We start from the raw sequence: 72089 nt of genomic DNA on the forward strand, positions 1-72089 counted from the left end.
GTTTCTCCTTCTTTCATTTCCAGGATCTCAAATTCTCTTCTGAGAGCTTGCAATTGGGCTCTTTGTACCCTCTTACTTCCTTGATATTTCCTTCTCATTGATTCCCAAAGTTGTGCAGATGTGTCTTTCTACAGGATTGTCTTCAGGATGCTCTTATCTATGGCTGCGAATAGATAATTTTTGACTTTCAGATCTTTCAGTTTCAGATCTGCTCTTGCCTTCTTCTCTGCATCATTCTCCACTACACCTGCGCCCAACTCGACGTATCCGGGATCAATTAGATGCCACCACTCCTTGGAACGAAGTAAATTCTCCATCAGCATACTCTAGTGATCGTAATCCCCATCAAACTTAGGAATACTCAACAAGTTTTGTCCTTCATTGGACATTTTTCTCACTCTCTGGATTAGGCCTCGTGGTGAGGCTCTGATACCACTTTGTTCAAACTTGTGTTCACACACTAAAATATAAACTCAATATTTGCTGAGAGATGAAATCATTTCATGTTTTATTCAAAGAAAAAGCATGGCTTAAATAGCCTTTACAAGAATAAAAGTCATGTTACCCACTAGCAGCCTAACTAACCAAAAAATAAGGACCTGAAAAATAGGTCACGTTATTAACTACACAGAGAGAAAATAGCCACTATTAATTAAAACTAATTTTAATGAAGAACAGGTCCATCAAGAATAAGTCCAACATTTTTTACAATCATATTTTTACAAAGAAAATTATGTATTGACACGAAAACCAAAGTATTAAAGAAATAAAGTAAAATTATAATATGAATATGAAAGAAAGAATTGTTATAAAATAGTTGTATAAATATTATTTAGGTTTTAAAAGTAGTGTTCTTGGGTCCGAAAAAATAGGGAAGTTTTAATTTTTTTTTTAAAAATAGTGTAGTAATGAAATTTTTATCTAAAAGAGGGTAGAAAATTTTATAATTGTACCTAAGTTTTGTGGTTTTGTTTTTACATCCTAGAAGTAGAACCAAGTGCGAAAAAGCAAAAGGAAAACCCAACAACACATTGAAGATTGAAACATGAAACTCCCCATTCAAACCTTACACTCTCTCTCGCGTTGATTTGTTTCTCTGAAATCGGTTCGTTACTCAACTCCCTCAAATATATTCAACATTATTATTGTTATTACAAAAAAATTATTTTATTTTTTATATTTTTTGATGGTAAACTTCGTTTGTTTGGTGGGTTTTGAGCTTCATTATGATTTTTTTTGTGTAATTGTTTAAACCCTTGGTATTGGGTTGCATAGTTCGGGTTATTGTTTAATGGAGGTAAAATTCTGAACTTTTGATTTGAATTCTGTGACTGATTGTGATTCTGAGAAAGTAAACAAAGAAGGGTCTATTTGAGCTTATCTACTAGATTAAGAGCCACGCGAGTAAAATAAGTTTGGTGGAGATGATCATGTTGTGTTCGATTTATGATAAGACTAGACATGATAGAATTAAAGAGAGAGATAGAGTTGGAGTAGCAGTAGCTCCAATCATAGAAAAGATAGTAGAAACTTAGCTTAGGTGGTTTGGGCATGTAGAGAGAAAATTTGTAGATTCTGTAGTAAGCAGAGTTGACCAGAGGGAGAGTAGTGAAATCACTAGAGGCAAAGGAAGACCTAGAAAAACTGTAAGAGAAACCATCAAGATGTATTTACAGATTAATGAGTTGGATAGGGATATTATATATGATAGAACATTATGGCAGTGTTTGATCCATGTAGCCGACCCCACTTAGTGGGGTAAGGCTTGGTTGTTGTTATACTAGATTATGGACTTGTGAGACTGTTTGTGAGAGCTAATAGAAACAGCTTATGACATGTCCATAAGTTGTTTAAGCTCTCTAGGATATCTTATAAAAATAGTTTGACTTTATTTTATCTTTTGTTAATAGCTTATATATAAGCATTTATATGATAAGTGCTTATAGCATATTAAGCTCTTATACAAACAGAGCCTAATTTGAACTGTGTTGCCATTTTCATGTCATGAAGAATTAGAGGGTCTTAATATCTTCATATATGAGTATGTTCATTATCGGTTTTTATTTCCCTATATAAAAGTGCATTCTTTTATTGAAAGCAAAGTTGGGAATTTCATTGTTTTTATAAAAATCTTTTACTTGTGGACAGGATCTATTCAGCAAGGCTGCATCTTTTTCCGTGGTTTGCTGATACTGTACTTTGTTATTTATGCAACATGGAATCCAGATTAGTTGATCGAAGTGACGGGGCAGAAGTTTCCGGGGATGGTAATTTGGGTAAGTACGAAGTTCAGATACATCGAGAAACATATGAAAGTTTGCAGCTTGAATTCATTTTGAAATTTTGAATGATTAAAGCTAATGCATCTGTTTAAGTTTGAATTCCTGCATTCTGTTTATGGCTTAAGTCTGGTCTTACATAATATAACTTTTGATGGAGACTGTTTCAAGCTTAGTAATTTGCTTAAGATTTTAGCTCAAAATTTGATTACTTACAATGAAAAAAGTCTTAAGCGATGCTAAAAACAGTGGAAAGTCGGAGTTACTTTTAATTTGTTGCGTGCTACTAGGTTTCTCTGTTGTCTAGTTGTGTTTGTGGGGTTTATATTTTTACAAAGCTTAATCCTACAATGTGCTGTAGCTATGTGCCCTGGTGAATAACAAATTCTCTATGTCGTAAAGTTCTGATTTTGACCTTCTTTTCCTTCCAAAACCTTTAAATTACGTCACAAGAAACTGCTCTAGGCTGGCAGGTCATACCCAGGCTTCTCTATAAACACCAAACAGATTCTTCCTTGAGATTGCAATGGACCTATATTGTAAAATTAATTTGGCAAAATTTTTTGAGCCGTAGTTAGATTTCCCATGTATATCAGAAAATATGTATCCACTAAGTCACAACTTGTCTTTGGCATTGATCTTGCTTTGTACTGCATTGCTTTCGAAACAAAAGATATATAGGAGCTTCAGGTTTCGAATTGGTCGTTATCATGAAGAAACCTCCTCTGATTAGAACAAATAAGAACCAAAAATAGGATTTCCAACAGAGCATGCAAGACTCAAGACCAAACTTTTCAACTTGGAATTCGGGAAACTGAGAAAGATGAATAGAAGTAAATTGTTTTCCTATCATTTATATTCCAAAATGAATTAATATTATGAGGGTGATTTGGACCCTTGATGAAATGAAAATTATGAAGGGGATTAGGATCCTGAATAGAATGAATTTTTTATTCGATAGTTGAATGAAGGAAAAGGCGATGCAGGTGGGAAAGAGCTTCTAGTTAAGGAATACCCCTTTTAGCAAACATCCTTTCAATACCTCATACAAGAACCACGACAAAAACCCTAAGAAACCAGTAGTCTGTCTCAAAGAGACATCACCGTCCTAGGGAGAAAAACCCTTTAGAGCCTCTAATAACTATAGGTTTCTTGATTTCTTTGTTTCTCTGCAGCTAAACAGCAGAATTCTTTGAATTTAAATTTTTTCTCCAGACGTTATGTCATCATGCCATGCATAACTTATTTTCGCATGAAACTTTTTGATGTGTTCAAAAGATAAATTATTTTGTGTCAGTGGAACCGAATGATGGGTGTAGATCAGCAAAGAGTTATTCTGGGAGAGAGTTGGGTATCTCTGATCATGACAATGCTGTTAAGGAACCATATGAAGGCATGGAATTTGTATCCGAAGATGCTGCTAAGATATTTTATGATGAATATGCCCGACATGTAGGATTTGTCATGCGTGTGATGTCTTGTCGGCGCTCAGAAAGAGATGGTAGGATTCTCGCCCGCAGGTTTGGATGTAATAAGGAGGGCCATTGTGTTAGCATACAAGGGAAACTTGGTCCAGTTCGTAAACCAAGGGCCAGCACTAGGGAAGGTTGTAAGGCGATGATTCATATCAAGTATGATCAGTCCGGAAAATGGATGATAACAAAGTTTGTAAAAGATCATAATCATCCACTAGTCGTCTCTCCACGTGAAGCACGCCAAACAATGGTGAATCCATAATTCTTATTTAACTGTAAATTCAATCTTTGGCAAACTTTCTTCATTTCTATATTTTTTTGGTGGATAGAACGTATTTGCCCCGGTAAAAAGAAGCTAATATTATTGTTTTTGATTGTTCTATATGGCAGCCCTGTTTTAACTCCTCTTAGTGAGAAAAAGATTTGGTTGTTATTTTTACTGTTATATTACATAACATCCCTGGTTTCGTAAAACAAAATGATGCTTTTGTTAACATTTTCTTGATTGTTTTTGTTTTAGGATGAGAAGGATAAGAAAATTCAGGAACTAACAGTAGAACTTCGGATTAAAAAACGGTTGTGTGTAACATATCAAGAACAGTTAAAGTGTTATATGAATATTGTTGAAGAGCACAGTGACAAGCTGTCTGCAAGAATTCATCACATACTTGATAATCTTAAAGAATATGAATCCATAGAAGAGCTTTTGCACCAGACGTAGCCCTGCATTATGTGTGAGTATTTATACTCTTTTATTTAATAGTTATATATATACACAAAAAAAAAAATCTTTTTCACCCTAAACTCTAAAGATATGATGAAGTTTTAATAGTTTTTGTTGGAAATTCCGCCTAATTGCGGTCCGCCCCTAGTCGCCTAATTGCGCCATTTGGGTTGCCTTCATTGCAGCCTCCAACACCTTTATTGTGTTGGGTTTGAAGGGGTCGATTTAGTCCCACTTTTCTTAGAGATATGACCTGTGTAGTGTTTATGAAGTATGTGAGCCCTCACTGTACAAACTGATTTTGTAAGGATGAGTGACCCAATATACAAACCTAAGAATTTTCAGTCTATAATTGTATACATGCATCCTTGCATTGGTTAATTATGTCTGAAGTTGGTCGTATTTAAGTGACCAAGTCATCAAATATCGGCTATGGAAGATTGCAGTGTTGGTTTTTTTGACAACTACAATGGCCAATTTGGGTAGGATGGTAGGACCATGGCGTGTTATAGCGTATGGAGGCTTGGAATGGTGAATTTTTTGTTTTCCGCCTCTGTCTGCTGTCCACATGTCAATAGCACTTGATGTGTTAGAATGTCAACAGTTGATTTTCTTATCGATGGTTGAAATATTTATAAAATGAGAAGTCACTTTGGAGGAACCAACTCCATAGTTGATTTCCGTTTCATAATTCTGTATGTTAATGCCTGTTATTACTTGAGGACTGAAGTAATGATTTTTATTTCAGGTTACTGGGTATATATGCATGTCATTTGTCTAACATTTTGTACTTGTTAGCTTCTTTTCAAACTTGATTCATTTATTTAATGCAAGACAAAATCTTGGTTATGTATCTTTAAAGATTAAACTTTGTAAGGTACATAATTATGCTGAACCTATAATCGATCTATTTTAGCACATTCAGTAGTCTAGTTCATTTAAGGTTATGAACCCTAAACTTTGTAAATAATTGAAACGTATTGCTCAAGCTTTTATTGTTTTGGTTATTACTGTGAACATGAAATTCATGCAGATTTAACTTGTTATGCAGAATGCACGGCGTGGTGTGATCACTAACTTGTCCTAAAATGTTATGTTCAAAGGATGTACCACCTTGGAAAGTAGAGTTGGATAACTTGTCATATAAAAGATAACAGACATGTTATGGCATTTTGACAGGGGCACATTAATTGGACAATTCTTTACCCCCAAGTTGAGATGTAATCTTGTATTAGTTTTTGTGTTACAGAAAAAAATGTATATTATATAAATTTATGACATGCTTAGTTTTAAAATTACTGCACAGGACATTGATGTTATTAGAATATAGTTTTAAATTTACTGCACAGGACATTGATGTTATTAGAATATATTTGTTGAAATTTACCAAACCTATTCATCTTTTTCTATAATTTTTACCCTATCATTTTTACTAAGATGAAAGATACCATTAAACCTATCATTTTTTCTATATGCGGTAGTTTGAACAACCAAGTTAGTCCAAATTTTTGATTCATAAATGATAGGTTAAATGACCACTGATTTTAGAGAAAGTAGATGACCAAGAATCTTTTAGAAAATAAGGTTTAACCGAAACAAATGAACAAATAAACTCATTAAAACAATAAATAAATTGTTTTTCAATCAGCTTAGGAGAAAGCCCTCAAGAAGTTATTATTATTGTTTTTTTATTGGACATAATTAGCCCTTACAAACCCGTTTTATAAGCTGACTAATGTCTTTGTTTATAAATTATTTGCATTTCTTTTTACAATGAGAAACTTGAGTTTTTCCAATCTGTTTTAGAAAACAACTCAATGGATTCAATATTTCTATTATCACTAAAAGCATCTCAAATGAGGAGAAAATAAGTAACTTACTTTGGGGTGCATTTTGAAAAACCTTATACACAAACACGAATAAAACATCAAAAATGGGTTTTTAATAACCTTAAACTATCAGGCCCTAAATATATTTTTGCAAGAAAAATACAACATCCAAATGCATTTTGCAATTAAAAAAAATCCTCAAATTATCAATTTAAATTTGCTTCATAATCCCATAACTTATCTAGGTTCCATCAAGAAAAACAACATACAATAATAAAGTCAGAGAGAAGTTTATCCTATCCATTTAGAACAAATATCTGTCAATGCAAAACAAAGTGATTCAGTCATAATCCCATTTCAAACGCCTGTGCCAACATTCTGATGACTTCTTACAACAAAAACGAATTAACGACTTAGTTAGATTTTCACACTAGTTTTGTTTGAAACGTTTTATTCTGAGCAATGAATATCATCAATGATCATTTTACTTTCTTTACATTACAAATTTTTTCTATGCTTTGTCCTTCATGTTCTTCCACCGCATAACAAAAATCCATACACAAGGCACAAAAAGAACACAACTAATCTGTGATTTACTTATAGGAAAAACTGAAACTCAATAAGAGAACTATAAGGTGGCATTAAACAGAAACATGAACAAAAGTGAATGACATTGTCGAATTCGAAAGCAACAAGCAACATAGTATAGATTCACTATAAAACATCTAATATATTCAAAATGCACCTAATTGCTAAAACTTATTAACCACTAATATTCAAACCTACATATGTGATAAAATTGAATATTGAATATTCTTTTTAAGAAATGACATCACAATAGTACTATATAACATATCCAGTTTAGTCCATTGTGCAAGGTTTGAAGCAAACATTAAGAAGTTTGAGTAGTGAACAAACATTATAATATCTTCATAACCAAATATTAACATCAAATGACCTATTTGAAATATAACTCAACTCCTTACCAACTAAGTTAACCTTCCTAAAAAAAATATTTATTAAATTTGATAAAACCTATGCTCAGTTTAATATAGTTTAAACTGAAGTTTAATGATAGATAAAACTGAAAAACAAATAAATAAATACAATTAAAATGTATGATTATATTTTAAAAAAACAAAAATATTGAAAATAAACGTGTGAATTATGAGATTGAACTTAGATGAATGTGTTCAATCATTTATATGTGTGTTTTAGTATATATATATACAAAATGATAAACACCACTAAACTCAAACAAATTGCAAATTATGAGATTGAACTTAGATGAATGTGTTCAATCTTATAATTTAGATATTATTGGTTGGGTTAGACTTTACGTAGTCCATACAAAATCACAATCTTTTGATTTTATCCCTTAAAACTTTTGACAAAAATAGTTGATTCCTTAAAAAAAAGAAAAAGTATTCTCTTTTAATCTTTATTTGCATTTTATAGGAACTATCAAATTTTTGTAAAAAGCTTTTTACTATTCATATAGACTTGAATATTATGGGTTTTTGTGAACTTAACTGATCAGTTGGTATGGACAATACATAAAATATGCAAGGTCCGGAGTTCAAGCTCCAGCCACCACAAAAAAAAAAAAAAAGACTTGAATATTATGGAGAACTAAAATTATCATTAAAATTTAATTGAGGCTAAACTTAGAAGTTTATGATTTAGAAGGACTAAAAATATATTAAACCCTAAAACTTTTTATCATAAGCATTACAATTGGATAGCGAACTAAATTTACATGGCTCTGTTAGTAACACCATGACATTCACTCCAGTACAACACCATCATTGATAATCATAACTAATAATAATTGTTTATAAATATAATTAAACATGGGTTATTTCAAGCACTGCTCTCAATTTGGACTAAGATATAGATAGATACTCTAGAAACAGTATGTAAGTAATGTATTGCATGGTACAGCTGTTGCTCTCTGTCCAAGTAATTAGTATAGGGTATGCTGCAGATCATAAAGCCAAAATTTCAAACAACTTTGACTCAGCCCCTAGATGTTCTTAATTTGAACATTAAAAAGGAAGTAGCAAAAGAAACACTAACATAATATATAAGAAACTCAAAGCCTATAAAACTTAATTATCACATCAATATAATGTTAATAGAGATAGTCAAAAAGAAGCGGTTGGAAGCTTGAACCAAGTGCATCAATTCAGACTAGTAATTAATAATTCCTCTTTACTAAATGTCATCATCATTGTCCTCTTTCCTCCGTACGTTCCTATCTTCTCTCTTCATCTTGTTCTCTACGACAACTTTCACCAAATCCAAAATTAGCTAGCTTTAGTGAAGGTTAAAAAACCTCTGGGGACCTCGGCATCGGATACTGGACCAAGGCTCACTACTCACTAACAACCATTGATTAACAATGATCCAACAAGTCACCAAGAATCAAAGGAAGCATAAAATAAATTACACAAACAAAAACTAACCATTTATTTATATGTTGTAGTTGAATACCTACTTAAGTTGATATCAATGTAGACGTTAATTTCGGCATATTTGTCTATAATTATTTTGAAACTCAGGAATATTCAAAGTACTAGTCTTGGAATCATAAACAACCAACTTCATTGAGAGACTATTGTGATCACACGATTTACATTCAAAGACCAAAATAACTATTATTTTACCTCCTTCTTTTAGAGCTTCTCATGTCAATTTTAAAAGTATAATTTTTATCCTTCAAAAAAAAAAAAAAGTATAATTTTTGAACACTTTTTTTTGTTATATTTGCATTGCATTCTTACTCTCTCTATTCTTTTTGACCAATAAAAAGAAAAAAAATAAAAATTGAGTCAAAAGTTATCATAAAATAGTATTACTCTTATAAGAAATAAGAAATACTTAGGCACAACACCAAATAAAAATATTTGAACACATACATAAAATTATTTTTGTGAGTGTGTCGAAATAATGTTAAACATGGTTAGAAATATCCTTATGAAGAACTAATTGCTCATACATAGATTACTCATCTAACAAATCTAGTTTTACAATGACATCTATCTAAAATGGGGTTCAATCAAATCCCTCATGGAAAACATAAGTCGCTTCGCTGCCCAATATACTTTACATAAAATAATACTGGAGTAGGATCAAAACATTCATTCTCCGAGATGTTTCACCGTTTGAAAATGCTAAGTGAAAGTATTATTTTATATCAACTGAATCCAAACTCAAGAATTAAAAATTACTTATGGAATTATCATGCTAGATTTTACTTATGAAGATGTTTTTGAAGATAATGATGAACCTGGTGCATAACATCTTCTAAATGTTTTTTCCAACCGTCTACATGTAGAATTGATGGCCATAGGATATGACTTAGAATTGGTTTGGAGCTCAGGTGGCTCTTTCTGAAAAATAAAGGTATCAAGGACTCTTACTCTAAGGATGTGCTATTGAATCTACATTAAAATGAACTGAGTGGTAATGGTAACCCATAATTGGAAACTGAAAAATGAATGTCCTATATGATTATTTCAGCACTAACAACACATAAAATTGCCAAGAAATTAATAAAATGTTAAATTGTTTAGAAAATTGATGACTAACATGTATGGAGGGAAGCTCTACAGAGCAGGAAACTAGGATGACTATAACTTGGACTTATATTATTATAATGGGCCTATCTTAGATCGTTACATTGCATTCCACCATCCATCAAGGAAAACTAAATTGTTTCCTCAAAAATAAAAAAATGCAATTAATAAATAAATTATTTGAGAAAGAAAGAAGAAATGTAAAAGAGGGGAAGTAATTAAGTTATTATCATTTCAAGTGAAAACTTGAAGATGACGTGTTGTGTTAAATTTTTCAGATGGTATATATATTCATTAGATCGAAAAATAAACTACAGGGAAAAAAGGATGGAAGTCGAACAAATTAACGTATTTATTTATTAATATTTGTTAATATATTATAAATGTTGTCGCTCATTGGATCACGAAACTAATATATTAATATGTTATAAATAGATAGACGAATTTTGTAATAAATATGATATTAAGAAGAATTTGTTTGCGTGACCTCTTTTTTTAGTATGCTTAAGGGACAAACATAACACATGAATATACTTAAAGGATATTTTTTTTTTTAGTATTTATAATGTTAAAAAGAGGATGAGTTTTATAAATTATAAAGTGATAAATACATATATTATAAACAAAAGAGGGAAATATGACTAAAAGTGTTAATTTCATTTATAGTATGGTTATTTTTATTTCCCTATTTATGGTTGCAATGCAGACCCAACGTAAGTCATTTTTAACCATTTAAAATTTTCTTCTTTACTTCATACACAATATAGTATCTCATTTTAGTTACACTTTTCATTCCTTTTTTTTTTTTTTTTTTTATTATTAAAGGGATTTATCAATGTATTAAAGAATCTGATTGTCCACAATATATGTGCTCCGCTGGTTTGAGAGCAAACTGTGTGGATCGAGGAGTGTGTAAATGTGTTCCGGTATGGTGGCGAAAATTTCATGTGCTCACATGATTCTTCATTTAGTGTGTCAGACCCAAGAGAGAATACAAATGATATGCTATAATATTCCAAAAGTTGTCTTTTAGTTATTTTCTTGCCACCCAATAAATTGATTTCTTTTTCTTTTTATAATTTCAAGAACTTTTGAGTTATATATTTGCACTCTAAAATAATGATAATGAAATGAAATAAGACAACAACAAATATTATCTAGATTATATTCTCCTCTCTTTATTTTAGATAATAGTGAGTGCCGAGGGTGTATTGTTGAACACTCGATGATTCCTTTCCTTTCAGAGAACCCAAACATAAGCTAGCCAGATTACTTTGAAGAAAGAATGAGTAGATCACGACAATCTTACAATTTGACCAAACTGAATAAAATTCTCATCAAGCGTTCCTGCTGATACCAAAGAGATGCCTAACCATTGCCAAACCAAATGCTAGACACCTCCAAAAATGTCACAGCTGAAGAAGAGGTGTGTTGCGGTTTCTGCTTGGGCACAACCACCTGCACACACGTTGTCTGCAACCTGAAGAACTCGCCGCCACATTAAGTTATCCTTCATAGAAGTCTGTTGCGCAATAGATGCCACACGAACAATGATACCTTTGAAGAAACATACTTGTGCCAAACATCAATGATGGACCCCCTATCAATAGGCTCATCAGGCGCCGTAAGGTAATGATACGCACCATGGACCGAATAGCCATAACTAGGATCAGGAAGCCACTTCCAATAATCATTACAATTATCCTGCAAAACAATGTTACATAACAAAACAGCACACTCCCTCACATTCTCCTCCTCTCACGCTAAAAGGCGTCTCCTCCATCTCCAAGCCTTTCCCCTTCCCCACCCTCTAGTCGCCATATCCACCACCAATGCCTCTATCCACCGTCAAGTCAAAAAGTCTAGGAAACCTGACCTTTAAAGGCACGTTGCCTACCCAATTATCATACCAAAAAGAAGTACCACGCCCATTACCCATAACCTATCGTGAGTTATCGTCAAACCAATTTCCATCACCTAAACCAGCCCCCCACGCACACCAGACACCATGCGCTACCATGAGGAGCTCTCCCTCCCAACCTAGCTACTAATGATTTCTTAAATCTACAAATTTTTCAAATTTTATTATAACCACAAAAAGCAAATTTTATGTCAAGAACCATACAAAATACAACTATGCTTTGTCCTTATAGTGATCTGCATTTGCTCATCAAGAAAGAGATTACAACAAGTTTGGAGCATAACTTACCTTGACATAGTACCCAAAAATAAAGGATACAACAAAAGTCACATAAACAATTAGTCTATTCTATATTTTGAATTAAAATGAATAAGTGTTCTGAAGGTTGAAATATAACAGTAATATTGGAATAAATGCAATTGCTGCAAGTAAAAGTGAATCAGTTAATTAATTAAAATTCAAAGCTTAAAATCTATATCCCCAAAGATGATCAAATCTCACAAATGATCAATGGGTTGTTGAACAGAATGAAAATTCGTATGATAACATTCTTTAATTTAGAGGGAAGATAAGAACTCATTCTTGCATTGATTAAAAATATTCTGACTTGGTTACCATGGATAGTCAGGGCACTATATATAGGATGAGTCACTAACTAATAACAGAAAGACTTGTTGAGCAAGTTACATAACGTCGTCGAATTAGACATAAGCTTAAGCAACACTCTACTAGGATATTATATAACTTTCTGTTGTCTTACAGATTAAATATGAGAGATGTGCGTAATTATATACAGAAGCAAACTCCTAATCTTATCGAACTTAAACACATTTTACTTTGAAAAATGGGTGACGATTAGAATGTGCATATTCAGAATCCCGTGTAGCTTAAGCATTTTAACGTCAAACATACTATGTACTTCGCATAACATCTAAATCCAAATATTCCAGTCTTAGAAAATCAAAACACAAACCATCTCTCAAACAGATAAAATGAAAAGGACAAAATCTCTTAACAAACAAATCAAAATCAAAATTCTGCAGATTTCATTGACCATTAGTTAACAATGAACAATGATGTAACATACAACTAGAACAACATATAGGTTGTAATTAAATCTCATGCTCAAGTGACATAGCACTGCATCTAAATCCTAGCATTAAGACCAAGGCAATATTAAACTCTCAGCGGAGACTTCTGGGCCACAAAACCTTGAATTATAAACACTCTTGTTTAGAAACTTAGAGTGTGTTTGGATGAGGTAATTGAGAAATTTTAAAGAATGTAAAATTCTAGTCAATTTAAATGATTCAATTAAATTACTTTCATTTCTCAATTCTTTTGTTTGGATGAAGTAATAAAAAAATTCATTGTCATCATTTTTGGACAACTTTTATAAATTTTATTTTTTTTGGGCCAAATTTGAAAATTGAAATTAGGGGTCAAAATGTAAATTTCAAAAAATTGAGGGGTCAAATTATAATCTTTGAAAAATTTGAGGGACCAATATGCAATTTTTTGGAAAATTATTGGGGTCAATATGCAACAATGAAAAAATTTGAAATTCTTAGTTTTTAGATGTCATTTGAAATTCTCTAAATTTAACTTGAACAAAATACTTCATAAATTTCCATCATTTTGAAAATGCTTCAAATTATTACCCAAACAATGGAATTCACCCCAAAGTATCTGAATTCCCTCAAAACAATACATTCCCTCAAAACATTCCCCTATCCAAAAACACTCTTAGAAAATGTAAAGCATTAAGAGTGGGTAATGGCTGGGTGCAAAGGGAATAATCAGATGAAAGTGAGGGTGGTGGTGATGTTAGGCTTTGATCACAGCCCTCGCTGATTGGTTTGTGAGTATCTTCCATATTCTTGCAAAATGAACACCCTGTTCCCTAAGAACACTCGTTTTTTGTTATCTTAATTCTTGTGCAAATGAACACATGTATATATAGTACTTAAAACAAAAAGTATTGTAAGAAAAAATTTCTTATATACTAAGTAATACACTTACTTATATACTAAGTTTCATTAAAGAAACTTAAATACTAAGTAAAACAAAAAGTATTATAAGAAAAGAAAAGTACAAAAAGCATAAATTTATACAAATTCTAGAGTTTTTCTAGTTGCACCCTAGTTAATCATGGTTGCACTCCAAAATGATAAGATTACCCTTTCATAAAATTTAATCTAAAATTAAGTTGAAGTAGGTCATATAAACTGAGTTTAAGTGTATATACTTAATCTCAGTTTAAGTAAGTTCATGTAAACTGAGTTTAAGTATGTCATGTAAACTGAGTTCATGTAAACTAAATTTAAGTAAGTGTACCAACTTAAACTCAGTTTAAGTAGGTTCATGTAAACTAAGTTTAAGTAGGTCATGTAAACTTAGTTTAAGTAGATCATGCAAACTTAGTTTAAGTGTACATCTAAAAGTTCAATCTTATTCAATGATTATACGTCATCTCAGTTTAAGTATGCACATGTAAACTCAGTTTAAGTAGGTTCATGTAAACTTAATTTAAGTAGGTTCATGTAAACTCAGTTTATGTAAGGTAGGTCATGTACACTCAATTTAAATTTAAGTAGGTCATGTAAACTCAGTTTAAGTAGGTTCATGTAAACTCAGTTTAAGTATGTTCATGTAAACTCAGTTTAAGTAGGTTCATGTTAACTCAGTTTAAGTAGGTTCATGTAAACTCAATTTAAGTAGGTTTACATGAACCTACTTAAACTGAATTTAAGTTAACATTGCCAATGTAAATTAAAACCGTAATGTACAGTGCATCAGTGCAGTTGAAGGAAAAAAATTGAAACTAGCAAATAGAAGAAGAAATTCACTTACTTATATCCAATTGAGTATGGATGAAAAATATTTTGATTCACTCTTTAATTTTCATGGAGATTGATATTGAACATCAAATTGTTTGATCGATTGTGGGGTGAAAGAGGGTGAAACTCACAATGAATAAAATTAGGGTTTTAAGAAAATTTATATAAAAGGGCAATTTTGGTATTATAAAAAACTTTTAAGAAAATTTAGGTGTAACCAGAAAAACATGGGGTGTAAATAGAAAAAATCCAAATTCTATTTCATTAAAAAACATAATATATACAATACTAAATTTATCCTTATAATTTTATTGCCGTAAACAATATTATTTCATTAAGTTTTTTATGAAATCATAACAAAAAAATCTTGATAAATTTAATATCAAGTAATTTTAAGAATATATATCGTGTGCTTTGTATATTGTTTAAAGTAGATATTATTTTAAAATTTGTTTAGTTGAAAAATAAATAAATTAGTTTAAGTAATAACTTTTTTTATTGTATTTGTAAACAAACACTTTTTTTGTATGAAATTGAAGTTTTATTTTTATGAGAATTTAATTTTTGTATTTATAAATGATAAAAAGAATTTGGCGTCAATAACAAAGATTTTTTGGTGGTGGCCGGGGTTTTGAACTCCAGACCTTACATATACTATACATCGTCCATACCAACTAAGCTATCATCACGAGGACGTCAATAATATAGATTATGGGAGGTGGTGCACCTCTGATGTTACCAATAATTTACAACAAATTTATGTATAATCTACCAATGTGTAACAAAAAAAAATAAAAAATTTAAGTTAGTGTGAGTGAAACTTTTTATAAGTGCTTCGAGAATATAACACTTGAAATAGAACATTTCAATACTGATAAAGATTGTTATGGTATATAAGTTCTTCCTGAATAAAACACTTGAAAATTTACAAACACTTCTTGATTTATAAATCTCTTCCACCCTCGACACAACTTCATATTTTGACAAAAAAAACAACACATATTATGTTGTCTGATAGTACACTTTCAGAACACCTCATCTCAATTTGGTTTTACACGGTATGTTCGTTAGCAACAGGTTGGTTAATAATGAGACAAACGCCATTCCTATGATTGGGTTTTCACAAACGACTACTAAAGAACAAGTGGTTCACTACACTCTATGAAGTACCGACATAGACACCGGACACAAACATTGAGACATTAAAACTGATAATAATAGATACAATATAAAAAGATGCATTGATGATAAGATATAAAATGCCCTAAGAGTACTTTTCTAAGATGTAACTTGATGTAATGATATCAAAAGTTTAAGATTGAATAGATGAAGTGGGAATGAAGCAGAAGAATAAAGTTTGCACTATTAGGCATCTTGTATGGCTGCATTCATCAAACATTGAGTTCAAGAAAAGGGTGTCCAAGTCAGTGCATACCAAATGTCCTTTTTGTCCAATTGAATAACAGAGACAAAAGTTGATATTGCTTGCAATTAAGGATTGGCACCAAAATGATAAGCAACACCACAAACATGCCTTAACAATAGCAGACCACTATCAATGGCAAAGAAAAAATAACCAACAACTCCAAACCAGAAACAATAGGCCACACCAACCATTCAAAAACCTGCTACACCAGAATGACCAGATCCACAAAACAAAAAGACAGTCCGCAGAAGCAGACCAGCAACTAGAACCGAGTTGATCGAAAGCAAGGCAGAATTTAAGCAGAAGAGTTAAAAAAATAAAAAATAGATTACTAGCTATCACATAGCTTTTCACTTTTAGGCATAAACTAAGTTAAAGTCATTTGATAATACGCACAGATTCCCAATATGCTATAAAAGGAAGCAAAAAAACACTATCTTTTGATATGGTTTGTTTATATGTATTTTTGGTTTGTCTTGTGATGGTTCATGGTGCAACGATTTATAGCATTGGATGCATTGGGTGAAATATTTTTTTTTGCAAAATGTTTGGACACTACTCGGCTGAGAGAGTATGAAAAAATTCAATTCGGATTTTATAGTCTGGATGCATGGAACACAGAATGTACCGAAAAATTCAAGTATATATGTCTGAATTCAAATTGTCATTGCAGTGTGCTGGAACTACAAGTTTGTTACAATTGATGTACTAACACATTAGACTAGAATAACACAGTGAAACATACAAGTCAAATATATTAGACTTTGAAGATTGTATTTTCTTCCAAACAACATATAATAATAAAACCAGAGACAAGTTTAGCCTGTCTATTAAGAACCTATAGTTTTTTCACCCCATCTAGTTTTACTACATAATAAATAATCAAAATGAACTTAAAATTCCACGGCCCTAAAACTATAATCCTTTTTAACAGCCATCTTCAGCAACGCTCCAGACCAGAAAATGAACCTAAGCAATTAAGCCAGCTAGTGAATTACCCTTCTATTGAAATGAACAAACACGACCAACCTGAAAAAGAGACATTTCAACTACGAAGTTATAAGTCTATTTTGAAGCTTGAGGTGCACACAAAAATTAAAATATTGAGACAATATAAGGCAACACATGTGGAAACAAAATTCACTACAATCTCAGGCACTATATCAATCATATCCACGTCATTTCACCAATGTTATGAATTGTACAATGTGTTACGTGTGTGTAAGAATTCAATAATATCATTTTCACAACTTTAAAACCCTCGCAAATAAAATACCAAAATATTCAAAACTTTCATTTTCACATTAATCATTCAACAAGAATAATCAGTTATCTTGTAGACTGTTACCCACTATCACAAACAAAAGCTAAAACATAAAAACTTTAATGTTTATTGTCAATTTGAATTTGTGCATACTATCAACAGTGGCGTTGCCAGGACCCAGGGTCAGGAGGTTCAAAATTTTAAACTTTAATTTATAATAAATATAATAATATATATCCAAAATATTACATTGTATTCAATTTACAATGTACTCAAAAAACTTCATCCATTCTTTACAAATGTCCCCTACGCGGTGCCATCTTCTGAAATCGTTGAATAATCAACTCATCATCAATTTTGTCCGCCACATCTCTCTCAATATAAGTCACGAGACAATCATTCATCCAATCATCTCCCATTCGATTACGCAATCTAGACTTCACAATCTTCATAGCAGAAAAGGCTCGTTCAACGGTTGATGTGGAAACGGGCAAAATCATTGCTAACTTCAAAAGGCTCGTTCAGGAGCATTTTCTAATACAACTCGCTTTACTTTCTTTTTTCTCTTAGCAAACCATCTAAACAATTCAAGGAAGTTTCCTTGATTAGAAGATTCTATTTTTTCATCATGACCACGAAAGGGCAATCCTTGCTTCAATAGAAGTCGAATACAATCAAGTGAGGCCGTCAACCACCTTCGGTACTGTAACGCCCACTTTCGTTTAATTGTTTATTTAATCGAGTTTAGGTGATTATATTATAATTATATAATATATGCATGATTTTGGTATGTTTTGATGATTTGATCGATGACGTGATAAGTTATGAGTTTTGGAAGATTTGATAAGGATATGAGAATTATTTTATTGTTAAATAAAATAAAGATTTGAAAATAATATAAAATATTTAGTTGAGGGCTGTTTTGATATTTTAGATAGTTTTAGGGGAGAAAGTGAGATAAGATAAGTAATTAAGAAGAGGTATATAAAGGTTAGACCTAGTTTTAGAAAAACATTGTACGTACGACTGTTTTGGAGAAAAAGGGAGAAAAAGCCAAGTCGAGAGAAACCAAGGAAAAGTGCTGCGATTTTCTTCAAACAAGGTAAGGGTGAGACTAATAATTCAATAACGTTGATTGCTGTAATTCTGATGATTAATTGACAAAGTTAGGATTGATTTAGAAAAGTTTTGGAATTAGGTCAAAACCCTAAAGATTGATGATCAAACGGTAAAACTTGTTTAGATTGATGAAAGAACCGTCCTTTAACCTTAGAATATGTTTAGGATGAATTCTGGAATCAAAACCAAGCTTTGAAACATGTTGAATGATGGATTTTTGAGAAAAACCGTAGTCTGCCCGAGCTTCTGTTCATCGCTCGCCTTGGCGAGTGATGATCCTCGCCTCGCGAGTGATGAACTTCATCGCTCGCCACGCGAGCCCTTCCCTTCGCCTCGCGAGTTGTGTGATGCAGCTCGCCACTGCGAGCCACCTTACTCGCCATAGCGAGCTAAGGCAGAGTGTATGTTAGATTTCGTGTTTCGACCTTTTTAGTTGGACCTTGAGTGCCTTTGAGTGCCTGAACATACCTAGTATTGATTAGGAATGAATGTAGGATCAGAGGGAACCCAGAACAACCTTAATTTGGGAGTTGAGTGGTACTCGCCATGGCGAGTAAGTACTTTCGCCTCGCGAGTACAACCAGAATGAACTTGTTTGTGTGTTGTGCGATCTGTGTCGCACTTGTTGATCAAGAGTGAACCCCTAACTAGTAATGAGACCTAGTGATGTCGTTAAATGCAGTCTATAGAGTTGTTTAAGTCATGATAATATTAATTGAACATGAGCTAATGTAATGTACATTTATGCAAGATATGAAGATTTGATAATGATACAATTTATGTGCTATTGATATAATGATATCATCTTGTTATGTGACCTGTTTATGCTGCTTCCGTTATTTAACTAAGTGCATAAGTATATGATGAAGTTTAGCTCCAAATTATTGGATGCATATTGATAAGTTGATTACGATGTTTTGTTCATATGTGTCCATGCATAGCATCTCATTGAGCTTAGTCCTCACCACGAATATTAGGAGCTTTGTCCTCCGCACGTTTTATAGGAGCTTTGTCCTCCGCACGATTAAAGTATATTAATACTTATGATGACGATTGGTACCACATGCATATAAGGAGTCTAAGAGCATTGTCACATTGTCATGATTAAGATGCCTTGTTGATAATGAATGAATACGTGATTAAGTGATAAGTGTTTATTGATTATGTTATGTCGTTGATAATAATTGGATATATGATTATGTGATAACTGTTTAGCATTTATGCAAAGTTAATAATGGAATGATTATGATGTTAATTTATGATTCACGATTACACTGATTAATGTTATTTTATTATGAAATCTCACCCCATCTGCTTGAAAATGTTGCCCTTCGTATGGGTAACTTGCAGGTGATCGTGCTTAGTGTGCAGTTGCCGTCGTGAGTGGCCTTGCCTTCACTGTGTCGTCTAGATCGCTCTGATACGTAACGGGATGGGGTTAATGCTATAACATGCTTCATTCTTTTACGTGAACTGCTATGATAATTTCTGTTTTGATAAACTCTTTTGAGATACTTGTTGGGCCTGCGTGCCAAAACGTTTCATGAATTATGTTTATGACTTTCCGCTGCAATGTTTAAGATATTGGTTAAATTATTATTTAACTGTTGGATTTACGTTATATGTGATATCCCGTTGTTTGATGTTTACTCTGATAAATGTTATGTTTTTAAAGAAATTTTGATATTGGGAAAACGGGGTGTTACAGGTACAAGTTACGAGTTGTTTGAGAATGCTTAGACATCAAACCTTCAATATGTTGATCTTGTTTCATCAAATCTCCACATTTCTTCCAAGCAATATTGTGAGTAGAATTAGGGCCTGCTCCAACATGTGATGAGAGTGTGGTTTTTTTATTCCAACTTGTGAATCCCTCTGTTATAAATGTATCACCACCAGCTTGTTTTCCAAAATCAGGTCTAAATAGATAACAACACAAACAGAATGCGGCGTCTTTTTCGATACTATACTCTAACCAATTACCAAATTCATTAAACCAAGAGGGACAAAATCTTCTCATTGAATTTCCAATCTTTCTTTGAGGAAAATTATGTTGATTAGGTTGGCATGGTCCTTTTTGTAGATATGCTCGGCGTATTATCTCTTGATCATTTGGATGGTATGTTGACATTTTAGGCCGCTTTCCCGGATCTGATGGTAACTCTTCTAAATTACATGAAACATGTTGAGAACTAGATCCTTGCTCATGGGATGGTCTTGATCTTTTTAAAAAATTCTGCATAACTCCTACAACAACCAACACAATAACAAACTTTAAGATTCAATGAGCATGATATAAAAATATGAACAAAAGTTAAAAACATTATCACAGTACTGTGATTGAACAGTTTTATTTCTTACTATGGAAGTATTAATAGAAGTTAAAAACAATGTGATAGAAACAGTGACCAAACTATATTTGATTTACTAATTATTATAATATTAGTTGATTCAACAAATGAAAGAAACCTATCATTCCAAATAATTCAAAAGATTGAGAAAATAACAAAAGAACTAGCATCGCAAGAAAGGAGATACACATTCCAATTCTCAGTTCACATTGTCACAACCAATTCTCCAATCAATTTAACAACACAAACATATCATTAGGACCCTCAATTGCATATTCAATCAAACAATTTATCACAATTGAAGTTATGTAAAAAAATCCCAAATTTAAAAACCCTAAACCAAAGATTTATAATTGATTACCTTGGTGGTAGATTCAATGTCTTTGAAGGCTTTTGAATGTCCCTTTGTGGTTGCACGACGACAGAGGACGACGAAATAAGGCGGAGAAAGTGGTGGTTCGCGCGTTGCAACAAATTTTTGAGATAGAGAGAGAACTCAATCGAGAATCCGAGACTGTAGATGGTTGGAGGGTAGTTTTGCGAGACTGAAGGTGGAAGGGTTGGGTTGTGGGCGCGGCGGAGTTTGGTGGTGCTGCCGCCGGAGTGGTGGTAGCGGAGGAACAGAGGTTCTCTAAGTTAGGAGAACCATAGTTAGAGAGAGGATAAAATGTGTAAGTGAGTAAAGTGAAAGTGGTTTGGGTATAGTGCAGCTGGTGCAAAAAAAAAATATGAGCAGGTTCAAAGTGCAAAAAACATAAGGATATATGTGAAAAAATTAAAATTTGAGGGTTGGCAAATGTATCCCCTGAACTATATGTGCACCCGCCACTGACTATCAAGGTTATCAAAATCTCGATTCAAATCGTAAGATCGTGTGATCTTAATTGTCCCACACAAGAAATCCTGTACAAGATCACTTGCTGAGAAATCCTGTACAAAATATAAAACTTAATGTACAATATGATTAATTTAGCACTAACAACACATAAAGTTACCACGAGAATAATAACATGTTAATTTCTTTAGAAAATTGATGACTAACATGTATGGTGGGAAGCCCTATAGAGCAGTCGACTAGGATGAGCACTAAGCCACATACCCAAGCACTCATATATAAGGATAAACATGTTGACATTCTGTTAACAACCTCACCTTTTACCTGTCTAGGAAAATACTCAAATATACGCAGCATTCTTCTAATTCTCAGAACTAGAAAGAAAAAAAAAAATGAAAATGAGGCATATAACTACATTTCAAACTCACTATAAGTTTTAGAAAGCTAAATGTTGTGAATTCTTTATACACATGTGAAGTATATGATACTATGATAATCAAAAGAGCAAGTGTTGAAAGAATCTGATCTTCACAAAACATATAGTGCGCTGATTTTAGAACTGCAGGGTTTGGAGAATTGAAATAATGTGGGATGCCCTCTATTCTTGTCCAATAATCATCCCCCAAAGTATTAACACAAACCTCTTTTTCTGAAGAAACAACAACAACCTTATCTTTATCAATGAAATGATCATATCCAAAGCTTAGTGATGTCCATATGTGATTCTCCAAAGGAGGGAGTAACTTATACTTTCTAACGGAAGGATTCCACAACAAATAAGAACCAGCTTTTAGCATTCAGCAAAAGATGCCATCGCAAGAGCACATTACGTCCACAAAGTTACCTCAAATTGTAAGAATATTAGGAGGGTAAAGTTGTGTATGTGTAACAACGGTAGAAGTTGATAAAATCGAGGGGATTGGAGAATCATACTCAACTAACTCAGCCAAGTTGTTCCAAGAGGTTATCATGAGGTTGTGGCGCTTAGTTGATAATTGAAGGTGCTTCTTTGCGAATGTTGGATCAGCAATAAGAGAATAAAAAAACTTACAGAGGCATCGAAGTTGGTAATTTGATGGGAAACCTACCGAGAATCTCAGGGAGGACATCGAAGAGAAGAGTGGGAAGTGGTGGCGGAGATGTTATGGTTCCAGCCGTATGGACGATGATGTCGTTTGGGTCTTCCTCCCCATCGCTTCTACCATCCGCCATTTCTCTACAAAACTAGGGTTTGAGTTCCCAATGGTATATTTGAGGGTCATTCAATGCAGCAGAACAACAACAACAACGGTTGTTTTTTTGTTTAAAGGTTTGAGAATATGGTGGGGTTTATTTCCTAACGGTGGTGTGGTCTACACGCTCATGATTCTTATATCAATTTTTAAATATTTATTAAATACTTCTTCTTCTTTTTTTTTTTTTTTTATTTATTCATTTTTAGATATATAAATCACAATGAAATCAAAATAATTGATGATCTATCAAACTCAAATCTTTCATTTAAATCTAACCTTCTATGTTCCCACACAAAATCACTCCCCGTTTTAAAAAATATAAGCAAATTTGAAATATAAATCACTTCCAAGTTCATGACATAATTCAAGTATTTGCGATAAGGAAAGTTCAACACAAGTTCTGTCAAGCTCTTGTTGAAACATGAGTTGCAGCCCAATATAGTGTCTATGGATTTAGCTACTATATATCTCTAGACAGAACAACAAAGAAGACAAAACTGTGAACAAGAGGCTATGGCTTTCCCTTGAAGAGTTCAGTCAATTTAGAAGTAGAAAGAGGTTTTCATGTGTCAGTAAATATGGATTTGAGCAGGAGAAATGGTTATGCTGCTGCAATTTTTTGGATAGGTAGTCAACAGTGTTTTCCGTGTTCGGTTGTAGGCAGCCTGCAAAATTCAGCATGAGAAATATATCCTTTTATAATATTATTTTAATTATAAATTAAAAAATTAATTAAGTTTCAATTTTTTTTTGAATAATTAATTAAATTTCATTGAAATGTGAACAACCTTAAACACTATAAAATGAACTTATCTTATTTGTCAAATAATATTTGATCTTGAACGCACGCGCGCGCCTGCGTACACGCTCGCACACACAAATATACACAAATATAGATATATATATATAGTTAAGCGCGGTAAAAATGTGGATGTACGATCACGTTCCACTAGTGTCAATAATTATAACTATATTTATGTTCTATATTTATGTTATTTTCTTATATATATTCTTCAAATAAATAATAAACTATATTTGCGGAGGGAGTTAATAAATAGTACTCGTCCCTCCATCTCAAATATAGGTTAAAAAAAAGTCACACAAGTCAGATGCATTTGATTCAAATTTTAACCTAATACATCAATTTTGTTTAGTTTTTTAACCATATACATTTTCGACGGTCCATTTAGATTTGCAAAAGTAAGAGCTTGTTCTAATTTTGTTGGAACATTTATGATAGAATATATGGTGGTATCTCAATGAATTCTCCCACTTTTCTATGTACAAAGTCTAGGTCAATTCTACTTCTCTAAGTTCCATTTTCAGTTGAGATAGTTATACTTAGTATAAAAGATGAGACTAATATAAAATAGAGGAAACGATAAGATTAACACCATATTGAACAAACTATTTATCCCAACTAACAAACTTTAAGCTAACATAGAAAACCAAATGTTTAGTTTACTTTAGTTTTCTTTTTCTTTTAGGTAAAATTAATTATATTAAATTTTTTTGAGAGAATAATTATACACTTAATTAATTTATCATAGTTCATATAATTGGACTTTTTTTGTTGTTGAAAGAAGTTCATATAATTGGAATTGAAAACCTTTCCTAGGCATGACTAATAATTGAACCCACTCTTGTGTAAAAATATGGAGGACGTTAATGAGGTGGACCGAATAAGTCACTGAATAGCAAAAAAGCCTCCTCATGATTCTTCATGTGTCCAAATTAAATTAAGTGACCGATTACTTGATTTATTTAAACAACCTAAATCTGACTAAGTACCGAAGTAAAGATAATCATGATCAGAGAGCTAAACTTGTACAAATAATCAACAAACTCAGTATGTTTTAGTTTAGCTTCTATCCCCAACAAAGGTGTGTTCAGGTCCCTCCCACCGTGGAAAACAAGATACTCCATTGAAAAGCCAAAAATCCAAACTTCATTGAATCTGTCAACAAAAATGATTGTTTAAATAACACGTCTTTTTTTTTATTGAGGACGAACTAACTTAATTATTAATTAGCACGTACTCTCTTGAATATATACTATCCGGTCACTATAATAAACAAAAATTAACATTTTAGCTAAATTTATTTATTAAATGAATCTAAAATTTAAATTTTTAATTATAACAATGATCGGATGGTATATATATGTATCACACTTTATTTGTCTCGTGGGTAGATATACATATCTCACACTTTTTTCAAAGGAAAATGAAACACAACAGGTCCCTATTGGGAAAATCCCCAATTATGTTGCTACCAAACTGTATCCCTCTCAAACATATATATAGTATGATAGTGATACATTTTTCACATGAATATTATCTTTAAATATATGAATAACAAGAAGGTTAATGGTTGTATAAAGTAGCCAAACTGATATGTACATGCAGAGGTTTGACTTATAATAGGAAACTTAATAGTTGTATAAATAAAGTAGCAATGAAAAATAATGTAATTTGATCTTCTTCTTTTTTTGGTACAAATACAATTTGATCTTTAAATTGCATAACTTTGTCTCTAAACAATAAATCTATATAATATAAATTTAGGACCTATTTCATGTTCCTTAATGGAAATAATGCTCTACTCTTTTGCTCTTGATATGTGTTATTGAAGTAGATAAAATAGTCACAAGGAAGGGGGGGTTTGAATTGTGACCCTTTAAAAATTATCCTGAAACTTAAAAATGATTCTCAAGTTGTTTACTTGGAATTATGTTAACTTTCTGACTTCAGAATGTTCTGAAGTTCATAAACAAAATTGCTTAATAAAGTATAAGTGTAAGTGTGTGTTGTGTATACTGTAAATAAAAGAGTATAGAGAAGAAAGAAAGAACACACAAAGAGTTATAGTGGTTCACCCAATGTGGGCTAGTCCACTCCCCACAATCCTGTGAGAGTTTCCACTAAGATGCTTGAGATAACCTCTCAAGTCCTGCACCTTACAATCTTGTTCACCTGAACAATTACACTCCTGTATTCTCTAAGCCTCAGCAGGCTTGCACCTTCTTGCTAAGTTAACCACTTAGACTTTTACAACCTTTGCTCAACCTAACACTTTAGGACCTCTAAAAGCTAGATGAGACTTTGTTACAATTTGTATGGAAGTTGGGTGTTTGTAAAACAAACAATGAAAGAAGAAGAAGAGGTTATCCTACAGATAACAAGAGTATTGATTTGCACTAAGTTGATGAAAGACTTAGAGATTGATCAATTTCAGTTTGCAAAAGCTTCAAACAAAATCAGAGTTGTTTTCTTGTATGCTTTGCAATGGTGCAAGTTTTGCTAAGGCCAAGCCCTCTATTTATAGAGTCCTTGGGCTCATATAGCCGTTGTAGGGTGTTCAATGGTGTTATGCCATGTGTCCTGGGTCCCACAAGCTTTAACTTGAAATTCTGGGCAAACATTCTGATCTCTGATGAACATCAGAATGTTGTTGTGTTCATGATGATCTTCATCTGGGTTCATCACGTTCTTCATCTGGGTTCATCATGTATGAATGAACACATGAAGTTCTGGGCTATGCATATGCTTTTCATATGAATTTCTGGACAATAACCAATGTATGGACTTTTCTTCATACATCAGAATGTTCCTTTCCCAGATTTTGTCTTGGAACCGGTGCAGGAGGATTTAGTGGGATTCTGCATCTTCATGCCCATGCTTTGAGAGATTGTGTTGTCCTTGTTCAGTACCAACTCTCAGACGTGTCTATCTCTTGTTGAAGATGACAGATTTGCTTTGCTTTTGCTTTTTGCTTTTCACCTACTATACTGTTCATAAAGTAAGCATGAGCTGAGCTTGAACATTCTGATCATCAGAATGTTCCATCTGTTTCACTTAGGATGATTTGTAAGACTATCATTTGATGTAATCAAATCCTAATAGTGAAACAATAATGAAGAGCAGTGATGATAACATCTAGGATGATATTCCTTTGTGAAATATTCCTAGTACATCAATGTTCATAGTCTTAAATGAACATTGAATGCCTTCTTTGACATAACTCTTGTATATGCCTTTATTGCTTGATTGATCCATGCAAATGTACTTTCCTGGACATATATTCATGTCACATGTGCCTTGCATGACCTTGATCACAGTTCTTGAGATTCTTGGCTTGTATAAGAACAACCTTCTGAACTAGGTTGCTTCTGAACAACCTTCTGAACTAGGTTGCTTCTGAACAACCTTCTGAACTAGGTTGCTTCTGAACTGGTTGCTTCTGAACAACCTTCTGAACTAGGTTGCTTCTGAACTTGGTTGCTTCTGAACAACCTTCTGAACTAGGTTGCTTCTGAACTTGGTTGCTTCTGAACAACCTTCTGAACTAGGTTGCTTCTGAACTTGGTTGCTTCTGAACATTCTGATCTTCGAGCAACATTCTGATCTAACTTTCTGACCTCAGTGTTAGATCATGAATTCAAATGTCCTTTGATTTCTTGATTCTTGGTATGATTCAAACCTTGTTCCTGTCTTAGTAAAACAATCAAGAGCACAAGTTAAATACCAAGGAATTAATCAAAGTCCATTAATTCTTTAATCATATTTGTTTATTATCTTTAAAATTAATTAGGGATTTTGCCTCAACAATCTCCCCCTTTTTGAAGATGATAAACTTATGATTTAGGATTAAGGATTTTGATTATATAACAGAGCTAAAAAATTTATTTTAATGCTCCCCCTCATTTTTATAATCCATTATGCAGAGTTTTTAAGAACTTTAAAAAGCTCCCCCTCAATTTCATAATCTTTTGCATGAAGTAAAAATATGCAAGACTGAACCAAATTCAATATTCATTCATTTGATATAACATGAAGTACATTACATGAAAAGATGGTTCAAAAACAAAAAAGAAAATCAAAGTGCATGTGATCAAGAAAAGCAAAAGATGGAATTTATAAATTCCAATATCAATTGATCACCTAGACCTACTTAGGGCCTATAACTAAAAAAAACTTAAAGACTTTGAATCCTAAAGCTTCTCCCCCTTTTGTCATCTGCAAAAAGGATAGGGAGGATTTCTGAAAAGATTCATGGAGTGGAGTCTCCAGAATCAGAAGAGGGTTCTGCTTCAAAGATGGAGGGGTCATCAAAAACTGGAGGTGGAATGGCTAAACCAGGAGCATGGACTTTGACAGTCCAGTCAGCCAGCACACAAGCAATTTTGTGGGTCTTGGTGGAGACTCTAAGTGCCCTTGAGGCTATCTTCTCTGCTCTTGAAGGCTTAGCAGGTTCAACAGGACCAGAGGCTTCAGCTTGCTCTTTGTTTGCAGACACAAAGGTATTGAGAGAGTCAAATAAGGCAGCCATGTTTGGAAGTTTGCTTTTTGTGGTGGTTTTCATTTGTGGTGGTGGTGAAGTGGATGAAGGAATGAAAGGTGGAGTAGGAAGGTCAGAGACCAAGAAGTTGGTAGCACCTGCAACAGAACCCATGGTTGAGGATGATGGGTTAACATTCTGACCATTTTGGGCCATGAGCTGTACCTCCTCAGAGGGCAGAGATCCTGATGCCAAAGGCATGGGATCAACTGACAGCTGGCCATCTGAAGGAAGTTCATTTGAGGCATGCTGATCATCAAGCTCTTGATTGTGTTGATCAGCCATGACATGAACATCTTCATCAATCTGGGCTTCAGACACTGCAACATTCTGAGCAGCACAAGTTTCAACATTTTGAACATCAGGAATTTCAACATTCTGACCTTCTTGAGCTTGCTGAGTTGTTTCTTGTCCATCTTGAAACACTTCACTATTGAAGTCAGTGTTGATATCTTCAATATTGAGATCAAATCCAGTTGAGAAATCCACATCTTGAGCTTCTTCTTCAATGTTCATATTTGAAGCCAAGATCTCAGCCACTTCCTGAGTTTCTCCATCAACATCCTGAGTATCAAACTCAATATTTTCTTCAACTCTTTGATCTTGATCAACAGAGTTGGGAACAACATCTTGAGGGATTTCTTCACTTTCCTCAGCTTGATTGACTTTCTCAGCTTCTTTTTGAAGAGATGCATCATCAACCTTCTGAACATCATCTTCTTCAATCAAGGTTTTGAACTGCGAGCTTCCTTCTTCAACAATCTCCTTTGCAAGCTTGGAGACTTCAGAGAACAAATTTTCTGCTGGTGGAGAGGGAGTTTTGGTATCTGTAATCTCTTCAACCCTTCTTTTCTTCACAGCTTTCTGAACATTCTGATCAGAAATTCTTTTACCAGATCCAGAGGATCCAGAAGTTTTGGAGGCTGGCATGTTGGATGAAGTAATATGGAGTTGACCTAAGGTCTTGGAAGAAAAGGTCATAAAATGGAAGTGAGATGCATTCCATAGGGTAGTCCAGCAGATGTTTGTTTTATGGCTAGGCATGAATCAATCATGTGTTGAATAATGATAAAACACAGATTTAACTTAATCTTTTTCATGAGATGGTAGATGAAACAAAGATCTATGTCAGAGACAAGTTCAAAAGATCCACATCTAGGTAAAAGACAATGCCTAATCATGTTGTGAAGAATTTTGGGAGTATCTTCCAGGTTTGTGGAGTTAAAGGTGTGGTTTTCTTTGGTGTATTTAACTATGAGTTTGTTACGGTTAACTCTAGACTCATCAAACCAAAAACTAGAGTATAGCTGATTACCTTCATTAGGAATTTTGAATGCTTCAGAGACAAATTCCTGAGTCATCTTGATCTTTACACCTTTGACTGATGAGATGAGAAACTTCTCATTTCCATTCTTCTTTTCCTGAACTGATAGGTTGGAGTAGAACTCTCTGACCAAGTCTTCATAGGTGTGTTCTTGAAGAGTTATGAAGTTGGTCCATCCTTGAGGTTCAGTGAACTCCTTCATATTCCATGCCTTGGTTTCCAGACTTTCAAGGTTGAAATACTTGGTTCTGCTCATAGGTCTGAGAGCAATTTTCTCAGCCCTAGATGCTCTTAAGACAGCAATGTCCTTACCTTTTCCATGCTTCTTGGATGAACCTTTTTCCTCCTCAGACATAGAAAAAGCTTCAGTCTCAATCTTCTTTCTCCTTTGATAAATCTTTTCTGCAGCTTTGGCCATCTCCTTTCCATTTCCACTTTTCTTTGAAGAAACTCTCTTTTCTTCATTTGGAGAGCTCTCTTCAGATTCACCATTTTCATCACTCTCTTCCTGAGATGATGAGCTTTCTTTGGAGGGAGAGGGAGTAGCAACCTTCTTTCCTTTCTTTGAAGATGCTCTCACTGATTTTATCAATTCAGAGAGAGTTTGCTCAGAGTCTTCTTCCTCCTCTTCCTCTGGGTCTTCCTCTGTTTCTTCCTCAGAATCTTCAGCAACACTTGAAACTTTCTTCTCTTCATCAGATACTAGATTCACGTGAGATACCTTTGGTTTCTTCAGAGGTTTCTTCATCCTTGTTGATCGTCTGGTAGGATTGGTTCTAGGTCTAATGGATTTAGAAGATCCAGGTTTTGAGGATTTTTGAGTTTTGGGTGCAGAAATGATTTTGTTCTTAAGAATGGTGCGTAAGGGAGTTTGATTCAAGGTTTGATCAGAGGATTGATCAGCAGCGGTGTTGGATGGTGGTGGTTGAAAATGTTCTTCAGAAAGTCTTGGGGTAGTTTTGGTTCTAGCCATTTTTTCAGAAAATGAAGAACAGAGCAGTTTGAATTTTTTGCGAGGAGAGAGATGAGAGGTTAGGAAATGAGATGGAAGTGAAATAATCAGAGTTGGTAACTGATTATATAGACAAAACGTGCAAGAGAAAAAGAATAGTAGTGATATGATGACAGTTAGCATTGGGAAGGATGAAAAACTGTCAAAAAGCAACGCCTAGGAGAGAGAAAGGAAAAAGTAGCCGTTTGGGAAGATGAATGGATTTTGGATGATTTGATGGTTAAGCCATTACATGGTGGTTAAACCTTAAACATGACTTCTTATAACCAAGCATTAAATGCTTAAGATTATGGAGGGATTTTTTGAAAAGTCAAAACAAGATCTCACGCATGAGATTGTTTGACCCAGAATTTGGGTTCTGAACAAAAAATAAGTTTCAAGAACATCATGAATGGATAAACTCAGATGAACATACTTGTGACTGTTCTGATCGTATGAATATTGCAATGAACATTCTGATCATTTGAACATTCTGACCTGATGAACGTTCTGAACTCAGGAACATTCTGATGAGAGTGAGATAAAGATGGATCTATCTGATTTGTATCAGATGACATCAAGGGGTTTAGTTTAAGGCCCTTAGTGATCAGTAATCAATCTTTATTGGGATTTTTCATGATTAACAATTTTTCTTTAAGAAAATTGAATCTATCCTCAACAAGGGGTTTTGTGAAAATGTCAGCCAATTGATTTTCAGTATCAACAAAGCTTAATGCAATATTCTTTTTCTGAACATGGTCTCTAATGAAATGATGTTTTATTTCAATATGTTTAGACCTAGAATGCTGAATAGGATTCTTAGAAAGATTAATTGCACTTGTATTGTCACAATAAATAGGAACACTTGTGTACCTTAGAGAGTAATCTTCCAGCTGATTTCTTACCCATAAAATTTGAGAGCAGCAGCTAGCTGCAGATACATACTCAGCTTCAGTTGTGGAGAGTGCAATAGTGTTTTGCTTTCTGCAAGACCATCCAATCAATGCTTGTCCTAAGAATTGACAGGATCCACTTGTGCTCTTCCTCTCAACTTTGTCTCCAGCATAATCAGCATCACAATAGGCTACAAGATCAAAACTAGAACCTTTTCTATACCAAAGGCCAAGATCAGTAGTACCTACTAGATATCTAAAGATTCTTTTAACTGCAGTTAAGTGAGATTCTTTTGCACATGTTTGAAATCTAGCACATAATCCTACTGCAAACACTATATCAGGTCTGCTAGCAGTCAAATATAATAATGAACCTATCATGCCTCTATATTCTTTTTCAGAAATAGATTTTCCACTCTCATCCTTATCTAAACTTGAAGATGGATGCATAGGGGTGCTCATGATTTTTGCCTCATTCATTTTATATTTCTTAAGAATGTCTTTGACATACTTTTCTTGACTTATGAAAATTCCATTTGAATGTTGTTTGATTTGTAAACCAAGGAAAAAACCAAGTTCACCCATCATGCTCATCTCAAATTCACTTTGCATAAGGTTGGAAAATTCTTCACACATTTTTATTTTAGTAGCACCAAAAATGATGTCATCCACATATACTTGAACAATAAGCAAGTCAGTATTATGTGTTTTTCTAAAAAGTGTGGTATCAATTTTTCCTCTTGAAAAACCATTTTCAATTAAAAATGTACTAAGTCTGTCATACCAAGCTCTAGGAGCTTGTTTAAGACCATAAAGAGCTTTTGTTAATTTGAAAACATGATTTGGTTTTTCTTTGTTTATGAATCCAGGTGGTTGACTTACATAAACTTCTTCATTTAGAAAACCATTTAAAAATGCACTTTTCACATCCATTTGAAAAAGTTTAATGCTTTTATGTGCAGCATAAGCAAGAAGAATTCTGATGGCTTCTAACCTTGCAACTGGTGCAAAGGTCTCATCATAGTCAATACCTTCTTGTTGGTTGTAACCTTGAGCAACTAACCTTGCTTTGTTTCTGACAACTTTACCTTCTTCATCAAGCTTGTTTCTAAAAACCCATCTTGTTCCAATGATGGTTTTATCTTGATTATTTGGAACCAAGTTCCAAACTTTGTTTCTTTCAAACTGAGAAAGTTCTTCCTTCATGGCCTTAATCCAAGAGTCATCAATAATGGCTTCATTGATTGACTTGGGTTCCATTTGAGAAATCATTGCCATGTTGTTATCTTGAAAGGACAATCTGGTTCTTACACCATCAGTTGTGCTTCCAATGATTTGATCAGTAGGATGATCCCCTACCATTCTCCAGCTTCTAGGTGGACTTTGAAAAGATTGATCCTGAACATTCTAATCATCTTCTTTCTCTACTGTGTTCTCAGTATTTTGAACTGGAACATTCTGAAGTGTTGGTACTTCAGTGTCTTCATTCTCTTTAGGTTTAGAATGTTCATCATATTCATCAAATATGATATGCATACTAATTTCAACTGTCTGGGTTTTTAGATTGTACACTCTATAACCTTTAGAAGTTGTAGAGTATCCTAAAAAGATAGCTTTATCTGATTTAGGATCAAACTTACCCAATTTTTCTTTATTGTTCAGTATGTAACAATAGCAGTCAAAAATGTGAAAGTAAGATATGCTAGGTTTAATATTTTTCCAGAGTTCATATGGGGTTTTGTTAAGAACCTTTCTTATAGAAACTCTATTCAAAATGTAACAAGATGTGTTAATGGCTTCTGCCCAAAAGTAATTTTCAACATTTGATTCATTTAACATTGTTCTTGCCATTTCTTGCAAGGTTCTATTTTTTCTTTCAACAACTCCATTTTGTTGTGGAGTTCTTGCACAAGAAAAATTATGTTTAATACCATTTTCATCAAAGAATGTTTTGAAGGATGCATTTTCAAATTCTCCTCCATGATCACTCCTAACTGTGATGATATTATAACCTTTTTCATTTTGAACTCTTTTGCAAAAGTTTTGAAATGCTTCAAAAGATTCATCTTTATGTTTTAAAAATAGCACCCATGTAAATCTGGAGAAATCATCAACAATAACAAATCCATATCTTTTGCCAGTTAGACTTGCAGTTTGAACAGGACCAAACAGATCAATGTGAAGAAGCTCTAAAGGTTTCTGAGTTGAGATAAACTCAATAGTTTTAAAACTACTTTTTACTTGTTTACCTTTAACACATGCTTCACAGATTCTGTCCTTTTCAAAGCTAATCTTAGGCAAACCTCTAACTAGATCAAGTTGAGAAAGTTTAGCAATGGTTTTCATGCTTATATGACCAGCCCTTTTGTGCCAGATCCATTTGTCTTTTTCAAGAGACATAAAACAAGATTCAGCAGGCATATCATTTAGTTCTAAAACATATAAGTTCTTTCTTCTTGAACCAGAGAAAAACAATTTGTTAGAGGAGGTTTGTCTGACTTCACATATGTTAGGTTTAAAGATAACTTCAAATCCACTATCACACAATTGACTTATGCTAAGTAGATTATGTTTTAAACCTTCCACATACTGAACATTTTCTATTCTAGCAGAGTTAAGATTACCTATAGTACCTTTACCTCTGATTTTACCTTTGTCATTGTTTCCAAATGTCACTAGTCCTCCATCCTTCTTTTCAAAAGTTAGAAAACAATCCCTGTCACCTGTCATGTGCCTAGAACAACCACTATCCAGGTACCATGGTTTTGTTCTTGCACCCTGAGGCAAGACCTACATTTGACAAGATAAAAATTTTAGGTACCCATGTAATGTTGGGTCCTTGAAGGTTAGTTCTTCTAAGAGATCTTTTCTGAAAGTAACATTCTGTCTTTTATGATCAGATTTGTTACAGTAGAAACATGTCTTCTTAGCCTTTTCAGCCTTTTGTGAACTTTCTGATCTATTGAGATGAGAACGTTCTGAACTAAGATTTAAATTATTTTGTTTGATAAATTTTTTCTTAACATGACATACTGATTCATTATGTCCATACTTATCACAAAAACAACATTTAACTCTTATTTTAGCTTTAGGTACAAAACTTCCAATAATTTTGCTTGGATCCTTAAAGCCTAAGCCAGATTTCTTAGTACTTTTATTTTGAGATCCTACTATGTTTTGAAAAGTTTCTGTAGATTTTATAAACCCTGTCAGATCCTTTTTCAATGTTTCAACTTCCTTTTTCAAAAGTATGTTTTCCTTTTGTACTTCAGAAGGTACAGACATAATGCCTTTTTGTTTTCTGTTTATCTCTCTTTGTTTTTCTGACATGTCAAAATGAGAATCTTGCAGAATTTTTATGGTCTTTCTGGACTCATCATACTTGTTCTGAAGTATTTCTTTTTCTTCTTTTATCTCAGAAAGTTCTTTGATTAAAGAGTGACATCTATTAGTTAAGAAGTTTGAATCATATAAGAGACTATCAATTTTGTTTTCAAGATCTTTATATAAAGAATCAGTTTTATAGATAATTACCTCTTCCTCATCATCTGACTGAGCCATCAGTCCCATGTCTGTATCTGCATCTTCTTGAGAATCTGATTCTTCCATGTCATCCCATGTGATCATTGCTTTCTTCTTGAAGGGAGGTTTTCTCTGAACCTTTTTGATGTCAGGACATTCATTTTTGAAATGTCCAGTTTTGTTGCATCCATAGCAAGTGACTTGACTTTTGTCAGCTTCAGTTTTGATGCTGATGTTGGTCTTTGGAAACTTCTTTCTGATCTGATTTCTTCTCAACATCATCCTTTGAATTCTTTTAGAGATTAGTGCAAGTTCATCTTCAGCTTCTTCTTCATGAACTTCTTCTAATTCTTGTGGTTCTTGCACATCTTCATCAGCAACTGATGGGGTTTGCTGAGATGCTTTCAAGGCAAGTGTTCTTACCTTCTTCACTGGTTTGTCTCCTTGAAGTACAACTTCATGAGCTCTTAGTGAACCAATGAGATCTTCCAGGTTCATAGATTTTAAATCTTTGGCCTGAGTGATTGCAGTGACCATAGGTCTCCACATACTTGGAAGACATCTCAGAATTTTTCTAATTCTATCATGAGTGGAATATGCCTTTCCAAGAGATCTCATTTCATTTACTATTGTAGTAAATCTTGCATACATCTCATCAATGGTTTCATTTTCACTCATTTCAAAGACTTCAAATTTTCTGACTCCAATGTCAATTCTAGTTTCTTTGACATGAGATGTACCCTCATGATGTATTTTCAGAGTATCCCATACTTCTTTAGCATTTGTACATTCATCAACTCTTTCACTTTCTTCCATGGTTAGTGCACATGATAGAAAGAGTCTAGCTTTAGAGTTTAGTAATACCTGAGCTTTTTCATCTGTTGACCATGCACTTTTTGCTTTGACAGCTCCTTCTTTGGTTGTTGGAACAAAGTCTCCATTTGTGATGACTGCCCACATATCATTGTCTTGAGATCTGAGAAAGAGTTCCATCTTGCCTTTCCAGAAGTAGTAGTTTGATCCATCAAAGAGTGGTGGTCTATTTGAAGATCCTCCTTCAGCTATGTACTTGACTTTAGACATACTTCCTGAATCTTTTCTCTAACACTTGTTTAAGTGTTCAAACCCTTAGAGCCTAGCTCTGATACCAATTGAAGTTGATAAAATAGTCACAAGGAAGGGGGGGTTTGAATTGTGACCCTTTAAAAATTATCCTGAAACTTAAAAATGATTCTCAAGTTGTTTACTTGGAATTATGTTAACTTTCTGACTTCAGAATGTTCTGAAGTTCATAAACAAAATTGCTTAATAAAGTATAAGTGTAAGTGTGTGTTGTGTATACTGTAAATAAAAGAGTATAGAGAAGAAAGAAAGAACACACAAAGAGTTATAGTGGTTCACCCAATGTGGGCTAGTCCACTCCCCACAATCCTGTGAGAGTTTCCACTAAGATGCTTGAGATAACCTCTCAAGTCCTGCACCTTACAATCTTGTTCACCTGAACAATTACACTCCTGTATTCTCTAAGCCTCAGCAGGCTTGCACCTTCTTGCTAAGTTAACCACTTAGACTTTTACAACCTTTGCTCAACCTAACACTTTAGGACCTCTAAAAGCTAGATGAGACTTTGTTACAATTTGTATGGAAGTTGGGTGTTTGTAAAACAAACAATGAAAGAAGAAGAAGAGGTTATCCTACAGATAACAAGAGTATTGATTTGCACTAAGTTGATGAAAGACTTAGAGATTGATCAATTTCAGTTTGCAAAAGCTTCAAACAAAATCAGAGTTGTTTTCTTGTATGCTTTGCAATGGTGCAAGTTTTGCTAAGGCCAAGCCCTCTATTTATAGAGTCCTTGGGCTCATATAGCCGTTGTAGGGTGTTCAATGGTGTTATGCCATGTGTCCTGGGTCCCACAAGCTTTAACTTGAAATTCTGGGCAAACATTCTGATCTCTGATGAACATCAGAATGTTGTTGTGTTCATGATGATCTTCATCTGGGTTCATCACGTTCTTCATCTGGGTTCATCATGTATGAATGAACACATGAAGTTCTGGGCTATGCATATGCTTTTCATATGAATTTCTGGACAATAACCAATGTATGGACTTTTCTTCATACATCAGAATGTTCCTTTCCCAGATTTTGTCTTGGAACCGGTGCAGGAGGATTTAGTGGGATTCTGCATCTTCATGCCCATGCTTTGAGAGATTGTGTTGTCCTTGTTCAGTACCAACTCTCAGACGTGTCTATCTCTTGTTGAAGATGACAGATTTGCTTTGCTTTTGCTTTTTGCTTTTCACCTACTATACTGTTCATAAAGTAAGCATGAGCTGAGCTTGAACATTCTGATCATCAGAATGTTCCATCTGTTTCACTTAGGATGATTTGTAAGACTATCATTTGATGTAATCAAATCCTAATAGTGAAACAATAATGAAGAGCAGTGATGATAACATCTAGGATGATATTCCTTTGTGAAATATTCCTAGTACATCAATGTTCATAGTCTTAAATGAACATTGAATGCCTTCTTTGACATAACTCTTGTATATGCCTTTATTGCTTGATTGATCCATGCAAATGTACTTTCCTGGACATATATTCATGTCACATGTGCCTTGCATGACCTTGATCACAGTTCTTGAGATTCTTGGCTTGTATAAGAACAACCTTCTGAACTAGGTTGCTTCTGAACAACCTTCTGAACTAGGTTGCTTCTGAACTGGTTGCTTCTGAACAACCTTCTGAACTAGGTTGCTTCTGAACAACCTTCTGAACTAGGTTGCTTCTGAACTTGGTTGCTTCTGAACAACCTTCTGAACTAGGTTGCTTCTGAACTTGGTTGCTTCTGAACAACCTTCTGAACTAGGTTGCTTCTGAACTTGGTTGCTTCTGAACATTCTGATCTTCGAGCAACATTCTGATCTAACTTTCTGACCTCAGTGTTAGATCATGAATTCAAATGTCCTTTGATTTCTTGATTCTTGGTATGATTCAAACCTTGTTCCTGTCTTAGTAAAACACTCAAGAGCACAAGTTAAATACCAAGGAATTAATCAAAGTCCATTAATTCTTTAATCATATTTGTTTATTATCTTTAAAATTAATTAGGGATTTTGCCTCAACAGTTATTACATTTCAATGTTTTAGAATTTCATGAAGTCACGATATGTGGCACTCTTATATTATTTTATTTTTATGCATTATTTTTGGAATTATTATAACTTTGCATTATTATAACTTTCCGTATTAATTTTTATAATTAGTTTTTGGAATCATGTGTATAAATTATATTAGATTACTATATTATATTATTTGTATTATAATTTTTTTTTTTGACAAAATTATCTGTATTGTAATGTAATGCAATTTATAAATTCTCTCAAAAAAAAATTAATAATGATTTTTTAATAAAAAAATATTGTTGTAACATTGACCGATTGATACCATATCAAATTATTTTATTTGCCAATCCAAGAATATTTTTTTATGAATTAATAAAATGAACGAATGTTTATTCTTATTTTCATGATGATAATGGACTAATAATATTGTGAGACAATTTTATTATCATATATTTTGTAATTGATATCAAGGAATGATTTTTTTTTTTAGTAAATTAAAGAATAAAATTTTAACGATATTGCTTTAAATTTTAATGATTTTTTTGTAATTGAATTGTTGAGATATTAAATGATGTGTTATATATAGATGTGTTATATGAAGATGTGATATTTGTAGATGTGCTATATAAAGATGTGTTATCTAAAGATCTGTATTTTTCGAGTCGTTTAAAGATGTGCATTTGTCGAGTCGTTACTTGGTTTTAATGCATTCATGGTCAGTCATATTTAAAGATGTGATTTAAAGATGGAGGATAAATCAGTAACATAACTTTGATATCCACATGCATATACGGCCGAGTCTAAGAGCATTGCATACATTATTGTGTTCTGCTGATGAGTTGCTAATTTCTTAATTAATGATTGAATTTGTTTAAGTGATACTTGTTTATTGTGATTTTAATATAACCTTAAACACTATAACCTTTTATACTTAGTACATAAAATGAGACTAATATAAAATAGAGAACAATAAGATTAATACCATATTGAACAAACTATTTATCCCAACTAACAAACTTTAAGCTAACATAGAAAACCAAATGTTTAGTTTACTTTTGTTTTCTTTTTCTTTTTGGTAAAATTAATTATATTAAAATATTTTGAGAGAATAATTATACACTTAATTTATTATAGTTCATATATTAGAATTTACTTGGAAGATAAAAACAATTTTGCTCAAAAACAACCAAACATTTTTTGAATAATGAAAATGCTTGAATATATATAGTCTACACTCTTTACGTTGGACATGTCCGAAAATCCAAAAATTTTAAAACCATACATCTCTATATTTCCGGATTTCTTATATCTTGAGTATACTATGAAAAATATGGATCTCAAGAATATATTACGAAAAATATAGATAAATTGATAGAAATTAAAACTAAAAAATATTTTAACTGTATTGCGCATATATAATGCTTGAAACATAAAAATTAGAACCAAATATTTTTTATCTTTAATCTTTAATAGTGATTAGTAATTCAATTTCCCCCTACTTAATTGGATAAATTCAACAAATAAAAACTCAGTATTAAGTTTGTTTTAAGAATCCTAAAAAAGTAACTATACTTTCTAATTCAATTCACACCTCGCATTATTTTTTAAAATAAAACAACTCAGATGGTAATGGATAAATAGCTAATATAATTATTATTACGATATTTGTCCATATAATGATATCAGAATCATAATATTATTAAATAATAAAATTTTCCAACAATGTATGGAAAAGTGTTTGGATGGCAAAGATTGTAACCCAAAACGGGTTCAAGTGGAGCGTTAGCATTGGGGAGAACATGTCTATATGGGATCTTGATTGGCTTGAGACTGATCATCATATTGAAAAGTTATCAGTGTTGCATACGACTTTCAAGAATACAAAGGTATCAGATTTAATAATGCAAAACACCAATAATGAGAACATCAAAACTATTAATCTTTTCTTTAATACTACCTCATCCAGAAAAAACATATACAAAATGCCCATATTCGCATATATGATCAGCAAGACAATGCAGTTTGAAAGTTAGAAAAAGATGACAATTAATCCGTCCATGGTGTGTATAGAGTTAATGGAGCTTGATACTGCCACCAAAGGACACGGGGAACCAGAGAGTCATCTGGCGAGCTAAAATACCGCCCAAATTTAAGAACTTTACGTGGAGGAATTGATTGCCTTCCGGATCATGGTTACAATCTAATGGTGTTAATTGTGATACAAACAATGCTTTATGCGACTGACAAGAGCATATTTTTCATAACATATTTATGTGTGACAAAAGCAAGAGAGGATGACACCTCGTAGGACTTTGGAATGCTATTGAACAAGTTCTCAACACGAACAACAACATATCTCAAGATAGTTCTCGAATTTATTTCAGAAGGTGAGTCTGATACCTAAAGGATTTATTATTTCAAAAAGAAACCGTATTTTTTTTTTATAATGAACTAAATGACAGGTCTAACACATCAAATATTACAAATAATTTTGTTTAAGTAAAAAAACCATTTTAATTTGTAGAGAGTGTTACAATAAAGTATTTGAGCTCACCTTCAAGTTTTTAATAAATTTAATTTATATAAACCATTAGTGTACAAAAATATCAAATGAAATCCATTTCATAATAACAAAATAAGCATTAGTATCCACGTTCGTTATCCAATTTATAAATAGTGTAAAGCTGCAATTAACGAACGCATAACCGAATAGTCACGATCATTATCGGTTAGAAAATCAAACAAGTTAGTTAGCGCCAAATTTTCAAGAACTATCTTTCTCTCCAAAGACAGTTCTGCTAAAAAATGGCCAACAATGGAGCTATGGTTCATGGGGCTCTTGCGTATGCTTCTGCACCTATTTAGATCAAATAGCCTCGAGCCAGGATAGCTCACGCTTATTACGAGCAGGTCTTTGCAGCTCAGCATATAGCTACTAGGGTCATAGTCAGCAAACTCTTCCATATGGGGCCACGTTCTAGTGTCAGCCTAGCTTCCATAGCTATGAGGATTGCAGGGAACGTCCTTGTCACGGACTCATGTAACAGTCCACCTGCGTAAGCTTTCTTGCTTGTTTCTTCAATGCGTTTTTCTGGATATCTTGTTTTGGGTTTAATGGTTGGTTCAAGAATTGATTTATGAGTTTTTGGATTTATCTTCAATGTGTTTTTGTGCATATATTGGATGGAGAGGACCTTGTATGAGATTGCTCTCCGTTACTTATTGACAATGTTACGAAGAATAGATTATATCGGCATTATGCAAAGATACTCGTGGATTTGGATCTCTCAAAGAAGATTTTTTATGAGGTCATGGTTGAATAGGAGGGTTACACGTTCCCCGTAGCTATAGAATATGAGGGCCTGCCTGCCTGATATGATAGACAACTTTAAATGAATTACTAATGGTACTTCATTAATCTATTTATAGTGTAATAGGAAAAGTGAAAGGAAAGTTAGTTAAATCTCAAACACAAATTCTGAAAAGTCTCCCATTTCATAGTTGACTCCTCAAACATCATAACTTGATCTATATTTTTTGTACTTGTGTTTTATTATGTGATTTTGCTTGAGGTAATGGTGTTTTTTGATTTAAAAAATTTTATGTCATTAAAAAAAATAGACAAAGAGGAAGTTGATGAGTGATATATTTTTTTTTTTTTAAGGAGGAGGTTGAGTGATAATAGATTATTCAATAATACGTTTACTTTATGAAAAACTTTATATCAGTACATACTACTACTGCATCAAAGTAAGTTGACTATATATTGTAGTTTGAACCACATTACTCTTTCTAGTAAACTAGTAACCATAGTTGGTTCAATCATCCATAACCTCATAAATGTCTACCTCAAGCTAAAGCAACATTTTAGAACTAATTTATATCATCAAGAAAATTTAAAAGCAATTGTAACTACTTAATTGTTTGCAGACAAGCGTTTCAATGAAATCAAATAATAACACTATAATAATTTTAAACTAAAACAATGCAAATACCATCATGATTAATTAAACATTACTACTAAATATTAGTAACTCTTAGAAGAGGAAATAGAACATAGTAGTACAAATATCTAAGGAACAATCTGCATATATAAATGAAAATAACAATGATACTGGGTAAATAAACAAGTTGCATGCTAGCCACATACATCAAAAGGGGGCAGCAACAACAGTAGAGAGTAGATAGAGTATAGTTGTAGTGAAAGTGGAGAGGCCAAGATCTTTGAGAGGAATGACATATTGGAGCATGAGCAGCGCGTAAAAGCACCATCCAAAGAAAAATAGAAAATCACATATCAAAGTTATGGCGCGGCGGCTGGTCCAGGTTGGGCAGAGCATTAGGGTTTTCTTGAGGATGATTGAGAGAATGTAACATACAAATGACGACGCAGCAAATATCGTAAACTCTTTCACTATCTCTGATGTGGGAGGGTCATATGAGAAGAAACTCATGCAAAGGCCAAGAATGCATACTGAAATTTTCTCAATGTGATCTTTCAAGTCCTGAGAAAGGCCAAGAATGCATACCTTTTGGGTTGTGATAGCCATGGTGAGGGAAGAGAAGAAATGAGAAATGTGGTAGCTGTAGTCGATCATAATGGGAGTAATGAGGGAATTTATATATACCATTTTTTTTTTTTAAGGAAGTGAGAGAAAAAACTTGAGGGATTTTTGAGGGAATTTATACCTTTATTTTGTTACATACCATTTAAATATAAAGAGAATTCAATATAAAATTGAGCTCCATCCATTATAGAATATTTTTTAGCCTTTTGTACCAAAAAAGAAGAACAATCTTTATTAGACTTTAATTAGGTATAGTTTGGCTCACAATGGAAAGATTCTTGGGAGTAGTGCTTCCATCCATTTAATTTGTGACTCTCTCAATTACCTTAAGCCTTCAAAAAAAATTCCTTGCATTGCATCTCACTGATTTTTTAACCTCATATGATCAGATTGGGTATTACATTTATCTTTCAATTTTATCCCATTGTTTATTCTGTACATGCATTTTCCAGAACATTGTTTATTCTGTACTTGCATTTGCAGAACCAGATTGAAAGTTGATGTTTTTTTTTCTTCCTTTTCAATGGTTTTCTATCCTTTATTTCTTTTTCTTTTTTTATAAATAAAATTACTTATTTCAGTATGTCGATCTTATCTAAAGATGTGAACCTTTACTCTTATTTTTTTCTTCAGATTCATAGACTAACATGGAGAAAATAAAAAAATCTTTCCACATTTTTTTCTTCATGATGACTGTCGTCTTATGGAGAATGCTTATGGCATGTTGCTTCATACTACTTTGTGTAAATAGTAATACTTATTGTTGTAAATTGGATCGTTGTAAGTAATTTAGAGTCTGTTATGAACGCTATGAGTTCATATTAATATATGTTATGAAAAAAATTAAGCTTTTTAGCTGATCGAGTAAGTGAGTACCAACTGATCCACTTTGTTTTGTCTACAATTGATGCAAATAAGTCATGGATGATGGATGAGGCAGTTTGTCAAGGGCAGTCACTCATGCAAGTTGGCATATATCTTACACAATCAATCTTCTTGCATGGTCAATTATATGTTGCATTGTCGAGAGTTATGTCAAGAAATGGTTTGAAGATTTTGTTAACCGACAAAAATGGTTATTGAATTGATACTACTACAAATGTCGAATATAAAGAAGTTTTCAGAATGTATGAACATTGAACAAGCTTTTACAAAGGTTTTATTAATGTCATTTTCGTCAAATTCGTTGGATATGTGTATTATGTATGATATTGCATTTTTAATTATTTCTAAATCTGCATGGGTAGACGATTTAGTTTTTACAAATTACACATATTTTCACTTTACTTTCATGGAGGCACACTTACTTGGACACAAATTAAAACAAAAATATTTAGGCACACACACAAAACCAAGAAAAAAATTAAAAGAGAATAAAATTATAAGATATCATTTGATGTGACTAAATATTTTTTGTTTGATTTTGTTAATTTCAAAAAAAAAATAAAATAAATGTGAGTGTGTTCAAATAATATTTATTTGGGGTTGTGTCCATGAAAGACTTTCTCAATTTGTTCCATCAAACTAGTTACACATATTTTCACTTGACTTTCAAGTATATTCAATCACAGAAAGTTTACCTTAGTCAGAAATATAAATGAATAGTGTTTAGACACACACATTAAAATATTTTTTTAAATAATAAAAAACAAATTGATAATAAAATGATTTAGTGTTGGTTTTGATGTATGTGTGACCAAAATACTATTCAATTGTATTTGTGCCCACACAAAAATGCCTCATTCAATCGAACTAGCCTACAAACCTTACAAGAGAAAGACTTGTTTGGACACAAGTTTTTAAACACATCATTTAGGCACACACACAAAAAAGTATATTTCATTTAATTATTTAAAAAAAAAATATTATTTAATTATTTTCTCTCTCTACAATTTTTCAATTATGTATGTGTGCTCAAACCAAGTGCCCAAACATTTGTGCCCAATTAAGTATTCTCCAACTTACAAAGCAATATATCCTATAGAACCTAGGGCTTTCTCCCTCCTCACTTTGTAAATGACTGCGTGTTTTGAAAACTTTCCTAAGTAATTTATTTGAACTTTGTTACAAACGAGTGTTTTACTGGTTGTAAAAAAAGTTTAAATAAATTACTTGTTTTTGAAACATTAAAGTAATGAAATAAAAGAGTGTTTTTGAAAACTATGTAAAATAAGTGAATATAGTCTGATTTTTTTTTTTTTGGTTAACGAAGTAGTCATACGAAAATAAACAACATATATATTTTTTTTTGAGTAGTTAAGTAATGAAATTAATTAATGACTCAACTAAAAAATTGTGCCTCGGTGATTTTGTGAGGCCAGGTCCACCCCTGATCTCAATGATATTTCGAGTTTGACAATAAATTCTCTTGACAAATATTATTTAATCCTCACTTTTGTGCTTAGTTGTAGAATTTTTAATTTTATGTTTATACTCTAATTCTCTAATGTAATTTAATTAAATCATTGTGTCTATGTAGTTTTGTAATTGACATTCACTTCAATACATTGTGGTTGATTGAAGCCGACCAAGGCACTCATCCTAATTTTCGTTGGTACTACGTATCTCTCTTCAATATCCTATTGGAATCATTTGGAGTCCAAGATATTACTCTAATTGAATCATCTTCTTTCAATCACACTGATTCTTTTAAAAATACAAAGTTGATGATAATAATTAAAAACTCATCAATTTTTTAAGTGCATTATTAATGCATTCTTGTCCAATTTGGACAGTGTCGTTGTTGGACTGCCTTCACGTGTAGTTGATTGATGATTAGTTGGTGGTGCAGAGACTACAGTTGCACTGCATATGTGGTGTCAAAGTGTATATTACAAATAAAATATAATTAGTGTGCATTGCATGCAAGCTATCCTATATTTATTTATTGGTTTATTATTACGCCTTTTATTTTTGACCAATAAACCCATACAAAATTTCATCGTTGTACAAAAACTTAAAAAACATGTAGAAAATAAATTGTCAATAACCAACGACCCTAATTTTTTTTGGTAAATACCTCTTTTCGTCCTTGTAATATTAGCGAATTCTGGTGTTAGTTCCTGTAAAAAAAAAGATTTAGATTTTGTCCCTGTAATTTCATATTCTTCCACTTTCGGTCCCTCATTCCACCACGGAAGCAAAATCTGACTGCATACATGGTACGTAAAATGAGGGACCAAAAGTGGTAGGAATCTGAAATTACAAGGATGTAATTTATGCAGATTTTGTTGACTTGATGAAAGGATAGACCAAAAGTAGAAGAATCTGAAATTACAGGGACAAAATCTAAATCTTTTTTTTTTACAGGGACTAAAACCGGAATTCGCTAATATTACAGGGACGAAAATAGGTATTTACCCTTTTTTTATATATATGTTAGAAATTCATTTTTGAAAATGAAAAGCAATTTTTTTTTTTTTTTTGAAGAAATATGAAAAGCAGAAAATTGGAGGACATATATACCTAATGTTCTTGTTAAAAAATAGAAGAAAAAGATAAGTTTTTTTCTTTATTTTTTTTTTTATAGTAAAATCACTTGAGAAATCAATTCAAACGAACTTCAAATATAGTTGTTATTTGTCCCAACATCACCACTGTGATAGAAAATCATAAACATTTTTATAAAAAAAAAATGATATTTGTACAATTATTTTTTGACAATTTTGTGACAACTTTCTCTTTTATATTTATATTATACTCTTATTCTCTCTATTCATTTTTCTCTCTTCATTGTTTTTAAAAAATGAAAAAAGAAAAAAATTGTATCAAATAATTGTTCAAATATCACTACTCTTTTTATAACAAGTGACACTAATAAATCTGTTTTCTCTCTACTCACATAAGACACATTCAATTATGGTCAATTTACATAATAGTTTCTATCTTTACCAATGTGATAGAAAATAATAAACATTTGATATGTTGGATAGTTCGAATTTACATTATTTCATTTTTCGAAAATTATTGTGTGTACATTTCGTGGTTAGATTTTTAATTCGAAAAAAGAATTTAAATAAACACCTACGTTCTAACAATAGGCTCACATCATTTATCAACCAATCAAAATAATTTTATTAACAAATGATAATTTTAACAAAAGAAAATGTATAAAGTAAATAATTTTAAGATTAGATTTTGGGTTAAATGTGTTTTTGACTTCGGTAAATATGCAAATTTTTTGTTTTAATTCCTTTAAAATTTTACTTCAACTTTAACTCACTATAAAATTTTAAATCATATTTTGGTCTCTATTTTTAAGTCAATTTTAAATCACTATTCTTGGTCTCTCTTTTAAAGTAAACTCATATATAAAATCCATATTTTGTTAAAATGTTATAATTTTTTTGAAAAATTTCTAAAAAGAGGTCCATATTAGAGGCCACCATATTATAAATTTTTCTACAAATTTTTACTCAAAAAATATGAATTTTACATGAGTTTACATTAAAGGAGAAATCAAAAAATGAAGATGACAAACTTTTAAAAAACTAAAATAAAAAGTTGACATATTTATAAAGATAAAAAATACCTTTAACCCTTTGATTTTCTATCTTGTCAAAAATAAAAGTCTATATTTTCAACCATTCCACAAACCCTTTTTTTTTTTTCTTTTTTCTGAAAGAACCATTCCACTAACCTTATCTGTCTGATTAATCGGATGTATCACATAATACCACATGTCAAACTCTTATTATATTTTGAGTGATGATATTCTAACAATAATTCCTTAAAAAAGAAATAGAAACAATAAATAATATTATTTTTCCCCTTTTTTTTTCAAAAAAATTGCCAAATTCTCTCTCCTCTGATTTTTCCACCGCGAACGGCAAGCTTCTTCTCTCATGGCACGGTCAGTTTTCAATCAAAATTGATTGATCTGTGGTTCGCCGGCGAGAAGGAAAGCGGTTTGTTCAGTTTGAAGAGGCGTGTGTTTTCTTACATTTTTACGAAAATACCCCTATGTAAAAATGAAATTTTTTTTGAGAAATGATATTTGAACATCTATTTAATGACAACTTTTGAAACAACTTTCTCTCTTATACTCATATTACTTTTTACTTTATCTCTCTATTGCTATAATTTCCGTGCCAATACCACTTTTTTCTTTATAAAATATGGTTGTCAAATAAGTTGTGATCAAATTGGTTGTTCAAATAACACTCTTCATATTTTTTTTTCCGTCTATGCTCTATTTTTTGACCTTGTTGTTGTTTCAAGGTGCAGGTGTAAAATAATGGTAATTGGACACGTGTGATGATCTGGAGTGTAAATATTGATCAAACGGTCGAAATAGGGCGAAAGGCATGGTTCCTTACGGGCACTAAAAGCATCAAATCTTGATCCCCTATGAGTAGTTGGAATGAGATGGTTTGTGAGTGAGTGAATGAAGCGAGTTATTATTGTGTTTTTGAGCGTGTAACTCGTGGATCGTCCTACACATGACTATTTAAACACTCAAATAACAACACATTTTTCTTCACTCTTCTTCATTCACTCTTTCTTTACACTTCCCTCCTTCGTTTCCTCTTTCAGCAACCACCCTTAAGATCTCAAGGTAAGCTCTTTCTTCTTATCTCTTTCCGATCTATTTAATCAATGTCCGCCATCATAATTACATTTCATTTCATGATGATTTCTGCTAGATCTTTTCTTTCCGTTGAAATTCTGAATAGTTTAGTTTAATATTTATTTTATTATCAAACTTCCAAGGCTTTGATTTCATATACTTCAAATTATTATTCATCATTACTAGTAGCGTGTTTGGTACCGCGTTTCAATGATGTTCAACACTTCCAGCAGCGTGTTTGGTATCATGCCTTAACAACATGTTTTTTCTCTTTTTCAAACACACACTAAGAAATTAAGCACTTCTTCGTGTTTCTTAAGACAAGAATATGTGAATGTATCCTCATGTATTTGAGTGCGATCATAACTATTGATGTTTCATAGAATCAATCGTATATGAAGTTAATTCATGATTATTTATTTGCTGACTTGACTTGTGTTAGTTAAATTTATACTCATCCATTTACTATGTTTTTTATGACAGATTCATTTTTCATCTATCAATGGCTCCGGCAGCAGCATCTTCAGACTCCTCTATACAGCCTAGAGGTCATTATCAAACTTTTGTTCTGCTTGCATACCATTTATCTCATTCATTCAAACGTTTAGTTATTCCGTATATTTTGTTCATTTCATCCATCCACCAAAATCATAAAAGAAGGAAAAAACTGAAATGTTGATTTTCACTTTAAAGGATTTATTTATCAACATTGTTGGTGTAAAGGTTTCTTTTACACTTTCAATCAATTATAATCGTCACATCATAAAAACTGTTTGACTTTAATCACAAGTTCATGACTACTTCTAAAGTCATACCTATGAATGATTGCGATTGTTGACAGTATAAAACTTTTACATTGACTGCGTATCAAAATTAAACTCTACTCGCGGGAGGCTTTTCGTTTTAGTTGATCTTCTCAGTTTGTTTTGCACAGATGTTTGCATCGTTGGTGTTGCACGTACACCAATGGGTGCGTTTCTTGGTACTCTTTCATCTGTACCTGCCACCAAGCTAGGCTCGATAGCTATTGAAGGTAATTATGTTAACCTGTGCAGTTCGTATTTCATTGTATTTGAGACTTATAGAAGATATGCTTATGTCTGTTTTGTTGATATGTAGCTGCTCTTAAAAGGGCCAATGTTGATCCAGCAATTGTGGAAGAAGTATTCTTTGGGAATGTCCTTAGTGCTAATTTGGGGCAAGCTCCTGCTAGACAAGCTGCTCTTGGAGCAGGACTATCGAAATCAGTAGTCTGCACAACTGTTAACAAAGTTTGTGCGTCAGGAATGAAAGGTATGAAATATATTATAAACAAATAATTCATTTCATACCTTTTTTTTTTTCTTCCGATGAATGAACAAGTTTAATAAATGTTTTCTTGTTAACTGCAGCTACAATGCTTGCCGCCCAAAGTATTCAATTGGGCATAAATGACGTTGTTGTGGCCGGTGGTATGGAAAACATGTCTAGTGTACCTAAGTACCTGGCAGAAGCAAGGTCAATATTGAGTGTATTTGACAGTTTTCTTAAGATACGTTATTTTGTTGTAATAAACTGATTCAATGCTAAAATTTCAGAAAAGGATCCCGCCTTGGACACGATTCACTAGTTGATGGGATGTTAAAAGATGGTCTGTGGGATGTTTATAAGGATGTAGGTATGGGTGTGTGTGCTGAACTCTGTGCAGATAACCATTCAATAACAAGAGAAGACCAGGTATTTTGGGATTGATTTCTGTTCAAATAGGTTTCGGCACGATTATTATATTAGATTTTTGTTGATGTCTGTGTTTTTTTGTACAGGATAATTATGCAGTTCAGAGTTTTGAACGTGGAATTTCTGCCCAAGAAAATGGTTACTTTGGGTGGGAAATCACTCCGGTTGAAGTCTCTGGTGGAAGGGGAAGACCATCAACAATTGTTGACAAGGATGAGGGCCTAGGAAAGGTAATCGCCCAAATAACTTGAAACATGGCAATACTCATTCTTGTGTGCATATGCATATGACGGACCTGCAAGATACATATACATAGACTCTCTGTATTGAGTAATCTTAGTTTCCCAAATATTAAAAATTTATTAAAATAATGTTTTCAACTAAAAATTAAATATAATCTTGACATTGTTTTCATAATAAAATTAACTGTTACAACATTACAATTCAAATAACAATATGTTTAAATTTACGCGAGTTTAACAAAAATTCTTTAACACTATCAGGAAGATCCTGTGTAAGTGCAACAAAATCCTTAATATAATGTCCTCAAAATAAGGGCCATCAAAATTTGATTACTACTATTTTTTTAGTACCTCCACATAATAACACCTAATTGCTCTGTGCTAAGCTGAGAAGAAGACCATTAAATTCTCATACATCAGCAATATCGGAATCAGATAGTCTCTGAACAATAAAAAGTCAAAACACTATATCTAGATTGTAGAAAATGACCACATGTAAATCTTAAACTTACCTGCTTATTATTGGTCCATTATTTTAGTGCAGTACTAGTAATAATTTATCAATAATTTTGGGCTTTTCTCAGCATGACAATATCGGTATTACATTGGCATCTTATCTAAATACTTCAATGTCAGCTAATGTAAGGGATTAATTAGGACTAGGATTGGAGTTTGTTATTTTTTCCATTTCTGCATAATTTTTTTTTATACATCCATGGTACTTCTATTTGCTAGTTTTGTAACTTCATATAATCATTGATTTTGTTTATACTTGCATTTGAATCTAAACCAATATATTGATATTTTTTTCCTTTTGATATCCCAGTTTGATGCTGCCAAGTTACGCAAACTTCGACCAAGCTTCAAGGAGACTGGAGGCTCTGTTACTGCCGGCAATGCTTCCAGCATAAGGTTGGTTGGTATCTTGTCAAATTTGCTCAACAGCCTCATTCTTTTCCTGTGTCTTTCTCTGCTTCTCTGTTTGTATTTGGATACTGTTGTCAATTTTTTGGTAATAAAATACATGGTCTTGAACATTATTCACTTGAGTAGTTCAATGTTAATTTTTTTTATTGAAAGTTGAGTGATTTAGTGGGGAAAAGAAGCAAACCAGAAATTGCGTAATAACGACATGGATGGAGTAGTTTATCAATTTTAGTGAATGGTCATTCACACAGTTTGATGTATATTTTGATAAACTTATTGGAAAACATAGTGCAATTGAATGCAATACTGTATGTAAAGCTGCTGCTAACACTTTCAAGAAGCACAGGTAGTAGAAAATGCCGTCATGTAGACAATTTTTTGCCTATATCATTAAGTCAGTTAGAGAGTTATATTCATGACTTATCAAATATATGTTATACTCATTGCGCTAAATCTTGACTTTCCATTAGTTTATGTGCTTACATGCAATTTTTTGACATGAGCCTTTGGTTTTTAATGAAAATGAAAATGTTCTTGTTGATAGTGATGGTGCTGCTGCATTAGTTTTGGTGAGTGGAGAGAAGGCATTGAAGCTTGGGCTTCAGGTCATTGCGAAAATCACTGGATACGCTGATGCTGCTCAGGTACATAAAACATTTGAATATCAACTACACCTTCAGCTCATATTGATATTCACTTATTTGTAGTGTTTTATTTGTTGGAAGTATAACTTTATGCTCATTTGATGTGATCTGTACAGGACCCAGAGTTATTTACAACAGCTCCAGCCATTGCCATCCCCAAAGCTATTGCCAATGCAGGGCTGGAGACTTCAAAAATTGATTTTTATGAAATTAATGAAGCCTTTGCGGTAGGAATTAATGCCAAACTTTTAAATGTAGTAGTCTGACAATTTATGAAACCATGGGTTTTAATTGATTTCTGTCTGCAGGTTGTGGCTCTTGCAAATCAGAAACTTCTTGGACTAGATTCGGTGAGTTTTATCCCTTGTCATCATGTGAAAGTTGCAGTCTGGTGTTGTCTGTGTAGTAAACTATTTCCGATTGAGTGTCTTGAAGATTGCATGCTGTTGTAGGCCCCCCCTACCCCTTTCTGTGCTGTGGAACGTGTAAAATTTACCTGTAGTCCATATTTACCTTCATCGTGGTCCTTAATGGCTCTAAACTTCTATTTTTCCCCTTTTTTTTTGGATAACAAGAGGGTCTAATCCCAAAGAATGAAACACAGTTACAACTTAATCTAGGAGTAGTCGCTCCTATAATATCAGCTAACAACAAATGTCTAACATGCCATAAATAATTAAGGAACCTCCTCCATCGCATCCCATATTTGCCAAGGCATCAGCAGACTTGTTTGCCTTACATTATGAGCGACAATCTCTAACCTCCCAATCCATCTCAAGAAATCTAGCAATATATTGCAAAAGTCTCCATCCTCCAACACTCCCTTCATATTGTTTTTCAAAGAGTTAACCACCACATGTGAATCGACTTGAAGCTCAATACGTCTAAAACCACGATCATGAGCCAATTTTTAACCTTCCAAAACTCCCCAAAGCTCCACTATTTAAGCGCTACAAGCTCCAATAAATTTTGAGAAACTACATATCCATTCTCCATCGACACCTCGGATAAGTCCACCGATCCTGCTATACAAAGATTTTAAGATGCTCCTTCTTTGTTAAGTTTAACTACATAATATTTGTATTTTGCATGTTAGGAGATGTACCCACTTTATTACAAACAGAATTATACTCTTGCATCTGATGAGAAATTAGGAACCACGAGTTACGAGGCATTGACCACTCCTCATCATGAACTATTTTGTTTCTCCAAACAAAAGCTATATCAGAGCCAGTATTCCTCTCTAGATTCATGTTGATCCATTCCACAATATCACAATTTCAAAAACTGTTCTATTCTCCATTTTAACCACATTCAGCCATACACTACTTGCAATTGGACAGTCTTGTAAGACATGCAAAGCAGTTTCGAACTCATCATTACAGCGATGGCAGTGTGGTGAACTCATTGTATTCATGGCATTCTTTCTACTATTGTGAGTAGCCTTCCATGTTGAAGAATCCACAGAAAGTGGTTCACCCGTTCTGGAACTCTAGACCTCCATATCTTTACTCCAAACTGTCAAATTACATATTATTAAAGCCATTCAGTAGCTTGTATACTGAAGCAACAAAAAAATTCCTCATGTTTGAATCAGGCATATACTTATGTCCTTCTGTTTATTCCTTTTATAGTCTGTTTGTTTCTGTGGTACAACAAACTTAAACCACGTTTTGGCTAAAGCTCCAAATTGGAGCTTCTACTTTTTCACGTTTTTTATGCATTGAGAAGTGTGAATAGTGCATTGGGAAGTGGTTTCTAGCTTCCAAAAGCCTTCCCAAACGCACACTAATGAATAACTATTATTTTTCAGCAAAAAGTTTACTCACGTTCCTCAAATTACTATTATTTTGCAGGCAAAAGTAAATGTACATGGTGGAGCTGTATCATTGGGCCATCCTCTTGGTTGCAGTGGTGCTCGTATCCTGGTGACACTTTTGGGGGTATGTCCATTTATAACTTTGCAATATATACTATAACATCAATAGATTGTCATTTGTCAATCTAAATATTTTGTGTTTGAAGAAGAAATGTCAGTGCTTTTGATTAGCTCTTAAATTCTTTGTTAATGGTATAAACTTGTTATGCTCAGTTATTCTAAGTGTTCAATAATTTCCAATAACAGTAATTGAGTTATTTTGTTAAATGCTTTCATTTTATTTTAAAAACTGATGATTTTGATAATCAAGCGAGAGTAGTTTGTTGTAAAAGGGAGAAGAGCAAATTTTGATGATTAGATCTTACATGATATACATAAGTTCATATGGATTTTTTATCTGGTCATCATGTGATAATTAAGCAACTTTCAATTGCAATTGTTCTTGTACGATACTGTCTACAATATTGAATGTTCCTTTTGATTCAATTAATCTAAACGTTACTACATACAGGTACTGAAGCAGAAAAACGGAAAGTACGGTGTAGGTGGTGTTTGCAACGGAGGAGGTGGTGCATCTGCCCTTGTTGTGGAGCTCCTGTGAAAGTAATTCATATTCAATAGTTGTTGTTTAAGAGCCAGCGTATGTGTAACGTTCAAACATCGATGTCTCGCACTTTAGCAAGTGTGCGTGCAAGTTTCAAGTTGTTTACAAGGGCAAAAAGGAAAGAGTGGAAAAATTTGGATATTTAGTTATCAGATATAAATTTCAGATATTGTTAACGAGAATATTTCTTAGGAGCAAAGTAGACATTATTTAGATTTTCATTCTCTTTGCAATAAGTTTCTGGTGTACCTTGCTGTGTAATGAATAATTCATCAAGCTTCTTATTCTGAATTCAATTTGTTAGGATAGTGTTTAAAACTAAAATGACACAATAAATAATGAAAAACAAGCAAGCAGTGTCAACACTTATAATTGCTCTGGTTTATATGCATTCATTAAAATACTACTATACTTATCATAACACTAATTGGTAGTTAGCATAAAACCAATCCAAATTGAATATTGATGATAAAAAATTGGATAATATGCTAATTTTTTTTAATCTTTGAAAGTGGTTGCAAATATTTATATAGAAAAGTGCTTAGCTGTGATTTTTTGTTTTGTACCCAGAAAAATATGTGAAACATAAGATCTAATCCTATTTTATTACTTTTTTATTGGAAATTTAAGCCTGCTAAAGCGCATGTTTGGTTATCCTATGAGAAAGCAAAATTGTGCGTTCATCTATTCAAAAGTGATTTTCTTGTGTTTGGTTCTCCTCAACCTATCTACCATCACCCCACGTTTTCCTTTTCAGAATCAATTTTAGGTGAAGCTACAATCTCTAGCTTCTTGAAATCGATTCTTTCAACGAGTGAAAAGGGTTTGATACAGGGGTTTCAAAAATTGGTCATTCTTTTATTTGATGTTCTCCTTTGCAATTGCAGTGATTCTTTTTTATTGTTTTTACTGTGAATTTTGCAATGAAATTGTACATACTCCATAGCAGCGGGTAAATGTAGATTGGCTATGTTGAAGATGAACATGTCAATAAATGGATAAGTAACGAAATAGACAGAAAGAGGGAGAGATACAGTACTGACTCAATATGTGGTTTTTTTTTTTTTTTTTTTTTTTTTACAAAATAAGTGAGGTCTTAGCAAAAGTATTTTAATCAAAGCCAATAATATCCTCTCATTTTTATTTTTTTTTGAAAGAATATCCTCTCATTCTGGCATCTATATATATGACACATATACTCCCTAAAAAAAGAAAAATATGACACATATTAAAATCCATTTTAGTCATTTAACCACCATAAATCAATTTTGATACAAAATATCCAAACAACATATTTCATACAAATCACTTTTATAACAAAGGTATCCAAATATAAATAAATTTACACTAAACTTACTTTTATGTAAAATCAATTCTGCAAAATTAATTCAATTAGAATCAATTATTACCACCGCATAACCAAAAGACACACTTAAAACAAGTGTAATGAATAAATTTCTGAGCAAATAAAACAAAAGTCACGTTAAAGGCAGAGGAACATTTTAAGGACAAGTATTGTGGTGGGGAACACAAAAAGTGACCGTTATAAACTTGAACGTTAAGCTCAATAGATTCTAAAAACCTCTAGAAACTTGGCTTCCACTATATAAATAGACTTCTAATCTAAGACAACAATCATATCATATCTGCACATAATAGCAAAGGCTTAGTCAAAGAAAATAAAGATGGGAATGGTAGAGGTGATATCTCTTCCTTTTATATTCTTCTGCTTAGTTATTGGTTTTGGTTGTTACTTCTTTGGAAGAGCTAGAGGAAGACGTGATGTATACACAAACCCTCAAGTTTATGGTATGCCAATTCCACCACCAGGCACTGCTGCTGCAAATAGTTCCTTCCCTTCATCATCTCCTCCACCACAATATTCCAAGCCAAACCTTGCTTCCAACGTTTGAGTTCAACTTCAACTCATAAATAAGTACATGCATATAATTTCCCATATTTTTCTTTCTGAGTCTTGAGGATCCTTTCTCCTTTTTCTTTGGTTTGATGTAAATTCGCTGTTGTATTAAGAGTTCAATTAAGATTCGTTAATTTAATTTTATTCATTTGTAGAGTTTATTGTCGCTATTGGCGAAGTTGAAGTTTAATCCACCTCCGAATTCATGACATGATATACAACTACAACCCGTTCCTTTTTAATTGCGGGAAAATTTTATTTTTATTTAGTAATCGTTTTAGGAGTTCGATGCCATGTACAACAAATACACATAAGTTAGTCAATAATACAAAAATGCACACTATATGGTCTAGAACTTTTTGTTGGAACAAAATGTGTTTTACAATGAACCTTAATAAGTTTTGATGATAACAAGGTATTAAAAATTGTCAATTGGTTATTGCTAATAATTGTTCAAGTGTACAGGACCAAAGGCTAGTCAAGTAATTTCAATAGGTCTTGGAAGAACAATGGAAAGCAAAAGAATTCTAAGCATCTGAAGAAAACTGCGTCTGAAGCTTAAAGTGCTTCTGAAGCTGAAGTGCTTATGAAGTGATGACGTCATCAGAAGCAGAAGGTCATCAGAAGCAAGGTTTTCATCAAAAGCGATATCATCACCAGAAGCTACATTTAATCCGTATATTCAAACTGAAGATCCAAAGTAGCTGTTTCTCATTTCAATCTTATCTAAGAAGAACGAAGAATTGAAAGGGAGGTATCAACGGTCATTTGGATAGCACTGAGCATTTGTCCTTCGTTAACAGAGTTGACAAAGTACAAGTGTACAACCACTATCCCCACTACTCTGCTTTTGTCCACGCTACAAGACAAGACAACAGCTATGCCTGCAGAATTTGTGCCTTCAAGATGGGAATGAATTTGAAGCTGATTCTTCAAAGGACTACACCCAAATCAGGCAAAGGATCACTGGTGGATGATCAAAGGATTTCAAACGACTCTTTAGACGTGTTAATTATCTCAACGTCTCTTTCACGCCTCTATATAAAGGAGTGAAGACTTGAAGATTGCAGATAGAGACATACAAGTTCAAAAGCGTCAAAACTCCGTCAATTTGATTCTACAAAGCACACTGAATTTCTGCACTGATTTGATACATCTTAGAAATTCAAAAGTCTAGAGTCTTTAACGTATTGTATTGAGAACACCACTGATTGTATATCAAGTGTTCAAGTCAAACTTAATTCCTTGTATTTTTGTTTGATCAGAAGACTCTTGCCTGCGTGCTTGAGCATTAGAAGTCTCTTGCTTATTGCTTGAGCATTGGAAGACTCTTGCGTGTGTGCTTGAGCATTTTTGTGAAGTCTCATACTTAGAGAGTATTGAGCATTTGTAATCTTTGTGATTATAGTGAAATCTCCTTGGAAGTGCAAGGGGGACTGGACTACTTTCGTGTTGTGGAAGGAACCAGGATAACTGCTTGTGTCTTTGTCTTTCTTTTCTCTGCTCTGTTCTTTTCCGCTGCATATCTGATTCTGATCATTTCATCAGAAGCATTCACAAACTGCTTCTGAAGGTTTATCAGAAGAAGAATTTTTTAGAGAGAAAAAGAAAACACAATTCAACCCCCCCTTTTTGTGTTTTTCTCACCTTCAATTGGTATCAGAGCTTGCTCTGTTATCATAGCACTTAACCGTGTTACAGTTCAAGATCCAAAAGAAAAACATGTCTGGAGGAGAGGAATCAACTACATCCTTAAAATACACAAGTGTCAAACATGACTATGATACAGCTGAAAGGAAAACAGACTTTGGAAAAGCTCCAAAATTCAATGGAGATCCAGAAGAGTTTTCATGGTGGAAAACCAATATGTACAGCTATATCATGAGATTGAATGAAGAGCTATGGGACATACTGGAAGATGGAGTTGATGACCTGGATTTAGATGAAGAAGGAGCTGCTGTAGATAGAAGAATACATACTCATGCTCAGAAGAAGCTTTATAAGAAACACCACAAGATCAGAGGAATCATTGTGGCTTATATATCTCGTACCAAATACATGAAGATGAGTGACAAATCTACTGCGAAGGCTATGTTTGCGTCACTATGTGCCAACTTTGAAGGCAGCAAAAAGGTGAAAGAGGCTAAAGCTTTGATGCTAGTTCATCAGTATGAACTTTTCAGAATGAAGGATGATGAGAGTATAGAAGAAATGTACTCAAGATTTCAAACTTTAGTTTCTGGATTGCAAATACTGAAGAAAAGCTATGTTGCTTCTGATCATGTTAGTAAGATTTTGAGAAGCTTGCCTTCCAGATGGAGACCCAAAGTAACTGCTATTGAGGAAGCTAAGGATCTAAATACTTTAAGTGTTGAAGATCTTGTCAACTCACTCAAAGTGCATGAAATGAGTTTAAATGAGCATGAATCCTCTAAGAAGAGTAAATCCATTGCTTTACCATCTAAAGGAAAGACTTCAAAATCTTCCAAAGCCTACAAAGCCAGTGAATCTGAAGAATAATCACCTGATGGAGATTCTGATGAAGATCAATCTGTAAAGATGGCTATGTTGTCCAACAAGCTTGAGTATCTGGTAAGGAAGCAGAAGAAATTTTTGAGCAAGAGAGGTAGCTACAAGAACTCCAAGAAAGAAAATCAGAAGGGGTGCTTCAACTGTAAGAAGCCTGGTCATTTCATTGCTGATTGCCCTGATCTTCAGAAGGAGAAGTCTAAAGGAAAACCCAAGAAATCAAGCTTCAGCTCCAGTAAATTCAGAAAGCAAATCAAAAAGAGCTTGATGGCGACCTGGGAAGATTTGGATAGTGAATCTGGTTCTGATAAAGAAGAAGCAGATGATGATACTAAGGCAGCCATGAGGTTAGTGGCAACAGTATCATCAGAAGCAGTATCAGAAGCTGAATCAGATTCAGAAGATGAAAATGAGGTATATTCCAAAATTCCTAGACAAGAACTTGTTGATTCTCTAAAAGAACTTTTATCACTATTTGAACACAGAACCAATGAGTTGACAGATTTAAAAGAAAAATATGTTGATTTAATGAAACAACAAAAGACAACTCTATTGGAACTGAAAGCTTCTGAAGAAGAACTCAAAGGGTTTAACCTTATATCAACAACATATGAAGATAGACTCAAGATTCTTTGTCAGAAGCTACAAGAAAAATGTGATAAAGGTTCAGGCAATAAACATGAGATTTCCTTGGATGATTTTATTATGGCTGGAATAGACAGAAGCAAAGTTGCTTCTATGATCTACAGCACATACAAGAATAATGGCAAAGGGATTGGATATTCTGAGGAGAAATCCAAAGAATACAGTCTCAAGAGCTACTGTGATTGTATCAAGGATGGATTGAAATCCACCTTTGTGCCTGAAGGTACTGATGCTGTAACTGCTGTTCAGTCAGAACCTGAAGCTTCTGGTTCTAAGGCTAAGATCACATCAAAGCCAGAAAACCTCAAGACTAAGGTTATGACAAAATCTGATCCTAAGATTCAAAAGATTAAAATTCTGAAAAGATCAGAACCTGTTCCTCAGAATCTGATTAAACCAGAATCTAAAATCTTAAAGCCAAATGATCAGAAGAACAAAGCAGTTACTGCTTCTGAGAAAACAATACCCAAAGGTGTTTGTTGGAACAAAATGTGTTTCACAATTAACCTTATTAAGTTTTAATGATAACAAGGTATTAAAAATTGTCAATTGGTTATTACTAATAATTGTTCAAGTGTACAGGACCAAAGGCTACTCAAGTTATTTCAATAGGTCTTGGAAGAACAATGGAAAGAAAAAGAAATTCTGAGCATCTGAAGAAAGCTGCTCCTGAAGCTGAAGTGCTTCTGAAGTGATGACGTCATCAGAAGCAGAAGGTCATCAGAAGCAAAAGTTTTCATCAGAAGCAATATCTTCACGAGAAGCTACGTTTGATTTTTTAATCAAACTGAAGATTCAAAGTAGCTGATTCTCAATTCAGTCTTATCCAAGAAGAACGAAGAATTGAAAGGGAGGTATCAACGGATATATGGATAGCACTGAGCACTTGTCTCTCGTTAATAGAGTTGACAAAGTACAAGTGGACAACCACTACCTCCACTACTCTGTTTTCTGTCTACGCTACAAGACAAAACAACAGCCATGCCTGCAGAATTTGTACGTTCAAGATGGGAATGAATTTGAAGCTTATTCTTCAAAGGACTACACCCAAATCAGGCAAAGGATCACTGGTGGATAATCAAAGGATTTCAAACGACTCTTTAGACGTGCTGATTATCTCAACGTCTCTTTCACGCCTCTATATAAAGGAGTGAAGACTTGAAGATTGTAGATAGAGATACATAAGTTCAAAAGCGCCAAAACTCTGTCAATTTGATTCTACAACGCACACTGAATTTCTGCACTGATTTGATACATCTTAGAAATTCAAAGTCTAGAGTCTTTACTGTATTGTATTGTGAACACCACTGATTGTATATCAAGTGTTCAACTCAAACTCAATTCTCTGTATTTTTGTTTGATTAGAAGTCTCTTGCCTGCGTGCTTGAGCATTAGAAGTCTCTTGCTTAATGCTTGAGCATTGGAAGACTCTTGCGTGTGTGCTTGAGAAATTTTTGTGAAGTCTCATACTTAGAAAGTAGTGAGCAGTTGTAATCTTTGTGATTATAGTGAAATCTCCTTGGAAGTGCAAGGGGGACTGGACTACTTCCGTGTTGTGGAAGGAACCAGGATAACTGCTTGTGTCTTTGTCTTTCTTTTCTCTGCTCTGTTCTTTTCCGCTGCAATCTGACTCTGATCATTTCATCAGAAGCAATCAAACTGCTTCTGAAGTTTTATCAGAAGAAGTATTTTTTAAGAGAAAAAGAAAACACAATTCAACCCCCACTTTCTTGTGTTTTTCACCTTCAATTGGTATCAGAGCCTGCTCTGTTATCACAGCACTTAACCGTGTTACAGTTCAAGATCTATTAGAAAAACATGTCTGGAGATGAGGAATCAGTTACTACAAAATACACAAGTGTCAAGCATGACTATGATACTGCTGACAAGAAAACAGACTCTGGAAAAGCTCCAAGGTTTAATGGAGATCCAGAAGAGTTTTCATGGTGGAAAACTAATATGTACAACTTTATCATGGGATTGGATGAAGAGTTATGGGACATACTGGAAGATGGAGTTGATGATATGGATTTGGATGAAGAAGGAGCTGCTATAGACAAAAGAATACATACTCCTGCTCAAAAGAAGCTTTATAAGAAACACCACAAGATAAGAGGAATCATTGTGGCTTCTATACCTCGCACCGAATACATGAAGATGAGTGACAAATCTACTGCGAAGGCTATGTTTGCTTCTCTATGTGCAAACTTTGAAGGCAGCAAGAAGGTGAAAGAGGCTAAAGCTTTGATGCTAGTTCATCAGTATGAACTTTTCAGAATGAAGGATGATGAGAGTATAGAAGAAATGTACTCAAGATTTCAAACTTTAGTTTCTGGATTGCAAATACTGAAGAAAAGCTATGTTGCTTCTGATCATGTTAGTAAGATTTTGAGAAGCTTACCTTCAAGATGGAGACCCAAAGTAACTGCTATTGAGGAAGCTAAGGATCTAAATACTTTAAGTGTTGAAGATCTTGTAAGCTCACTCAAAGTGCATGAAATGAGTTTAAATGAGCATGAAACCTCTAAGAAGAGTAAATCCATTGCTTTACGATCCAAAGGAAAGACCTCAAAATCTTCCAAAGCCTACAAAGCCAGTGAATCTGAAGAAGAATCACCTGATGGAGATTCTGATGAAGATCAATCTGTAAAGATGGCTATGCTGTCCAACAAGCTTGAGTATCTGGCAAGGAAGCAGAAGAAATTTTTGAGCAAGAGAGGTAGCTACAAGAACTCCAAGAAAGAAGATCAGAAGGGATGCTTCAATTGTAAGAAGCCTGGTCATTTCATTGCTGATTGCCCTGATCTTCAGAAGAAGAAGTTTAAAGGCAAATCCAAGAAATCAAGCTTCAACTCCAGTAAATTCAGAAAGCAAATCAAAAAGAGCTTGATGGCGACCTGGGAAGATTTGGATAGTGAATCTGGTTCTGATAAAGAAGAAGCTGATGATGATGCTAAGGCAGCCATGGGGTTAGTGGCAACAGTATCATCAGAAGCAGTATCAGAAGCTGAATCAGATTCAGAAGATGAAAATGAGGTATATTCCAAAATCCCTAGACAAGAACTTGTTGATTCTCTAAAAGAACTTTTATCACTGTTTGAACACAGAACCAATGAGTTGACAGATTTAAAAGAAAAATATGTTGATTTGATGAAACAACAAAAGACAACTCTATTGGAACTGAAAGCTTCTGAAGAAGAACTCAAAGGGTTTAACCTCATATCAACAACATATGAAGATAGACTCAAGAGTCTTTGTCAGAAGCTACAAGAAAAATGTGATAAAGGTTCAGGCAATAAACATGAGATTGCCTTGGATGATTTTATTATGGCTGGAATAGACAGAAGCAAAGTTGCTTCTATGATATACAGCACATACAAGAACAAAGGCAAAGGGATTGGATATTCTGAGGAGAAATCCAAAGAATACAGTCTCAAGAGCTACTGTGATTGTATCAAGGATGGACTGAAATCCACCTTTGTGCCTGAAGGTACAAATGCTGTAACTGCTGTTCAGTCAAAACCTTAAGCTTCTGGTTCACAGGCGAAGATCACATCAAAGCCAGAAAACCTTAAGTTCAAGGTTATGACAAAATCTGATCCTAAGAGTCAAAAGATTAAAATTCTGAAAAGATCAGAACCTGTTCATCAGAATCTGATTAAACCAGAATCTAAAATCCCAAAACAAAAGGATCAGAAGAACAAAGCAGCTACTGCTTCTGAGAAAACAATACCCAAAGGTGTTAAACCTAAAGCATTGAATGATCAGAAGCCACTCAGCATTCACCCTAAGGTACAAGGGAGGAAAAGTAAAACCTCCAAAACTAACCCAAAAGGACCCATGAAGATATATTTACCTAAATCTGAATTGGCTAAAAATGCAGGTGTGCCTAAGGGCAAGAGAGAAACAAAGGTCATGGTACCTAGACAGCGGATGTTCAAGGCACATGACTGGAGAGAAAGCTTTGTTCCTTACCCTTACAATGAAAGATGGAGGAGAAGTGAAGTTTGGTGGCAACCAAACTGGAAAGATCATTGAAACAGGTACTATTGGTAATTCCTCCATCTCAATTAATAATGTGTGGCTAGTAGATGGTCTGAAGCATAACCTATTGAGCATTAGTCAATTTTGTGACAATGGGTATGATGTAATGTTCAGTAAGACCAACTGCACACTAGTCAACAAAGATGACAAATCCATTACATTCAAGGGAAAGAGAGTTGAGAATGTCTATAAAATAAATTTCTCTGATCTGGCTGATCAGAAGGTAGTTTGCCTTCTGTCAATGAATGATAAAAAATGGGTATGACATAAAAGGTTGGGACATGCTAATTGGAGATTAATTTCTAAAATTAGCAAGTTACAACTGATCAAAGGATTGCCTAACATTGATTATCATTCAGATACACTTTGTGGTGCATGTCAGAAAGGGAAAATTGTGAAAAGTTCTTTCAAATCTAAAGACATTGTATCAACCTCCAGACCCTTAGAATTACTCCATATTGATCTTTTTGGTCCAGTTAACATTGCATCTTTATATGGAAGTAAATATGGATTAGTCATTGTTGATGATTACAGCAGATGGACTTGGGTAAAATTCATTAAAAGTAAAGACTATGCATGTAGTGTTTAGCAGCTTCTGCACTCAAATACAATCTGAAAAAGAATTGAAAATTTTGAAAGTCAGAAGTGATCATGGTGGAGAATTTGAAAATGAGCCATTTGAACTTTTTTGTGAAAAACATGGGATTCTCCATGAGTTTTCTTCTCCTAGAACTCCACAACAAAATGGGGTTGTAGAGAGAAAGAACAGAACCTTACAAGAAATGGCCAGAACCATGATCCATGAAAACAACTTAGCTAAACATTTCTAGGCAGAAGCAGTTAATACTTCATGTTATATTCAAAATAGGATCTATATCAGACCTATGTTGGAGAAAACAGCATATGAACTCTTTAAAGGAAGAAGACCCAATATCTCTTACTTTCATCAGTTTGGATGTACTTGTTACATCTTAAACACTAAAGACTATCTGAAGAAATTTGATGCCAAGGCTCAAAGAGGAATCTTTTTAGGTTACTCTGAAAGGTCAAAGGCGTACAGAGTGTATAATTCAGAAACACATTGTGTTGAAGAATCTATGCACGTAAAATTTGATGATAGAGAGCCTGGAAGTAAAACTCCAGAGCAAAGTGAAAGTAATGCAGGTACAACTGATTCTGAAGATGCATCAGAATCTGATCAACCTTCTGATTCTGAAAAGTATACAGAAGTTGAATCTTGTCCAGAAGCTGAAAGCACTCCAGAAGCTGAGTCTAATTCAGAAGCAGAACCTAGTCCAATAGTACAGAATGAAAGTGCTTCTGAGGATTTTCAAGATAACGCTCAGCAGGTTATTCAACCTAAATTCAAGCACAAATCTTCACATCCTGATGAGCTAATCATTGGAAGCAAAGATAGTCCTAGAAGAACAAGATCACATTTCAGACAAGAAGAGTCATTAATAGGATTGCTTTCAATAATTGAGCCTAAAACTGTTGAAGAAGCTCTCTCAGATGATGGATGGATATTAACTATGCAAGAAGAGCTAAATCAATTCCAAAGGAATGATGTGTGGGATCTAGTACCCAAACCTTTTCAGAAGAACATTATTGGAACAAAATGGGTATTCAGAAACAAGCAGAATGAACAAGGAGAAGTAACCAGAAACAAAGCCAGACTTGTTGCTCAAGGCTACAGTTAACAAGAAAGCATTGATTACACTGAAACATTTGCTCTAGTTGCAAGATTGGAAGCAATCAGGTTACTTCTATCCTACGCAATTAATCATGGCATAATATTATATCAAATGGATGTCAAAAGTGCTTTTCTTAATGGTGTCATTGAAGAAGAAGTGTATGTTAAACAACCTCCTGAGTTTGAGGATCTTAAGCATCCTGACCATGTTTATAAACTTAAGAAATCACTATATGGCTTGACACAAGCTCCCAGAGCTTGGTATGATAGACTAAGTAATTTCTTAATTAAAAATGATTTTGAAAGAGGACAAGTTGACACAACACTCTTCAGAAGGACTCTTAAGAAAGACATTTTGATCGTGCAAATATATGTTGATGATATAATATTTGGTTCTACTAATGCATCTCTTTGCAAAGAATTTTCTAAGTTAATGCAGGATGAATTTGAAATGAGTATGATGAGAGAATTGAAATTCTTTCTTGGAATTCAAATCAACCAAAGTAAAGAAGGAGTATATGTTCATCAAACAAAATATACAAAGAAGCTTCTGAAGAAGTTCAAGCTAGAAGATTGTAAAGTGATGAACACTCCAATGCATCCAACCTGCACCTTAAGCAAAGAAGATACTGGAACTGGAGTAGACCAGAAGCTATACAGAGGTATGATTGGTTCTCTGTTATACCTCACTGCATCTAGACCTGATATTTTATTCAGTGTATGCTTGTGTGCAAGATTTCAATCAGATCCTAGAGAATCTCATTTAACTGCAGTTAAGAGAATCTTCAGGTATCTGAAAGGAACAACTAATCTTGGACTCCTGTATAGGAAATCCCTAGATTATAAGTTGATTGGATTCTGTGATGCTGATTATGCTGGTGACAGGATTGAAAGAAAATCAACCAGTGGAAATTGTCAATTCCTGGGAGAGAATCTGATATCTTGGGCAAGCAAAAGACAAGCAACTATTGCTATGTCTACAGCAGAAGCAGAATACATTTCAGCTGCAAGTTGTTGCACACAACTACTTTGGATGAAACATCAGTTGGAAGACTATCAGATTAATGCTAACAGTATTCCCATCTATTGTGATAATACTGCTGCTATTTGTTTGTCAAAGAATCCAATTCTACATTCAAGAGCCAAGCATATTGAAATCAAACAACATTTTATCAGAGACTATGTTCAAAAAGGGATTTTAGATATACAATTCATTGATACTGAACATCAATGGGCTGATATATTTACAAAACCTTTATCTGTTGAAAGATTTGATTTTATTAAGAAAAATTTGAACATGTATTTTGTGTCTGATTGAAAAATTGCTTGCCTCTGAATAAGAAGTTTGGTTCTGAAGTCTATTCAGAAGCATCTGGTCCATCAGAAGCTCTTAAATGAGGTTCTGAGGAAAATGTGCTTCTGAAGATGACGTCAGCGCTAAGACTTCAGAAGCGGTATTCTTTGCTTCTGAATAGCAAGGTTAGTGGGAACGTTGGCAGTTACTTTTTGTAACAGCTGTCCCACTACCCAAAAGGTAGTTTTCTGAAGAGTCTCTGACGTGGTCTATTTGTATTGGAGTATAACAAAAAGGGCAATGATGTTTTATCTGCTTTTTAACATACTAACACGCGCCCCCAATTTGTCATTAATGCTATGTTTGTTTGTCTCTTCTGAATTACAAATGTTTTACTTAAAAACACTAAGTCAATTCACACACTACTCACTTCACAACAAACACTTTCTATTTTCTTCTCAATCCTCTGCGAAAGTAAGCGCATTCACTCTTCCTCTCAAAACACCGTAGAACCCTAAAACTCCTTTAAATCAATGGAAAGCTCAAGTTCTGCTGGTGGTTCATCATCAAATATGGAAATAGATATTCCGGCTTATGAGATTAAAGGAAGAACCATGTCTATTGAAGAATGGGAGTTAATCATTCAAGCAGAAAATCCAGTGGATTTCGCCTCCTTAACTCACCATGGATGCGACCTAGTAAGGTTCTACAAGAAGCAAAAGCTGATGAATTACTTCAGTCTTCTCAATGGTCCAACTTATGAAGTTCTGGTCAGACAATTCTGGGTAAGGGCTTCAGTCTTTGACATTGAAGCTGCTAGGCAGGAAGAAGCTCAACTGATTCTGGTTGATCCTACTCTGAAGGGAAAAACCAGAGAAGAAATGGGTCTACTCTCCTTCACCGGCACAGAGATTAGATCAAATGTCATGGGTATTCCTGTAACCATAAATGAGCAGGTTATTGCTCAAGCCATGGGAAGGGATACCTCTGGCAAATACTTTGGAGAAGAGATTCCTAATCCAAGAACCAACTCTTGGAAGGAAATTGTCAATGAGACCATTTATGGATCTAAGGTTGCTCAACCTTACAGCACTTTGAGCATTGAGAAGAAGTTGCTGCTGAAGATTCAGAATGAAAACATCTTTCCCAAAGGTGGAGGAAATGATCATCCGTCACTTGGTCACAAGGTTTTTCTGTATCACACCATCACTCAAGAGACCACAATGAATGTTCCTAAATACATGTTCAAGTACATGATCAAGGAACTAAAGAAGAGTCAGATGGAAAACAGAAAGTTTGTTCCTTATGGAAGGCTACTCTCTGTAATCTTTCAAGAAGGAGGACTTCTAAGTGCCTTGAAGGATGTTGGCATCTATGATAACCAGAAGCTGGGAGCAGTAACTGGGAAGATAATCAATGCATCAACACTTGTGAAGATGAAATTGATTCCAGCAAATGCTCACAAGAAACTAGATTCTGATATGCATGAATCTGATGCAATATCTGATCTAGTCACTCATCACATCCCTATCTGCAAGAAGGATCCCCTGGATGTGCAAAGGGCCTACATCTTGGACTTCTACAAAACTTACAAGAAGAAGATCAGCTTGAAAGATGTCCCTGAAGAGATGTATGGTGGTGATCTGCCTGTGGCCAAAGGCAGAAAATCAAAGAAGAAGCAGATCACCAAGGAAGAATATCTTGCTGAAGATGCTACTGAGAAGGGTGCTCAGAAGCATCAGAAAGTTAAGAAGGAAAAATCAACCTTGTCCACTATTCAAGAGGAAGTGGAGAACTTAGATGAAGTTCCAATCATCAGAAAAAGGACAAGCAGTGCTCAAGAAACAGCAGAATAGCTTGCTTCTGAACAACCTGCTTCTGAACAAGCTGCATCTGAAGAGCCTCAGAGTCCTAAGAAGAAAAGAGAAGCTGCTCTTCAAACCATCAAAAGGAAGAGATCTTCAAGAAATTTGAAGACAGCTGAAGGACGAAAAGAGGAAATGTTGGAAGAGCTTCAAGAAAACTGGGATGAAGACTCAAGTCCCAAGAAGGCAAAAAGGACTATAACTTCTGAGACAATAGTCATGCCTAGTTTTGAAGCTTCTGAGGAATTAAAGCAATATGCTAGGGAGTATTCTGCATCCAAGATAGCAGAAAGGAAAAGGATGAAGGAATTGTATGAGAAGCAAAGGGATGAGCGTCTCACGGCTGCAGGGTATGTGCCTACTCCTGTCATTGCTGCTTTAGCATCTGAGTTAGAGCAAGAAACAGTTAAGTATGGAGCAACTCTGCTTTCACAAGCCTTGAAGAATAAGCAAGCTTCAGGAGCTACTTCATCAGAACCAGTTTCAAAAGCTCCAGAAGCAGTTCATCCAGAAGCTCAATCTTCAGGTAATTCATCCAAACCTGACATCTATACTCAGATTCCATCTCTACCCTCTTCACCATCATCATCATCAACTGAATCAGATGACCAACCCCTTAGCCAACACATAGACAAACTTCTTAGAACCAAACCCACCAAACTAACAGAATTTGGAACACTTGACTATGAGCAAACTCAAATAGAATTTTCTAAGAATATGATTAAACTTTGTGAGAAATTCAATTTGCCTACTACTCATCCACTCTATCCAGAAATTCCAGAACCTGTTAGTGTACAACAACCTCAACCCAACCAAGAACCTAACCAAACAAACCCACAAAATGACCAAACTCCACAAAGAGCCTCTGAAGTAGTTTCAGAAGCAACTACTTCAGAAATCCCCCAACAACAAGAATCCTCAACCCTTCACAATTTAGAAAAACACTTAGGTGGTGAAATGCAACCTACACCTACAAAGGCCTCTAAGACAGTCCCTGGAAAGACTGTGTTAGAAAACCAACAAACAGAAACCATCCCTGAGCAAACCATCCCTGAGCAAACTGTTCCTGAGCAAACTGTTCCTGAACAAACTGTTCCTGAACAAGCTGCTTCTGAACAAGTTGCTTCTGACCATCAAATAACAGAACAACAACAACCAGAACCACCAATAATTGACCTAACCTCTTCTGACCATCAAACAGCCTCTGACCAGCCCTCCACATCTCATACAACTCAATCTGAACCTTCAACCATCCCTGACTCTTTCCTTGAATCTGAGTATATAGATGAACAGCTAATCAGGCTTAGTGATGAGATTCAGACACTGATTCTTCGCAGAACAGTTCATGTACCTCCTATTCACTATCTTGATCAATGGATGGATCTGAAAAAGAGTTTTGATGACCTGCTGGATCAGCTAAGCTCTAAGTGTGTCTCATCTCACTCTGCCATGCTGCAAAAGATGTTGGATGATATGCATGAAGCAGCTAGAGTGAAAGAGCTGAATTACGTGCCTCTGCTGGACATCACTCCTTTCTATCCAGAAGAAGAGTACATCACAAGGGCTGCAAGAATTCATGCTGGGTATAAAAGAAGAATGAAAGAAAAGGATGAGCTACTTAAGAAGAAGGATGAGCAAATTAAGTATCTTTTGGAACAAATGTACAAGCAAGCCCAACCTTAGTTGCACACCCATTTTTTTTGCTTGTTTTAATCTTTGTTCTAAGTACTTTAGTTGCACTGCTTTTGTATCTTAATTTCTCTATATATATATATATATTATCATTGTTTCTAAATCTTGTGCTTTTTTCACCTTCAATATTTTTTTACAAGCTTTAACTCTGATAATATTTACTGATTTTAATGCTGCTTGCTCTGATATACTATTTTTTTAAAGGTTATATGTTTATTCATTTGTTTTATTTGCTCTGATACTCTTTCTTTTGTTTTTATTCTTTTTGTTGATGACAAAAGGGGGAGTAAATGTATAGTATTTTAAGGCACTGAGCCCCACTATAACCACTTCTAAACTTTTTTAAATACTTATGATATTATTTTTATGAGTATTTTATTGAAATTTAATTAATAAGAATAGAACTCAGGGGGAGCTTACAAACCTCACCTTAAAGATCTATTAGACTCAGGGGGAGCTTACAAACCTCTATCCAAGTGGTCAACTTATTAATTAGATCCACAACAATTGAACATTTTAAATACTATTGTTTGTCATCATCAAAAAGGGGGAGATTGTTGGAACAAAATGTGTTTCACAATTAACCTTATTAAGTTTTGATGATAACAAGGTATTAAAAATTGTCAATTGGTTATTACTAATAATTGTTCAAGTGTACAGGACCAAAGGCTACTCAAGTTATTTCTGCACTGATTTGATACATCTTAGAAATTCAAAGTCTAGAGTCTTTACTGTATTGTATTGTGAACACCACTGATTGTATATCAAGTGTTCAACTCAAACTCAATTCTCTGTATTTTTGTTTGATTAGAAGTCTCTTGCCTGCGTGCTTGAGCATTAGAAGTCTCTTGCTTAGTGCTTGAACATTGGAAGACTCTTGCGTGTGTGCTTGAGCAATTTTTGTGAAGTCTCATACTTAGAAAGTAGTGAGCAGTTGTAATCTTTGTGATTATAGTGAAATCTCCTTGGAAGTGCAAGGGGGACTGGACTACTTCCGTGTTGTGGAAGGAACCAGGATAACTGCTTGTGTCTTTGTCTTTCTTTTCTCTGCTCTGTTCTTTTCCGCTGCAATCTGACTCTGATCATTTCATCAGAAGCAATCAAACTGCTTCTGAAGTTTTATCAGAAGAAATATTTTTTAAGAGAAAAAGAAAACACAATTCAACCCCCCCCCCCCCCCCCCCTCTTGTGTTTTTCACCTTCAGTGTTAAACCTAAAGTATTGAATGATCAGAAGCTACTCAGCACTCACCCCAAGGTACAAGGGAGGAAAAGTAAAACCTCCAGAACTAACCCAAAAGGACCCATGAAGATATGGGTACCTAAATCTGAACTGGTTAAAACTGCAGGTGTGCCTAAGGGCAAGAGAGAAACAAAGGTCATGGTACCTAGACAGCGGGTGTTCAAAGCACATGACTGGAGAGAAAGCTTTGTTCCTTACCCTTACAATGAAAGATGGAGGAGAAGTGAAGTTTGGTGGCAACCAAACTGGAAAAATCATTGGTACAGGTACTATTGGTAATTCCTCCATTTCAATTAATAATGTGTGGCTTGTAGATGGTCTGAAGCATAACCTATTGAGCATTAGTCAATTTTGTGACAATGGGTATGATGTAATGTTCAGTAAGACCAACTGCACACTAGTCAACAAGGATGACAAATCCATTACATTCAAGGGAAAGAGAGTTGAGAATGTCTATAAAATTAATTTATCTGATCTGGCTGATCAGAAAGTAGTTTGCCTTCTGTCAATGAATGATAAAAAATTGGTATGGCATAGAAGGTTGGGACATGCTAATTAGAGATTAATTTCTAAAATTAGCAAGTTACAACTTGTCAAAGGATTGCCTAACATTGATTATCATTCAGATGCACTTTGTGGTGCATGTCAGAAAGGAAAAATTGTGAAAAGTTCTTTCAAATCTAAAGACATTGTATCAACCTCCAGACCCTTAAAATTACTTCATATTGATCTTTTTGGATCAGTTAACACTGCATCCTTATATGGAAGTAAATATGGATTAGTCATTGTTGATGATTACAGCAGATGGACTTGGGTAAAATTCATTAAAAGTAAAGATTATGCATGTGAAGTGTTTAGCAGCTTCTGCACTCAAATACAATCTGAAAAAGAATTGAAAATTTTGAAAGTCAGAAGTGATCATGGTGGAGAATTTGAAAAT

At 33.8% G+C, this 72089-nt stretch overlaps 3 protein-coding genes, 1 long non-coding RNA gene and 1 pseudogene across 6 annotated transcripts; 3 read left to right on the top strand and 2 right to left on the bottom strand.

Annotated features, from left to right (window-relative positions):
* Positions 1-947: 947 nt before the first annotated feature.
* Positions 948-10987, top strand: LOC25488459 (protein FAR1-RELATED SEQUENCE 2). 3 transcript variants are annotated; one of them, XM_039832393.1, is made up of 5 exons: positions 948-1105; positions 2149-2276; positions 3577-4004; positions 4275-4488; positions 10714-10987. In XM_039832393.1, the coding sequence occupies exons 2-4, from the start codon at positions 2216-2218 to the stop codon at positions 4473-4475; spliced, it is 690 nt and encodes a 229-aa protein (XP_039688327.1). In that variant the 5' UTR covers positions 948-1105; positions 2149-2215; the 3' UTR covers positions 4476-4488; positions 10714-10987. The 3 variants fall into 3 exon arrangements, with proteins under 3 accessions (XP_039688327.1, XP_013458769.1, XP_024633927.1); XM_013603315.3 differs by lacking the exon at positions 10714-10987 and adding an exon at positions 5530-5869; XM_024778159.2 differs by lacking the exon at positions 10714-10987 and adding an exon at positions 5227-5443.
* A 9347-nt stretch (positions 10988-20334) lies between these two features.
* On the bottom strand, positions 20335-21540 carry LOC120579671 (uncharacterized). The gene is made up of 2 exons (XR_005645410.1): positions 21171-21540; positions 20335-20705 (listed from the first exon to the last, which is right to left on the bottom strand). It is a non-coding gene; the product is annotated as an uncharacterized lncRNA (long non-coding RNA).
* A 702-nt stretch (positions 21541-22242) lies between these two features.
* On the bottom strand, positions 22243-22856 carry LOC112420481 (putative F-box protein At3g16210; annotated as a pseudogene).
* Positions 22857-47932: 25076 nt separating this feature from the next.
* On the top strand, positions 47933-54551 carry LOC25481093 (acetyl-CoA acetyltransferase, cytosolic 1). Its single transcript, XM_039831695.1, has 13 exons — positions 47933-48203; positions 48699-48763; positions 49150-49248; positions 49335-49508; positions 49607-49712; positions 49793-49931; positions 50018-50161; positions 51000-51085; positions 51645-51744; positions 51861-51971; positions 52053-52094; positions 53601-53687; positions 54135-54551. Exons 2-13 carry the CDS (start codon positions 48718-48720, stop codon positions 54222-54224), a joined length of 1224 nt encoding a protein of 407 aa, XP_039687629.1. The 5' UTR covers positions 47933-48203; positions 48699-48717; the 3' UTR covers positions 54225-54551.
* A 1302-nt stretch (positions 54552-55853) lies between these two features.
* On the top strand, positions 55854-56366 carry LOC120579384 (uncharacterized). The gene has a single exon (XM_039831429.1). The coding sequence runs from the start codon at positions 55913-55915 to the stop codon at positions 56138-56140; it is 228 nt and encodes a 75-aa protein (XP_039687363.1). The 5' UTR covers positions 55854-55912; the 3' UTR covers positions 56141-56366.
* The last annotated feature ends 15723 nt before the right edge of the window (positions 56367-72089 follow it).

Source organism: Medicago truncatula, chromosome 3, assembly GCF_003473485.1.
Source record: "Medicago truncatula cultivar Jemalong A17 chromosome 3, MtrunA17r5.0-ANR, whole genome shotgun sequence".
NCBI lineage: Eukaryota > Viridiplantae > Streptophyta > Magnoliopsida > Fabales > Fabaceae > Medicago > Medicago truncatula.

Bases quoted from the DNA above. Each gene is read 5' to 3' on its own strand.
- LOC25488459 (XM_039832393.1), top strand. From the start codon at position 2,216: ATGGAATCCAGATTAGTTGATCGAAGTGACGGGGCAGAAGTTTCCGGG. The intron at 2,277-3,576 runs GTAAGTACGAAG...ATTTTGTGTCAG, and splicing joins TTCCGGGGATGGTAATTTGG to TGGAACCGAATGATGGGTGT. The intron at 4,005-4,274 runs GTGAATCCATAA...TTTTTGTTTTAG, and splicing joins GTGAAGCACGCCAAACAATG to GATGAGAAGGATAAGAAAAT.
- LOC25481093 (XM_039831695.1), top strand. From the start codon at position 48,718: ATGGCTCCGGCAGCAGCATCTTCAGACTCCTCTATACAGCCTAGAG. The intron at 49,713-49,792 runs GTCAATATTGAG...CTAAAATTTCAG, and splicing joins AAGTACCTGGCAGAAGCAAG to AAAAGGATCCCGCCTTGGAC. The intron at 49,932-50,017 runs GTATTTTGGGAT...TTTTTTGTACAG, and splicing joins CAATAACAAGAGAAGACCAG to GATAATTATGCAGTTCAGAG.
- LOC120579384 (XM_039831429.1), top strand. From the start codon at position 55,913: ATGGGAATGGTAGAGGTGATATCTCTTCCTTTTATATTCTTCTGCTTA.